General features: G+C 36.6%; 3 protein-coding genes across 4 annotated transcripts; 2 read left to right on the forward strand and 1 right to left on the reverse strand.

The window, feature by feature from the left end:
- Positions 1-27,513: 27,513 nt before the first annotated feature.
- Positions 27,514-35,184, forward strand: LOC107802971 (F-box/LRR-repeat protein 3). 2 transcript variants are annotated; one of them, XR_012709916.1, is made up of 9 exons: positions 27,514-28,465; positions 30,376-30,501; positions 31,722-31,826; positions 31,907-32,300; positions 32,389-32,518; positions 32,662-32,956; positions 33,047-33,298; positions 33,527-33,655; positions 34,734-35,184. XR_012709916.1 is itself a non-coding variant. In XM_075254191.1 (8 exons), exons 1-8 carry the CDS (start codon positions 27,788-27,790, stop codon positions 33,581-33,583), a joined length of 2,037 nt encoding a protein of 678 aa, XP_075110292.1. In that variant the 5' UTR covers positions 27,514-27,787; the 3' UTR covers positions 33,584-33,905. The 2 variants fall into 2 exon arrangements, 1 of the variants encoding a protein (XP_075110292.1); XM_075254191.1 differs by lacking the exon at positions 34,734-35,184 and having other exon boundaries at positions 33,527-33,905.
- LOC107798168 (CASP-like protein 4B1) lies at positions 34,623-36,483 on the reverse strand. Its single transcript, XM_016621136.2, has 3 exons — positions 36,057-36,483; positions 35,140-35,275; positions 34,623-35,033 (listed from the first exon to the last, which is right to left on the reverse strand). Exons 1-3 carry the CDS (start codon positions 36,320-36,322, stop codon positions 34,842-34,844), a joined length of 594 nt encoding a protein of 197 aa, XP_016476622.1. The 5' UTR covers positions 36,323-36,483; the 3' UTR covers positions 34,623-34,841.
- Positions 36,484-40,276: 3,793 nt separating this feature from the next.
- LOC107798167 (putative protein phosphatase 2C 65) lies at positions 40,277-43,852 on the forward strand. Its single transcript, XM_016621135.2, has 5 exons — positions 40,277-40,666; positions 41,564-41,872; positions 41,979-42,096; positions 42,334-42,557; positions 43,342-43,852. Exons 1-5 carry the CDS (start codon positions 40,409-40,411, stop codon positions 43,771-43,773), a joined length of 1,341 nt encoding a protein of 446 aa, XP_016476621.2. The 5' UTR covers positions 40,277-40,408; the 3' UTR covers positions 43,774-43,852.
- The last annotated feature ends 28,237 nt before the right edge of the window (positions 43,853-72,089 follow it).

A 72,089-nucleotide genomic window follows, 5' to 3' on the forward strand; every position in this document is an offset into this window, starting at 1 on the left:
GCAATATTCTTCTTCTTCTTTTATTATTTTATAACACGTTTTCAGCACGAGGCTCTAACCAATTGAGTAGAAGCTTTGGGATTGAGCATAATGATTGTCAATTGTTCCATTAACTTCCTTCATGATTAAATTCTAGATTTAAGGTAAGTATTTTACTTTATTTTTCTCTTTTAAATTCTTGACATTCTATAATTTGATTTTAAATACAAGCAAAGAAAATAAATTTTTGATTATAACTCTAATGGAGTTAGTAAAAAATTATAACCACTCGAAGTCGTAAAATTTCTATGTCTTTCCATGATCAAAGTCATGTATAATCGTGAGCTCAATAATTGAAAACTCGTCCCATTAAATTTGCTTCATTCTCATTCCCTTAAGGGATTGTGATAGCAATATGTGATAAGTCTGAAAGAAGACAAAATTATTACCATAAAGGTATCAATAGATGTGGACGTGGCAATAAACGAAATTATAATCGTCATCATTGTGATAATGAGAATAATAGGATTCTCAAAATAATCCTTCACTTTGTGAAAGTGATATCTGTCATTGATTTGACATGAGATTTTATAAAGCACATATAGATGATTATGGTTCATTCATAATGTGAATGTGACAACATCTGATTTATGAATACATATTCATTTTTGAAATAATATGAACATGCTATTGGTATTGAATATACCACACTCACCTCTAGAAGGAGGTTTGAGATGATATAAGAAAATAATATCATTATTATGGCATGAATCATCATTGGTCACGTACCTATTACACGCCAAACTAAAATATTTTGGTAATATAATTATTAAAGAATAATATTAACGCAAGAAACATATCTTGCATATAATTTTGACCATAACCATAATGGTATAACTTTCTCTTTAAAAGAGATATTCACCATATGGATGTTGATGAATATGTAGTAGTACCAAATTAATTGAGAGCTTTGGAAGAGCCAATTATTACTATTTTGGAGGAATAAAATTGATTATCAATAAGGCATTGTGTTGTAGTAAGTCTCAAAGAAATTTAATTGAGTTTCTAAAGTATTCACGAAAGCGGTTGGTCATACTGAGACTATAAATAAAGGAAGATTTAATATCTTCTATTACTACAACTTGTATGGGGTAATATGTATGTGAAAAGCTACCCGCTTTATTTTCCAGTTTTTACTACACAAACAAAAGAATGCCACAATAAAGTAGAAGTTTATTGATATAAAAACTCATATCATAATAAACTTGGAATTTATTGATAATTGCACACGTCATGGTATAATTTTGAAGTTTATCAATATTGATAATTTTATTCAGTTGGCATAATTGGTTTAACCATATCAATTTAAGTATGATGTGCAAAAATAATAAAGAATTCACATGGGTAAATATTAAAGAACTAGAAAGTTCTTCACGAATTCTCCTATATTACTTGTTCTCATTATTTAATAGATTAACTAAAATTGGGATTGAATCCCATGAATACTAGAAATATCAAAGGTGAATATGGGTCCACTCACCTGCCATGTATACCACATAAGATGCATCTATGATATGGTTACATGTGCATTAACCCGCAACAAGGTATTTTGCGAGGTAACTTGCTCAATAATTTAATTTCGAGCATAATTTTCAGATTTTCTATTCAAGAAGTTCATCTTGATAAGTTGGTTTAGCAAAATAATTTATTGAGTGCCTTAACATAATAGCTAAACTATTTCTTATGAGAACAAAGTTATCTAAGTATATTACATTCTCCCATCACAAGTGGTTCAGGGTCAGGAACCAAATAATTCTATCTTATTATTATTGATGTGTGATGTATATTTTGATTAATACCATAACACACAAAGATAGATTCTCAAAGTTGAGGAAATAAGTTAGTTTTTCTAACATGAGGGGGAGACTGGATAAACAGATGAGAAAAGTTACGTGGAATGAATTATTATTTGTACATCTAGATCCTCGAATAAGACAATATGAACTTGAAGTTCATAAATGTAACGACCCGACCGGTCGTTTTGAGCTTTTGCATTTCGCTCTCCAGTTCTCGGGCATGACTTGCCTTGTGTAATGCAATATGACTTATATAAATCGTTGGTGTTGGGTTTCAGGTTTCAGAATTTAATTTGGAAGAACAGTCTCAGTTGAAAGCTTAAAATTTGAAAGGTTTGACCAATATTTGACTTGTTTGTATATGATCTCGGATTGAAATTTTTATGATTTAGTTAGCTCCGTTAGGTGATTTGGGACTTAGGAGCGTGATCGGAATGCATTTTGAAAGTCCGTGGAAGGTTTAGGCTTGGATTGGCGAAATTAAGATTTCGGCGCTTTCCGGTTGATAGGTGAGATTTTAATATAGGGGTCAGAATGGAATTCTGAAGGTTGCAGTAGTTTCGTTGTGTCATTTGGGATATGTGCGCAAAATTTCAGGTCATTCAGACGAGATTTGATAGACTTTTTGATCGAAAGCATAATTTAAGAGTTCTTGGAGTTCTTAGGCTTGAATCCTATGTTAAATTGGTGATTTGATGTTGTTGTGAGGGTTCCGAAGTTTTGAACAAGTTTGAACGATGTCATGGGATGTGTTGATACAATTGGTTTGAAGTTCCAGGAGTTCCGGGATGTTTTAGGCCAAAAATCATAGCTGTAGCAGGTCCAAAAAGGTTGCAGGCCTCAGAACTCACCCGCGCGGTCCGCACAAAAAGAAGTGCGGCCACGGTATGTGCTGTGCAGACCGCACAAAATGGTGTGCGGCCGCGGTAGGTGCTGTGCGGACCGCACAAAATGGTGTGCGGCCGCGGTGAAGAACATTCCACTGATCCTACTTCGGAAGCTCATATCTTTTGATCTACAAGGAATTTTGAAATGATTCAAAAACGAAAGTTGTAGCTCTTCGTGTCTTGTTTCCAGAAAGGTAAAGATATCATAATTGAAAATCTGTAGTGAACGTTATGGCCAAAATACTAAATCTTGTCACTGTCGAAGAAAGCCTGTGCGGCCACGGTCGTTTCTGTGCGGACCGCCCTGGCTTTGTGCGGATTGCGGTCGATTTTGTGCGGCCCGCGAAGGCGAAAATCTGTGGGGTACTCTATAAATATGAGGTTTTGGGTTTTATTTGATATTTTGACCTAGAGAGCTCGAATTTTGGCAATTTTTCAAAGGTTTTTCAAGAAATTCATCAGGGTAAGTGATTCTAACTCAGATTTGGCTAGAGTACATGAATCTATCATTGAATTCATCATTTAATTCGTGATTTGGGATGGAATTTTGGAAGAAAATTGTGAAAACTTTTAAAAATATAAAATGATGATTTGAAGGACCAAATGGTATCGGAATTGGATAATTTTCATATGGATAGACTCGTGAGAGTATAAGGATTCTAGTTTGTGAATTTTGTCAAATTTCGAGATGTGGGCCCAGGGGTCGGGTTTGACCAATTTCTGAAATTTTGTGATAATTCGATTGTTTTTGCTTGGGCTTTATTTCCTCAGCATATTATGATGTATTCGTTCTGATTATGGATAGATTCGACGCACGCGGAGGCCAATTTGAGGGGCAAAGGCGTCGCGAGCTAGAGAATTAGCTGGTTTGAGGTCAGTGATGGTTGTAAATGATGTCCTGAGGGTTTAAAACCCTGGATTGCACATCGTAGTGCTGTATTGAGGTGAGACACGCGCTAGGTGATGAGCGTGGGGTCTTTTACTACTGGGTATTGTGACTTGGTCCGCCCCGATTGATGATTTCACCGCGTATTTGAATGAAACTTATTTGTTATCGTTATTATTTGGGCTGATTGCCATATTTGGGCTTCGTGCTAACTATTTGAACCCTCTGGGGATTTTTATCACTAATTCCTCGTTGTTTAACTTATTACTTGAACTCAGTCCTGTTAATATTTATTGTTTTACAAACTCAACCACTTTTATTCGTAATTGAACTTAAATGATATTTCTTAATGATATTTTGGGCTAAGAACTACTGTTTTACTAATGCTCGAGGGGCTTGTGATGATTTTCGGACTGAGTGAGGCCGAGGTCCATATGTGAGGATATGCTGAGTGATATGAGGTCGAGGGCCTGAGATACTTTTTATTGCCACGAGATGGCTTGATATTGCGCTTGGTCCATAAGGGCCCCCTCTAGAGTCTGCACCCCCACAGTGAGCGTGGGTACCCATCATGATTTGAGAGTGAGCCCGAGGGGCTGATACCGAGGGGCTGATATTGTACCGAGAGTGAGCCCGAGGGGCTGATACTGTTCTGAGTTATTGTTACTGTGCCCGAGGAGCGGATTTCCACTTGTTATTCACCTGCTAAATTACCTGTTTTACTTGGTTTAAAGGAACTTCATTTGATTTCTTCATGGATTTACTGCCTTAAGTGATTTTACTGCTTGATATAGAATTGCTTTGTGCCTTTACGTGTTTTCTTGCTTTCAGCCATTATTTATGATTATTACTCACTGAGTCGGAGTACTCACATTACTTCCTGCACCGTGTGTGCAGATTCAGGCATCACAGAGTCCGCTCCTTAGTGCTGATCCTTCCAGTCCAGGCAGTATTTCCGGAGACTACGAGGTAGTCGTTGGCATCCGCAGCCCCCGTGCCTCCCTTATCTTACTATTTTCATGTTCTTGAACTTCTATAACGGATTTCGTATCTAGTAGACTAGTATCCGGAACTATTAGTTGCTCATGACTTGTGACACCCCGGTTTTGGCTGTGTCGGGATGGTTTCTACTATTGTTATTGTTAATTCCGCAAATTATGGTTATTATATCACGTTTTAGAACTACTTATGGTATTTAACTATTTAAACTAGGTGGTCTGTTTGGTCTGGCTGGCCTTGTCTTCACGAGAGGCGCCATCATAACCGAGTTTAGGGAATTGGGTCGTGACAATAAAAGGATAATTCATTTGCAATATATTGCAAAGCATGCCAGACGCATTTGCTGACCCAAAGAAAGTAACTATATTCTTATTGCAAATGCTCCTATTAAGTCCTAGAAGGATAAAGTCTATGGTACGCTTAAAGTGTATAGACAAAACGATTTCAAATAAAACTTCTTGATAAAGAAGATGAGCAACTGATCAAAATGATCACAATAAGGAGGCAAGTGATCTAGAAGATCACATGACATAACACTTCATAAAATCTCAGGAGAGATTCGGGTACCTGAAAATATGAATGAAGAGATCTCTATGTTATGTCTTTATGAAAAATTATTGGAACCGATATAAAATGTTTGTCGACGACATCTATCGTAGCGCTAAGTATATGTCACGACCCTAAACCCGAACCCAATCGTGATAGTGCCTCTCGTGAAGACAATGCCAATCAATTAGTCCCAATTCAGATTTTTAAACAGTTAAGCATTAACAATCAGTCTAAATATGAGTAAATAAGTCAAAGACTAAGCAAAAGATATTATAATGCGTGGAATACAGCCCAAACACAGCCCGATATCGGGGTGTCACAAGTCACAAGCATCTACTAGGGTCTAAATACAACTGAAAAGTCTGAAATGTACAAAATACAGACTAATGAAATCAAGAGGGAGAAAAGCAGTGATGCGAACGCCGGCAACTACCTTTCTAAACTCTGTTAACTCTGCCTCCGATCAACCAATACCCGCTATCGGGTTCAGAAATACCTGAATCTTCACACGAGGTGCAGGGAGTAAAGTGAGTACTCCAAATCAGTGAGTAATAATCATAACTAAAGTCTGAATGGTAAGAAATCACGAAAAGTGCATCAACATGTTGTATAAAAGTAGTTCAAAAATCAGTAAGAAAGCAATGAAGCTATAAAATCTCTTAAAATATCTTAGCTCAGTTTAAAATATTTTGAAATGACTTTTTCAACAGTTGCGCAAATGAATGCAAAACAATTAGTGCAGATAAGCACAGAAATCCACCCCTCTGGCACAAATACACAATTAAACAGGTACATGACATGCAAATAAGAAAGATAAGCACATAAGGTTCGCCCCTTGGGCACAATGTCAACAAATCCGCCCCTCGGATAATATCTCAGAACAATACCAGCACCTCGGGCAATCACATAGAACAATACCAGCCCCTCAGGCTATATCTCACATCAAAATGGGTACCTGCTCTCACTGGGGGTGTGCAGACTCTTGGAGGGGCCCCTTACGGCCCAAACACAATATCAAGCCACCTCGTGGCATCATAAACAGGCTCTCGGCCTCATATCAATATCAACATATCCATCTCGTGGCGTACATATCTCAGGCCCTCGGCCTCATAATCAAATCAGTGTATCACAACTGCGACGTGCAGCCCGACCCAAAAGTATCCTCACAACACAAGCCCTCGACCTTACTCAGTCAAAAATAACATAAGCCACTCGGGCAACAGTAAAACATGATTCTCAGCCCAAAATATGATTTAAAATATCATTTCAAGTGTTAAAGCATAGTAAACATAGCTGAGTTTTGAAAACAGTAGAATATAACATGACCGAGTACAAGTTTAAAGTCAAAATAGTGAGGAAATATCAATAAAAATCCCTGAAGGGTTCAAATAGTTGGCACGAAGCCCAAATATGGCATTCAACCCAAATAATGATGATAGCAAATAGATTTCAGTCAAATATACGGTAAAATCATCAATCGGGACGGACCAAGTCACAATCCCTAATAGTGCACGACCCCACGTTCGTCATCCAGCGTGTGCCTCGCCTCAATATATCACTACGATGTGCAATCTGGAGTTTCAAACCCTCAAAACATCATTTACAATCATTACTCACTTCGATCCGGTCCAACCTCTAACCGGCAATGCCTTCGCCCATACAAATCGACCTCCGGATGCTCCAAATCTAGCCACAATCAGTACATAATCATTAAAATATGCAAAGGGAACGAAGCTCACTCGAAAATATCCAATTTACATCCAAATCCCGAAATAGCTCAAATCCAGCCCCCGAACCCACGTCTCGAAACTCGATAAAATTAACATCAACGGAATCATCATCCTCTCACGAGTTCGTACATATCAAATTTACCAAAATCCGAACAAATATGGTCACTCAAATTCTCAGAATCCACTCTCCAATTTCAAGCCCTAATTTCCATACTTTTTCTTAGATTTTTCCACTAATTTTCATGATTAAACAATGAAATAATCACCATAAACACAAGGTATAAAGCCCAAGTAGCTTACCTCTTTGGAAATACTTGATCCTCTCTTGAAATCACAGCTTGGAGCTCCAAAATAGCAAAAATGGTGAACGCATGACTGAAAATCGCGAAGGGGCATTTTTTTTATACATTCTTCCCAACACTTCCGCACCTGCTCTCCCATAAACACACTTGCGCTTCCGCTTCTGCGGATTTCACTTACTCCATCAGATTCCGCATCTACGACCCAAGTATCGCACCTACGGCCTCGCAGATACGGTCAAGCTATTCGCTTCTACAGCCAGCACTGCTTCTGCGGTTTCCTTTACGCACCAGCGTCATCGCACCTGCGGTCACCAATCCGTAGGTGTGGAAACAATAGAAGCAACAAATTTCCTGCTGCAAAACTCCAAGTCTGACCTCCCGATAACTATCCGAAACCATCCCGAGGCCCCCGGGACCTCAACCAAAAGCACAAACATATCCCAATACTTTATTCAAAGTTGCACCAATCTTCAAAACACCTCAAACAACACCAAATCAACCTAAACACATCGGATTCAAGCTAAACTTTCCAAAAATCTTCCGAATTCCGCTCTTGATCAAAAACCCAACCAAAACACGTCCGAATGGCCTGAAATTTTGCGCGCACATCCCAAATGACACAACGGAACTACTGCAACTTCTGGAATTCTATTTCGACCTCTATATCAAAATCTCACCTATCAACTGGAAAACGCCGAAATCTCAATTTCGCCAATTCAAGCCTAAACCTTCTACGGGCCTCCAAAGTGCATTTCGATCACGCTCCTAAGTCCCAAATCACCTAACGGAGCTAACCAAATCATAAAAATTCCAATCCAAGATCGCAAACAAACAAGTCAAATCTTGGTCAAACTTTTCAAATTTTAAGATTTAAACTGAGAACCATTCTTCCAAATTCATTCTGATTAACCTGAAACCAAAACTAACAATTTACATAAGTCATAATACACCACACAGGGAAAGTCATGCCCGAGAACTAATGAGCAAAGTGCAAAAGCTCAAAACGACCGGTCGGATTGTTACATCCTCCCTCACTTAAACATACGTTTGTCCTCGAACGTGCCCAGAGTTGTTCCAAAAGCCAACCAATCACTGAATAACCTTACCATGCATATACTCGGGGGTGATCTCATGTCACCCTATCTCATATAGGTCCGATAATACAATGTAACTGAAATTCCACAATCCCACCTAGCACATAAACCTTAGAGCCACATTTTTACTTCTGAGATCAACCACAAGGTCAGAATCTCACATCTATAATCTGAATAAGCCAGAACCAGTTGTAATAACCCATACCATATAACTCAAACACTTGTAGCGATAACTTTTAATCACCGCAGCTGTACACAACAACCAAATACTGGTAGAAAACCTCTTATCAACTAAAGTCTCATTCCAACACTTTCATATTTTGCCAATGATAAATAAAACACGCAGTAAACCACAACCATTTCTCATATCAACCATTCCTGAAGCCACTTCTCCTTTGGTAAAGACCATAGCAAATTTCTGAGCCGAACCTCGATATTATCCTTCCAACATGCTGAAATCGAATCCGTTCGTATTCATTAATGATCCCAACAATCTTATCTAATCCAACATACTAATCTAGTGACATGACACATCAATACATGCCTAAGCCACAACTTGCACAATACGCGCACCAATAAGCAACAGTCCGAACATACTCAAATCATAAAAATGACTCAAATGAAAGAGTTGTACCTCAGGCTCACCAGTACCACCACAACACAAGGCTGAGAACCCGTCTCACATCATAGGAATAGAACACACGAATCTAACCCGCAAGGTCATACCTCCACATAACTTCGCTGCGATGCGCGATCCTATCCAAACACTGCTCAATAGGAAACACCTCAGGTTACTATGCTCGAAATCGGCAACCACGCGCAATTTGATGTCTGGAACCAAAGCAAATCATCATACCCACAGTGAAGCAAATAACATACACCACACAAACCCGAAAGGGCATAACCGATACGCCATTCACCGAGCAACACCCAAATACTCTTCCCGCTCGACTTCCACTATGAAACCCCAATAAAACCACGCCATATGTGCCTGTAACCAACAAATCATAACACCTCACAACACAGAAAGGTAACTCATAGATCTCCCTAGATTACTAATAAGCTTAATAACAATCGAATCAACACATCCCTCAATAATACAATTCGGAGCCAACCAAGCCGACTCAAGTTAGAACACACATCCACATTGGCCTGCAAACGAACACCTTATCAAGGAAACCCTGAAGCTGATCCTTCAATTCCTTTAACTCTGTCGGTGCCATACGATACGGTGTCGAGCATCAAATCAATACTGAATCAACAACCTTGCCCGGCGACATGCCCGACGAAATACCCGGCCACAAGAAACACATCTTAAAAGTCCCTCACCACCGAAACTGAATCAATGGTAGGAGTCTCTACACTGACATCTAACCCAAAAGCCCAAATAAGAAAGACAATCCTTCCCAGCCATCCGCTGGGTCTTCGAAATATGAAACCATCCTACCAAGAACATAATCCGTCGAACCTCACCACTCAACCCGTGGCATTACCGGCATAGCCAACAGAGCTGCCTTAGCGCAATAGTTCAGAATAACACAACACGGAGACAACCAGTTCGTACCCAATGTCACATCCTAAAATCTAACATACTAAGCAACAAAAGATCCATTCCGGTCTCTAAACCCCGATAGTTACTAAACAGTGCCGATACACGCGACCCACAACCACAACATGGCCTAAACATAAGAACTCCCAGTCTCCAACTCCATATAGCACACGAATCACCACACCTGATCCCAATTCCGCCGTCTGAATACATACCACAGCTCTTAATACCCAATCATTCCACGAGAGATACTCTAAAATTCTTCTGTGCCGCCAAGCAAACTCGAATATCAGCAGTCGATCTAATACAAAAGTGCAGCGATACTACCGAAGTACCATCAACTTAATCACATTGCCTTTTTCCGAAACCTATGCCCTCGTCAAATCACCCCAATTAGCAATACCATTTCCTTAATCATCTAGCGCTCATTTCTCTAATTGTCTGAAGCTCATTTCTCTAATTGTCTAAAGTTGCCCGCTGCCTAAGAGTTTTATGGACCTTCCTTTCAGAACTAAACCGTAACCTTACACACGCAATCTCATTCCTCCACAACATACCGCAGATACCATACCATCCTAGGGTAACATGAGAACTTCATATCCCTTCCGAGCCACAAGCAACTATGTACTCAACCAACCAAGAACTTCCATTTATCCCATTCAGAAGAGAATCACAACACATCCCATGCTTCTCACACTCGCAGAAAATACGCATCTCTAATCACAGTAGAAATCATCAAGAACTCTCTTACTCCCTTTTGCACAAAAACCAAACATGACATGACTGAATCATTCTCACTCAACCAAGCTACGCAGGTCACTAAAACCCAAGAGTATTGCCACAAAACACTTGTAGAAACTCATTACCTCGTAAGCATCCAAAGAACTAATCATATCCTTGTCATACCGATTCGACCTACTACCAAGCTACCCCATCTATCCGAGTTTCCTTCTGATTTACCTTCAACTTGATACTCCTTCTTGCTATACCATCACGATTCCTCAACCCATACTTATCACATGAGACCCAAGTATAAAGTCACACCGTCTAAGGCTCATAAGCCGCTGAATACTTTCTTAGATATCCCCAATAGCACCACGTTCAAAGTACTTACCCTGAAGAGACCTCATACGAATTTCGAGCCATTACCTTTACCTTCCTAATACCGATGTATAGAAGCCTATAATTGATATAGAAATACTACAAATCTTGACACCCTCCAAATGCAAACCTCAGTTTCTGGCCAAAATTACAACCTAAAAATCTCCAATTATTACATGCAAAGTCTTGAGCCTATTAGAACCATTCTCGAGGGTCATCCACTCTACTCAAACTGCAACTAGCTTGCTCAAACGAACCGAACAACCCGTGCCTTATTAGCACTCTAACATCGCAGAATGTGACATCATTCTATTACAACCAAGCAACTTCCTACTCTATGCACTGAGCATCCTTTACCAACAACGACTCAAGACATCCCGTGATTCTCACACACTTGTGAAGCACCCTATAACCTTTGCCAAGAATTTTCCTTTACTCGAGCCATCCTCGGTCTCAATCTCCACCGGCCATAACTTATTCACCCGAATGCCTCAAACTAGAATCGACATAGCACATAACCGTGCAATCAACTAATCAATAGCAGGCTCCCCTACTTGGGCCGAAGCCATAGATCAAAACACGCTCAATAACTCATAACGCATGTACTCTATTGCTGCCATAATACCATAGTGAGGTTAAACTCAAATCTTTTGTAAGCTTGTGAAAACACAGATCATCTAGTATTTTAAATCTTCTGCAAATCTCGCATTCACTCTCGCAACAGTTAAACCCACTCTCTTAAGCGACCCAATTTTAAATTTCAACACATATCTTTCACTTGCAAGTGATATCTTCTAACAGACAACATAAAGATCGCACAAACTTCCGAACACTCCGCAAGAGATGACCCACCTACTTCGCCTTGATCTGACCTTTCCGCATACCTTCCACCGTCATAAACTTTACGCAGTCACTTTGTCTTCCCGAGTCTAAACTCATACCGCAACATGAAATTTACTTCACTCCCAACTAGGAAACATGAAAAGATTCTTCACACGCCTATAACTCGGGGTTATACCTCGAATCAAGATGGAATTCAAGCACCGAATAGTTCTTCTATCCTCTAGTAGACCCTTATTTCAGCTTCCAAATCATATGGATACGCAGTACTAACATACTCATCACATAGTCATCCATTCGTCTCTTCCACTAATAGGGACACTACCAAACATATAAGTTCAAAAACACTTGCTCACATAATCAGTACCTCGGTGCTCTAGCTATAGGCAAAAATCTGGCCTCAAGTCCTCCAGACCGGCCAACATCAACTCACAGATATCACATCTCGCCCCTCGATCAGGGAATCACAAGCCATCGATGCTCATCTGATACTGAGCACTCATGCGCGCACACGAACGCGTGGAAGGAATTCAAAGAGTTACATTTCAAGCTGAATCAAAGGACGCACGATAAGAATTCAAGAATGTGAAGTTTTTCCTAAAGGTTCTGCAGCCTCTCGAGGATAAATACAGACGTCTCCGTACCGATCCGCGAGACTTTACTAAACATGTTCATGACTCGTGAGACCTATGTAACCTAGGCTCTAATACCAATTTGTCACGACCCTAAACCCGAACTCGGTCGTGATGGCGCCTCACGTGAAGACAAGGACAGCCAATTAGTCCCAATTCAGATACTTAAATAGTTAAGCATTAACAGTCAGTATAAATATTAGTAAATAAGTCAAAGACTAAGCAAAAGATAGTATAATGTGCGGAATACAGCCCAACCACAGCCCGATATCGGGGTGTCACAAGTCACGAGCATCAACTAGGGTCTAAATACAACTAAAAATTCTGAAATGTACAAAATATAGACTAATGAAATGAAGAGGGAGAAAAGCAGTGATGCGAATGCCGACAACTACCTTGCTAAACTCCGATAACTCTACCTCCGATCAACCAATACCCGCTACCGGGTTCAGAAATACCTGAATCTGCACACGAGGTGCAGGGAGTAAAGTGAGTACTCCAACTCAGTGAGTAATAATCATAACTAAAGTCTGAATGGTAAGAAATCACGAAAAGTGCATCAACATGTTGTATAGAAGCAGTTCAAAAACCAGTAAGAAAGCAATGAAGCTGTAAAATCTCTTAAAATATCTTAGCTCACTTTAAACTTCTTTGAAATGATTTTTTCAACAGTTGCACAAATGAATGCAAAACAATTAGTGCAGATAAGAAAAAGGGGCAGATACACCATTAAACAGGTACATAACAGGAAAATAAAAAAGATAAGCACATAAGGTTCGCCCCTCGGGTACAATGTCAACAAATCCGCCCCTCGGGCAATATCTCAGAGCAATACCAGCCCTTCAGGCAATCACATAGAACAATACCAGCCCCTCGGGCTATATCTCATAACACAATGGGTACTCGCGCTCACTGGGGGTGTGCAGACTCCTGGAGGGGCCCGTTACGGCCCAAGCGCAATATCAAGCCACCTCGTGGCATCATAAACAAACTATCGGCCTCATATCAATATCCACAAGCCACATCGTGGTGTACATATCTCAGGCCCTCGGCCTCGTAATCAAATCAGTGTATCACCGTAGCGGCGTGCAGCCCAACCCAAAAGTATCCTCACAACACAGACCCTCAGCCTTACTCAGTCAAAAATCACATAAGCCACTCGGGCAACAGTAAAATATGATGCTCAGCCCAAAATATGATTTAAAATATCATTTCAAGTGTTAAAGCATAGTAAACATGGCTGAGTTTTGAAAACAGTAGAATATAGCATGACTGAGTACAAGTTTAAAGTCAAAACAGTGAGGAAATATCAATAAAAATTCCCGAAGGGTTCAAATAGTTGGCATGAAGCCCAAATAATGATGATAGCAAATAGATTTCAGTCAAATATATGGTAAAATCATCAATTGGGACGGACCAAGTCACAATCTCCAATAGTGCACAACCCCACGCTCGTCATCCAGTGTGTGCCTTACCTCAATATAACACTACAATGTGCAATCCGGGGTTTCAAACCTTCAGAACATCATTTGCAATCATTACTCACCTCGATCCGGTCCAACCTCTAGCCCGCGATGCCTTCGCCCCCACAAATCGACCTCCGGATGCTTCAAATCTAGCCACAATCAGTACATAATCATTAAAATATGCAAAGGGAACGAAGCCCACTCGAAAATATCCAATTTACATCCAAATCCCGAAATTGCTCAAACCCGGCCCTTGGGCCCACATCTTGAAACTCGATAAAATTAACATCAATGGAATCCTCATCCTCTCACGAGTTCGTACATATCAAATTTACCAAAATCCGACCTCATATGGTCACTCAAATTCTCAGAATCCACTCTCCAATTTCAAGCCCTAATTTCCCTACTTTTCCTCAGATTTTTCCACTAATTTTCATGATTAAACAATGAAATAATCACCATAAACACAAGGTATAACGCCCAAGTAGCTTACCTCTTTGGAAGTACTTGATTCTCTCTTGAAATCACAATTTGGAGCTCCTAAAATCGCACAAAAATGGTGAATACATGACTGAAAATCACGAAGGGGCATTTTTTTATACATTCTGCGCAGCACTTCCGCACCTGCGATCCCATAAGCACACATGTGCTTCCACTTCTGCGAAAAAACACCCGCTTCTGCGGATTTCACTTACTCCATCAGATTCCGCATCGCGACCCAGGTATCGCACCTACGGCCTCACAGATACGGTCAAGGTCTTCGCTTCTGCGGCCAGCACCGCTTCTGCGGTCTTCTTTACGCACTAGCGGCATCGCACCTGCAGTCACCAATCCGCAGGTGCGGAAACAACAGAAGCAGCAAATTTTCTGCTGCAAAACTCGAAGTCTGACCTCCCGATAACTATCCGAAACCATCCCGAGGCCCCCGGGACCTCAACCAAAAGCACAAACATATCCCAATACCTTATTCAAACTTGCACCAATCTTCAAAACACCTCAAACAACACCAAATCAACCCAAACACATCGGATTCAAGCCAAACTTTCCAAAATCTTCCAAATTCCGCTCTTGATAAAAAAACCCAACCAAAACACGTCCGAATGCCCTGAAATTTTGCACGCACATCCCAAATGACACAACGGAACTGCTGCAACTTCCGTAATTCCATTCCGATCTCTATATCAATATCGCACCTATCAACCGGAAAATACCGAAATCTCAATTTCGCCAATTCAAGCCTAATCCTTCCACAGACCTCCAAAGTGCATTCCAATCACGCTCTGAAGTCCCGAATCACCTAACGGAGCTAACCAAATCATAAAAATTTCAGTCCGAGATCGCATACAAACAAGTCAAATCTTGGTCAAATCTTTCAAATTTTAAGCTTTAAACTGAGAACCGTTCTTCCAAATTCATTCTGATTAACCTGAAACCAAAACTAACGATTTACATAAGTCATAATACAGCACACGGGGTAAGTCATGCCCGAGAACTAACGAGCAAAGTGCAAAAGCTCAAAACGACTGATCGAGTCATTACAGTATAGATGAAGATCTTAAGACTGTCAGACAGACACAAAAATATTGGCCAAATAGACGATTCACAATTCAAATAGAATTGGTTTCATATGAAAGACATGTAGTTTTGAACATGTAGTTCAAATACTTGAAAGTATAAAGTCAATGATATGTGCAATCAGTTTTCGATATCTTATTTGTCTAGCATGACATAAAAACTTGATATGCATCTAAAGTTTATTATATGGCTTATATGACTTAACTTATATGACAATCCATGAAGGATTTAAGTTGCTTGAAGCATATACAATTCTTGATCTTGAAGTACTACTTCCTCAGTGCAATTTGTGCACAAATGTATCTTGCTATAACTATAAGCATGATAATGTGATAGCGAGAATACCTCTATGGAGATATTAAAAAGGCTATTCCACGACATTAGATGAAGACATTACATATCTCTCAAGAATGATGATTTCAAGGTGCAATATATTCGTTCAAGTTAATATGGCTGATTTGTTTGTCGAATCTCTACCAACGATCTTTTGAAGATGGTGCATAAGATTGGAATGCAAAGGCTGCTTAAATATGTGCATTGATGCTCTCATCAGGAGGAGTTAATGCGCGTTGCACTCTTTTTCTCTTATAAGGCTTTGTCCCACTGAGTTTTTCTTGCAAGGTTTTTAACGAGATAACCAAAAGGCATATTGTTAAATATGTGTACTCTTTTTCTTTCACTAGAATTTTTTTCCCACTGAATTTTATTTTAGTTAAGGTTTTAACGAGGCACATTATCTGTTGAATAGACATTTAAAGGGGAGTGTTATCAATAGAATTTTATTTATAGTGAATGTCTATATTTAGAGAGATTCTAGGGATTATTACTTGGTGGCTAAGTCACTCTTTCCCTATAAATAGAGGGTTTTATTCCATTGTAATTCATCTCATATCAAAAAGAATTCCCTTCTCTCTACTTTTCTCTGCAATGCTCTTCTTCTTCTTCTTTTATTATTTTATAACAATAGGTGATTAATATATATTTTCTCCTTAATTTATTATTTAGCCATGGTAAATTAATACTACTCCCTCCGTTTCATATTATATGAGGTAGTTTGACTCGACACGGAGTTTAAGAAAAAAGAATAAGATTTTTAAAATTTGTGGTCTTAAAAGTTTAAGGGGTCAAAAGTTTGTAGGGTCATGACATTTGTGTGGCTATAAAAGCTTCTCATTAAGGGTAAATGGGTAAAATGAAAGAGTTTAAAGTTGAATTATTTCCAAATTTAGAAATGTGTCATTTGTTTTGGAACAGACTAAAAGGAAAGTACCTCATTTAATATAAAACGGAGGGAGTATAATTTACTGGAAAGACCGGGTAAATATAAAAGGTAAAACTAATAGAAAAGACACACTTTATATATACATAAAATTATGTCGTATTTAACTATCACAATAAATAAAAAAAACTATCACAATAATATCAAAGTTCTCATCAGACTAAAATGAAAAGTCAAGCCGAAATTAGGACGGAAAGCAATAATCTCGGTGGTATGAACTATGAAACGGTTTTATCGTACGGAAATAATCATTTTTCTAAAGTTTTATTCTATTGGACCATTCCTCTCAATTACCACGTGTTTTCTGCTCCATATTTAATACTCTTTCAAATGACTAAGCTGCCTCCAGCCTTGACTCTATATATCCTTCCTAAAAAAAAATAAAAAAAAATATCTGTTTCAAATTTTCCTATGAATAGGAATGTGTATAAGATGACAACATCTTAGATGGTCAACGTAATATATAGAGAGCTCGTTGATATTACTCCATTTAAAAAAGCATTAGGTACTTTCTTCCATTCATTTTATATGACGGTCAAATTATGAAGTTCAAAATATTATGTATTTTACTTGCGATAATGAAAAATTAACACACCAATTGCAAAGTCCGGAGACATTACATAAAATAGTATACGTATATAATACAAATTGAAATGGACGGAATGTTTGAGCATAGTGAAGGGACAACACTGGCACCCTCTTTGGGATTACATGCTTTGAGTTTATATGTTCATGGACTGTTACAGAGGCGGATCTAAAATTTAAGCTTTATGAGTTTACAATTTAAATTTAATATATTTTTGAAGTTATGAGTTCATATCTACTATATTTTTGCCATTTTAGTGAATATTTACATTTAAGTTTATTTGCCGCGTCGAAAGTATTGAGTTCAAATGAACCCGGTGCTTTCAAACTACATCCTGTTAATTTGGGGCGAAGGTGCATTTCTTAAAAGGTGGCCAACTGACCACCCTTCGTTGGAAAATTACAATGCATATGTAGGTAAATATTAGGTTTTAAAGGTATATAACATATATTGAACACTTTTTGTCGAAGAATTGTTTTTCACTTCTTTCTAGTTTGAACACCCTTGAGGAAATTTCTGACTTCCACTACTAGAAATTCGGGAAAAATCGTCCAAAAAAACCGACCAAAGTTGGTCGGTAATGGCCAATAACCGTTCAAAATGCGACCATTAACGTGTGGTCGGTATTTTGAAGGTCAGAAGGGCATACCGATCAAAGTTGGTCGGAAATTACCAACCAACTTTGGTCAGTCAATTAAATTCAAAAGCAAATTACCGAAAATTGATTGTTTTTTTCCGACCAAAGTTGGTCGGTATTATAATTATGTAATTAAAATGCACCATCTGGTACTGTGGCAGAATACTATTCTACCACTATACCATTGGTGCATTTTGTTTTAAGACTGTCTTTTATTTTATTTATACTCTTTAATTGTATTTTCATACGAAAATAACTGACTAAAATTTGTCGTTTTTAAAAAATAAGATTCGGACGGGTTTTTTAATATTAATTTTAATTTATTTTAAATAAAAAACCGACCAAAGTTGGTTGGTTTCTTGAAAAATAAATTTCGCGGGGACTCAAAAATAGTTTCCTACATTTTTGCGCCAAAGAAAACTGACCAAAATAGTCAGTTTCGTTAAAAAAAAAAATAAAAAAAAAATATTTTGATAAACCAACTAAAGTTAGGTCGATTTTTTGACCGATCAAAATTAATCGATCAATCGTGATTGGTTTTTGCTGAAATTCTAGTAGTGTTCGCCACTGCCGTTAATAGATATTACTGGGATCAAAGCGGTGAAAGACTATTTTAAATGATCAACCTAAGAAGAATCATGCTGCAATATAATTATGAAGGGGTATAAGAGGCAAGTTCCTCCAGTACAGAGAAATGAGGTGAGTGGACACAGAGCAACAAAAAAGGAACCCATCCTTATTAACCAAAAAACTATAAGATTGAAACCTTTAACACATCGACAATTTCCGATGCAATTCTCGCTAAGAATATGGTTAATTTGCTGCTTCAAAAATATTTTGGTTCATCTAAAAAATCATATACTAGTAGACAAAAATTAAGATTATCCTTTTATTACACTAGGGCGAAATTACGTACAACGTTTGATCAAAATTCAAATCCAATAACTTTTAGTCAAATAATATACTTGTATTAAAAAGTTCATTAAACATATACAAATTTTCTATTTAGATCCTAGTTATTACTTTCTCCGGTCTACTTTAATATTATTTTTTGGTAATTTTTTTATGATTCACAATATTTAATTTTTCCAAATATCAAGAAGGAGTTAACTCTTTTTTGCAAAGTTACCTTTGGAGTAAAGAGCCTATGACTATGAGTATTTGTTATAATTATTATAAACAAATTAAGGTTCATATAGTCAATTTTATTAATAATTAATACTAAAAGGTGATTCCTATATATATAAATTTAAAAAATCAATTAAAATGGACAATAGAAAGTAACATTTAAAGTAATAATAGCAAGAACCTATAAAATTAAAATTCTAGCTCCTTCTTTAGGGGCATTTACATCTATACCCGTTTTTTGTGTCAAATTTTAACTTGTGGCAAATTGCAAAAAAATTGCAAGCGTACCCAATTTTTCGCATAACTTCAGAATATGGGGCTGAAGTAGCAAAGGCAATCGCGCAAAACTTCAGCATTCTAGTAGCCGGGCCTAAAGTTCAGTTCTAGAGCTGAAGTTTTTGTTTTGTAACTGTCGAACTTCAGCTCTAGAGCTGAAGTTTTTGTTTGTAACTGGCGAACTTCAGCTCTAGAGTTGAAGTTTTTGTTTGTAAGCTTCAGCTCTAGAGCTAAAGTTTTTGTTTTGTAACTGTCGAACTTCAACTCTAGAGCTGAAGTTTTTGTTTGTAAACTATCGAACTTCAGCTCTAGAGCTGAAGTTTTTATTTTTTAACTATCGAACTTTAGCTCTAGAGCTGAAGTTTTTGTTTGTAAGCTTCAGCTCTAGAGCTGGTAGCCGGTGGAACTAAATAACAACTTCACGATCCACAATATACGTAATCTAGAAATGTAAATTCCGAATAACAAGTAGCAACACCTAATAAAATGAACATTAACAGTAGTTCAGTTTATTTACACATATACACAATGCAGCAGGTAGCGGGAGGAATTAAAAAAGCAATTTCACGATATATACAAAAACTAGATATGTAAATTTCGAGTAACAAGTAGCAATTCCTAATAAAATGAACATCAACAGTAGTTCACTTTATCTATACAAATACACAACGTAAAATTTATATATAAGTATGGAATTTGAGAGTGTGTGTGTGTTAGCTTCAGCTCTAGAGCGTAAGTTTTTGTTTGTAACTGGCGAACTTCAGCTCTAGAGCTGAAGTTTTTTCTGGAAAAATAAGCTTTTTATGTTATCGTCCGCTTTAAATGCAGCAACCTCATTTCGTCTAACTCACACTCAGCTTTGCTCAGCCATTTTTATTGCTAAGCAACTGATATTCGAAAATACAAAACAATTAGGAAATCCTTATGAGGATTTATCTTTATGATATGTTGGAGTCGAAGTCTGGCTTATAGGTTCAGTTACAGCTTTAAAATAAGAGAATGACAATGACTAAGGGTAATGGCGTGTAATACAGTAAAAGAGAAGCAACACAGAAAAAGCATTCCACTTTGAAATGAAAACAACAAAGACTCAGACTACCAAGAACAGTAATGATTTCTAAGATGACATATTCAAAAGATTCAGTAGCTCCACCACACTGTACAATCTCAGACAACCACCAAAAAACTTGCATTCACAGGTTATATACATAGCCGTAACAGATTTCTTGCAGAAAAGGGAGAAGGAGAAGTTTGAGAAAGAAGAGATGGATATAACTTTAAGGAGGAAAAGGAGGAGGAGAAATAATGCTGAAATTGTTTAAAAAGTGGATACAAGTTGAAAGTTTAAAAAAAATAAATATAGGTTAAATGAGAGCGACCAAATAGGACGCCCGTGCAATTTTTACCCTTCTTTATTAGTATTACCGATGCTCAATTTGTTACCATATATTCACAAATAAGGCGGGATTGAGGGAGGGGTTGGATCGCCCCTGATTTTGGGAGGGGACACATGATGACTAAGAATTATGTTGTCACGAAGTTTGGTTAGGAGTTAGGACCTGCATGAGATATATCCTCGCTGTATTTATTAATTTCCTTATCTGGTGGACTCTTTATTCTAGTTTTATGTAATGTGGGGTAATCCCATTTCTTCTATCTATATCAAAATTAAGCCGTTCTTATTAGGGTACAGGACTACAGGTAGGTACTAGTGGTGGAGCCACCTTATACGAAAGGGTATCAAATGATATTCTTTCGCGGGAAAAATATACTATGTAAGTAGGTAAACAACTAAATTATATGTATATATACTATGTATTGACTCCCCTTAATTTCCTGGTATGTTTACTTTTATATATTTTGACACCTCTTAACGAAAATTCTGGCTCTGCCACTGGTAGGTACATTTTTTTCTTCTTCTTTTTTTTTCGAGGTTGATCCCCACAGAAAATGTCATTGGATACAGTCTATGTGATTCCTAGTGAAGGTTGGTAATAGATTGTTTTGCATGGAGTAGTTTGGAATGATGGCCAGAACTGAGTGTAGAAGGATACTTCATCCTGCCATATTGAGAGTTTTTGCTTTCCAACGGGAGGGCTTATTGTTCATTTCATCGATAATGAATTGGTAATCCTTGCTTTTAGGAAAGTTATTTGTTAGGTAGAAGCCAAGATATTTTTCAAAGTTAGTGGACTTGTGGATATTTAGAGCTCTAGTCAAACAATCTCGTGTGATGATGGGCACATTTTTTGAAAAGAAGACTTTGGGTTTGGAGAAGTTGATTTTTTCCCCAAATTGGCGGTGCAGTTTATTAAATATATTTATAATAGAGCGGGTGTTATGAAGGTCAGCGCGTGAGAATAATATAGGATCGTCCGGAAAAAAGCAGGCAGGTGAGAGACCGGCAGTCCAGATCTACTAATCTTGACTGTTGTCTAGTATCCATTGGCTATTGCTTGGTCAATTTGGTAAGATAATGATTGCATACAAATAATGAGAATGTAGGGAGAAAGGGGTTCTCCTTGGTGTATACCTAGCGATGGTTCAAAGGATTTTGTGGGTTTTCCATTTTATCATGATAGAAATGATATGAAAAGATATACAATTCATGATTATATTGATAAGCTTTGTGGGGAATCCTAAGTTACGTTGTGGAGCGATTTGCGGATGAAAGACCATTCAAGTCTATCAAGCGCTTTTGCAAGGTCTAGTTTGAGCATCATGATGCTCATGCGGCCTGACATGCGTTTGAAAGAGTGAATCGCTTCTTTCACTGAACTGGTTAGGAATAATTAGGTGTTTGAGGAATGGAAGGATCATATTAACTATTATTTTAGTAATGATTTTTATAGACGGTATTGCAAAGACTGATTGGCCTATATTGAGATTTGTGCTCAGGGTTCTTAACTTTTGGGATGAGCGTGATAAAGGTGGTGCTTATTTTACTTGGAATGGTAGAAGATTCAAAAGCATCCTTGCAAATTTGGAAGATAGTGCTTCTAATGGAGTTCCAATGTTTTTGGCAAAAAATTGAATGTAGCCCATCCGGCCAAAGGGCTTTAAGGGTTTGAAGGACCTAATCACTCCCAAATTACTAAGGGGACTGGGACTATATAAAATTGCTGATAAAAATCATGCTATGCTAGCAGGGTAACTTTGGCATTTTCATAGGAGTGCAAACTCATTATGGGTCAAAATACTTCAAGCAAAATATGTTCAGCATAGACAAGCAGGGACATATCAGGCCAAGCTAGTTGATTCTTACATACGGAAAAGTATGACAAAAGTCACTGGCCTCTTCCAATCAGGACTCTCTTGAAACATAAGGGATGGAACAAACATCAACCTCTGGAATGACAGCTGGCTTCCAAACAATAGCTATCTGCGCCATACAATCTAGGGCCCCCTACACCACATGGAGAAATAATTGACAGTATTATCAGTTCTTTCAAACCACTCGTGAATTCCGGGAAGATTATCCTTGTCCTTACATTCCGATACAGTTAAATTAATCAACCACACTCATATTCCATTCCCCACCAACAAATCTGACCAATCTTTCTGGAACCAAATATCCCTTGGTAATTTTACTACTAAAGCTGCCTATCTGCTCCAACTCCATATCACCAACCAACTACCATTGCCCACACCTATAAATTACTCTTGGCTTTGGCACTTCAAGTGCTTGAATGAACAAAAGTCTTTTTGTAGTTACTTGTTCACCACAAGCTCCCTATTAGAGATTTTCTGTACAAGAAAAAAAATATTTCAATCATACTTCTGCCAATTCTGCCCAAATATTGTGGAAGACATATACCATATTTTCTTTGTCTGCAAACTCTCCTGCCATTTGTGGCTTTTGTTCAACTTATGCATACCTCCAACATACAACCTTACCAACTGTCTGAAGGATAGTGCACCTAAGACATTACCATCCACACACCATATGCCTCCCTCAAAGCACCATACTCCATCTTATTGCCATTCATCCTCTGGAACATATGGATTAATAGAAATTCAAACCTCTTCAACTATACTTCAACCGCTACATGCAAAAAAAATAAATTATGCTACAAGTAGCAGACTTCCTATCACTCACCCAGACCATAACAAGCCAAAACGACAGTTACAAGTCCTAGTAACGTGGCTACCACCTTCTGCGAACCATTACAAGCTAAACATCGATGGAGCTTGTGATCCAACTTACCAGACCAGTGGTACTAGGGGAATCATTAGAGACCACAGTGGCTCATGGGTTATGGATTTTGCGGGGAAAGTGACTGCAATTTTGGTCCTACATGCTGAGATGCTCGCACTACTAGCTCGACTGGAACTCTCCTTCACAAAAAAATCTCTTTTCAATTATAGTGGAAACAAATTCACAGGTATTATGTTATTTGTTTAAGACTGAACAACATCGATTCTCACAGCTTCTTAATGGTTGCAGTTTTCTTCTTGATGATGTTGGATTGGAGGCTATTACCCATATATATAGGGAAGGCATGCAACTCTGTGGTTGACGCTCTAGCAAAGTACAGACGTTCCATGCAATCATCAATAACGGAGGAAGATAACACAATATTCTAGGAAACTCCTCCTAACTTTGTTTTAAACGCTTTCAATAAAGATAGATTGGGACAATCGCTATGCAATCTACCGTATGTTATGTAATAACTAGACTTCTTCAATTTTAATATAAAGTATTCCTTTCTTTAGCCAAAAAAAAAAAAGAAGAAGGTAGGTACATACTAGTGGAAAGGCCAACCATTAGTACGGCCCTTACCCAAAATAATAATTTCTTAATTCTTATAACCTTTTATGTTTTAAGTATATTTGTGGGCTAATAATTATAAGTTTGATTTTTAAGCAATAACCTCAGTGGCAAGTACTCATCAATTATCATGGCAAGTACTCATCAATTATCATATATCCGTATCCAAGATAGTAGTCAACTACGACCTAAGTTTTACTTCAAAATTTATATTTAACTTTATTTATTTAAATAAGTTTTGTAAGTTTAATAGAAAAATAGATTAAAAAAATTAATTACTTCTTTAATCCCTAATTAACGTAGACAAAGTCAAGATTTTTATATATCAACTCATAGTCAAATTGATGGATGCATTCTTGAAATATAAAAAGTTTCAAATAAATAATGTATCTATTCTTAAAAGTTCCTCAAAACCCATTTTTTCTCTCTTCCATAAGAATTTTAGTTTTCTTTACCAGAATAGAGTACTTAAGCCCACATTTCTCTTATCAAAAGCTAAATAATACTCCTTTTCCAACCTTTTTAACTAGTCGTGCAAACTAAAACTAAATATACTCAAGACGGAAAAGTCTATGCTTGCACTAGGAAAAGCTAAAGTAACGAACAATTTAAGATACTTATATTTGGTTTGAAACAAAATTTAACATGAATTAGTAGTAATACCACCAAGTATCACGGGGATCTGTTGGGGGAATACGAGATCTCTTTACCCGACCTTTAACGAGAGATCTCATGTTTGAATGTTGAAAATGAAAAAAAAAACTAATAAAAAGTGTTTCCCTCTTCATAGGTCATATATGATGCGAATCTGAATTAGTTGAGTTAATTTGAACGATAAAGTTGTCTATATGTGATCTATAAGTCATGAGTTCGAACCGTAAAAAGAGCCACTAATACTTATATTATAGTAGACTATCTATGCCACATCCTTCGAAGCACGACCCTTCCTTAAATCCTGCATAAATATAAAATGTCTTTATGCACCGAACTATTATTTTAATAAATTTCAAATTACGAATACTAGGGACAAATAATATTATCTTGTCAAGCAGGTCAGATAAGGCCTGTGCGAGAAAGAACCTCCCTTAGGTCCTCAACAAAGTTTCTTTAGTTGTTGATCTCTTTGGTGTTGTGGGCCCCAACTTTTTCTCTTTCTTATTAAATTCCTCTATCTATATATTAAAGTTCAAAGCTCAGCCGTTCTTATCAGGGTAAGGTAGGTACGTTACTTTGTTGACAAACCCATCCCAATAAGTACGGCCCTTTACCCACAATACCATATAGTATTACTTATTATTTTTGTTGAATTGATAAGTTTGATTTTGAGTCAATATCTTTATTGTCCACCAAAAATATCATCATTTCATGCTCAGGAGCTAGTATTTTTCCCCCCTCTCTCTCCATATTAAAAAAAAATATTGTTTTACTTTTCTATTTAGGTGATAATATCAAACTTATTAGAAATATTAAAAAGAAGCGTTTGTTGCTCAGATGATCAATACTCCTCACTTACAACTTCAAGATCGTGGGTTCGAATCATTAAAGAAGCAATAACTCCAACACAAAAGAGAGGAATCAAAAGGGAATCAAACGAGAAGGAATCACAAAAAAAGAAGAAGCTAAAAACAAAATTTGCTTGATATCATTTAATAAGACATATATAGAAAAAAAGATTTTTAAAACTTATAATTAAGTTTATGTGACTTTAATTATGTTATCAAGAGTAAATAAGTATATTACAATTATATTTTTTCTAAATATCAATAATAACATATCCAGTATAATTTTACAAATAGAATATGTTGAGAATAGCTTGTGCACAACCTTACCTTTCCTTGTGAGATAGAAAAACTATTTTGATATCAATGTTTTCTTTTAAATTTAAAATTATTATTTGTTTTTAGAAGAGACTAAAAAACATACGGGAATATAATAATAAAAAGCTCTTGCAACACATGAAAGGTTATCTTTTATTCTTTGTGTGGGGACAGAAGTGTTGAAAAAATCAATGAAAAAAAGGATAATCGTACCGTCCGTTTGCACTTGAATGTGTCCTTCCTCACATATTTTCTCCACCGAATGAAATGGTCTACGTAATGACCTGTTTTGTGTATTTGGGTTTGGGCCCAATTCCATTTCCAGAAGAAAATGACTTCATTGCGCCTTCGTCAACATCCCCCGTTGCTACCATCCTTTTCTGTCCTTTCCCGTACGGCATTCTCCCTTCCTCCTTATTTGACCATTCTACCCCTTTTTTTATACAAGTACTATACAAACATTTTTTTAGTAGTTTGGTTGGTCGTTGAGAAGAGCCTTAGCGTAATTGGTACAGTTGTTATTATGTGATTAGGAGGTCACAGGTTCCAGCCGTAAAAATAACCTTTTGCAGAAATATAGGGTTCGACACTTCCCCAGACCCCGCACATAGTAAGAGCTTAGTGCACCGAGCTGCTCTTTTCTAATCTGGTTGGCAGAGTTTCCAAAATCCACTTAATTTAAAAATTATTTTTTCTGAAAATGTTATTCAAAAAAGTACTTTTAGTGAGAAACAGTTTGTGTTTGGCTAATTAATTTGAAAAATATAGCAGTTTGTATTTGGCTAATTAATTTGAAAAATATTTTGAGCATCAATTAGTGTTTGGACAAGTTTTTAAAAAGTGTATATTTTCTCAAAAATATTTTTTAAGAAAGTGTTTTTGGAAAGTAACTACTTTTTTTTCGCTTATCAACAACTGCTTCTACTAAAAAAAAAAAATTTCCTTCTAGAAGAATGATCAAACACCTAAACTTTAGAAAATACAGTAGCCCTTTGGTAATAAAAACACTTTTAGACAAAAAGAAATTTGGCAAAACATGCTATAAGTATACCAATAGTAGCAGAATCAAGTTAATTTCCCTAGTAAACTTTCTAAATTACCATTAAAAATTAGCAATTAGGCTTTTTTACTACCAAGTGTAGAAGAATCAAGTTAATTTTCCTAGTAAACTTTCTAAATTACCATTAAAACATAGCAATTTTACTTTTTTACTCACAAGGAAGCTATGGAAAAGTCTATTTCGTATACGAATATGAGAGAGGCTCTCACTATTTTTTGCGTTTTCTCATCTTTATTTATTCCCTTACATTTAGTTTTGACATAAATAGAACATTTCCATTTTTCACTTATGATTTAGCTTCTCAAAATTTTAATGCAAATGAGAAATATTTTTACCAAGTTAGGTTTGTTTTGGAAAAACAAACACATTCTTAATAGTATTGCAACACATGCATCATCTAGGATAGGTATTATTATACATGAAGTCTCAAAGCTAAGAGGGTACATTGGTCTTTTCAAGAATATGGAGAAGTCCAAGAAGGATAAAAAAGTAAATTGAGACATTCTTCATCTTCACTTGGTTCTGAACTGCTCAAACTAGGCCAGTGTTTTTCTGTTAACGGTTGCTTCTAATTTTCCAACTTTTTCGGTCATCAAATTCACATACAAAATTTATATCCCCACCTTCAAATTTTCCCCTAAAATCCCACATACCCTCTTCTTATTCTTCCAAATTTCTCAACACATAGTATTTTTTTTTTTTTTTTTGAAAACCAAATCTGAGCTACAAAACAAAAGCTCTGTGTCAACTTGTATAGAAAACCATAAAGCTCCAATCTTTAGCTCAAAATGATCCCTAAAGTTTCAATCTTGGGAAAAATGAAGAAGCAAAAACCAAATTCAGAATCGAATTTCAACAACCACTTTGATCTTCTTTCTGAAGAAATTGTCTTTTCAATTCTTGATTATCTTAATGACAACCCAATTGACAAAAAATCATTTTCTCTTGTTTGCAAGTCTTTTTATGCTATTGAATCTCACCATAGGAAAACCTTGAAACCCCTTAGGTCAGAACACTTAACAAAGATTCTTAGCAGATACCCACAAGTTAACCATCTTGATCTTTCCCTTTGTCCTAGAATAACAGACAGTTCACTTACACTTATAGCTAGTTTTTGTAGGGAAATGTTGAGGTCAATTAATCTTTCAAGGTCTAAGTTTTTTACCCATGTGGGGTTGTCTAATTTGGTGTTGAACTGTGGGAATTTGGTTGAAATTGATTTGTCAAATGCAACAGAGTTGAAGGATGTGGGTGCTGCTGCATTAGCTGAGGCAAAGAACTTGGAGAAGTTGTGGTTGGTGAGGTGTAAGTCTATAACAGATATTGGACTTGGTTGTATTGCTGTAGGCTGCAGGAAGCTGAGGTTGCTTAGCCTGAGATGGTGTTTGGGTGTTGGTGATTTAGGTGTGGGTTTAATTGCTGTTAAGTGTAAGGAGATTCGTTGTTTGGATCTTTCTTACCTGCCGGTAATGGATCTTTTCTTCCCTTTATTTTGATTTTGAGATTGTTCTTTTGTGTTGTATATTCTTTTGGATGGTGAGTTTGTTTGGGTTGTTATCTTTTTGTGTTTCCCCTTTTGAGTTTAGTCCAACTTGTTTCTGTTTTATGCTTTCACAGTAAGCTTGTTTGTCTGTCTAATATACTCCCTCGGATTAATTTATATGACGTAATTTGATTGGACATGAAGCTTAACAAAGAAAGAAAGACTTTTGAAACTCGTGATCTTAAATATGCGATAATAGTTGTGTGGCTATGAGAATTCTGAAACTTGTGGACTATGAGAATTCTGAAACTTGTGGACTTAAACATGCCGTAACATTTCTATAGCTATAAAAGCTTGTCACGAAGGGTAAATGGGAGGTTCAAGTTAAATCTTTTCCAAATTTAGAAAGGTTCCATTCATTTTGAACCTGCTAACTAATAAGGAAATAGTGTCATTCTTTTTGGAACAGAGGGAGTAGTTCATTTAAACTCATTGTCATGCTATGAGTATGCTGTTGATTGGTTGGTTGTTCAGTTGACAATATTTATTCAGGACCTGAAGCTGGTGAATTCTATGTGTATCTTCATGTCGCAATCAATGATTATCATGTGACTTGTCACTTTACTTGAGGATTTCGAGAACTGTTTCATTTCTCATTGTCATAATTTTACCAAGCTAGTTAACATATTAATTGCTTATCAGATTAATTGACATACTTTCAAAATGGTTATGGAATTGGTTTATTTGAATTCTTATGTATCCTTGATGCCTAATATGCATATGTGTGTCGTATAACAAATGTAGCGTAAGTGAAGATTGTTTTGGGAATGTTAGTTTGTTATATCGTTAACATGGTCTAAGAGACTGCTATATTTAATCTTTGTAATTGAATGGAAGAACTTGTATATTATTCCAAGAGGTAACAGCTATAAATACATGTACATAGGGTTCTAACTATGGAAAGAATCAAAAAGGGAAATCCTATACATCTGCTATTAATGCTTATAACTATGCTATCTGCGCACATCACATCAAATGTGACTAAGTTCATTCTATAACAATCTTCTTTCTTAAAACTTCATAAGCATATTTTTGTTCTCTATCCTCCATAAGGAACGTAATGAGTTTGCAGTGGTCAACAAGTGCTTACGTGTCACTAATTCATCAAACTCAATGCTGATTCTTTTGAATTAGAAGGGAAAGGACATCCGTCAAAAAATTATCTAACATTATTACACATTTGCTAATATTCAACCTGTCTTAGACAAGTGTATCCTTTGTATTGCGTTTTCTCCACTGAGGAGATGCGCCTTTTAGCATGCTTCTGGCCTGAAGTTTGCCAAAGAGAAGCTACATTGCAGAGTCCAGCTATTGAATCCTCTTGAACACGCGTAACTCTACAATCCTATACCTTTTTGGATGAATAATTGAATGTTATCTTATTGTACTCCTGGATGACTTGAAATTATTGCAGGTTTTATTGCTGTAGAGCATCTACGCAGATTCTCTCATATGTGCACGCTGCTTAAGTATTAGTATAAGACCTAGTAAAGTAGCTGAATTTGTCTGGTCTACTCTACTGGCCTCAGTTACATTGGTGACCATTAATTACTATGAGAAAGTTCTTGTTGACGTGATTTCAAAGTCTCTTTTTTACTTACCAGTTTACTACGACTTTGGTTCTGAAGTTAAATTCCAGATGTAACAACGTTCTGGTGGCTTCCTTTATTTATGAAGTTGTTATATGTCATCTTTTTCAATGTCTTGTTATGAGATCCTATCTTCTTTTCTTTCTTCCCCCTTTTTTTTTCCGGTTTTGCTATGTTTTCCCCCCCTTTCTGCGGGCTCTATCTGAGTATTGTACAATAATATGTTAATCTTCTTATGATGCAGATCACTAATGAATGCTTATCGTCAATCTCGAAACTGCAATATCTTGAAGATTTGGTTCTAGAAGGTTGCTATGGGATTGATGATGACAGCCTTGCATCCCTCAAGCAAGGCTGCAAGTCACTAAAGGTGTGTACTCTTGAAGACTTTGGTTCTCATATTCTTCTTTCTTCAGAAAATAGAAAAAAATAAAGGGATATTGTTATTGTGTGGACTACAATTTGTGAATTGTGATATAATCCTAGCTTCAAGCACCCTTTCTTTCACATGTACAAAGTATATGGCTACTTTTCTTAATTGCCTAGTTAATAATTGGAGTCTCACGGAACTCAAGGGTGTGGCCTAGAGGTCAATGAAGTGGGTTAGGAACCATGAAGTGTAACAGCCCAGCCCGCTAGTAATATTTTGCGCTCTGGGCCTAGGCCCTCACGGGTTTAAAATGCGTCACTAGGGTCTAAGGCTTGTTAACTTATATACCCAGCATCCCTCTTGTGTTTTGCCGATGTGTGACTATGTCTAAAGCCTGAGGTGTTACATACACTCCCTCTTATGGACTCAACGTCCTCGCTAAGGTTTGTCCCACCGCATGGGATTTGCCTAAACTCAGCACTGAGGTTTGCCCCACCGCATGGGATTTGCCTAGACTCAGCACTGAGGTTTGCCCCGCCTAACCCGGATTTGCCTAAACTCAGTTGAACTCTGACCTACATCGGCATGGCTGACACAAGAGTGGCTCTGATACCATCTGTAACAGCCCAACCCGCTAGTGATATTGTCCGCTCTGGGCCTAGGCCCTCACGGGTTTAAAACGCGTCACTAGGGTCTAAGGCTTGTTAACTTATATACCCAACATCCCTCTTGTGTTTTGCCGATGTAGGACTATGTCTAAAGCCTGGGGTGTTACATGAAGTCTCAGGTTCAAATCCCAGCAGAGGCGAAAAGACTAGGTGACTTCCATCTGTCCAAGCTTGGAGGACAGACTTACCTGGTACTTGTTACTGGTGGGAGGTAGCAGGTATCTCGTTCTCGTGGAATTAGTCGAGGTTCGCATAAGCCGGCCCGGACATCACAATTATCAATAACAGAAAATAATACTTGGAGTCTCACTATGCCAACACTACTATAAGTTCTCTGAGATAGTTAATAATTGAGGTAACCTGGAGTATAGGCAGCTCAGAATTCTACCTGATTGTCAGATGTCCCAAAGAAGTGGCCTATTATGAAATTAAAGTGTTCCCTTGCACATCATTATCTGTTTTTGTTTTTGCTCCCCATTTACAAGTTATTGCTACTTTTCATTCAAAGTCACTGTTGACTAATATCACTACATGTATGTTGGCTTTTTTCAGGCACTTGATATGTCAAGCTGTCAGAATGTTAGTCACGTGGGTTTGTCATCTCTCACTAGCAGTGCCGAATGTCTGCAGCGACTTATCTTAGCATATGGTTCTCCTGTAAGGCTTAACTGACTTAAGCATCTTTCAGTAGTATGAGTTTTAATTCGATTGCTGATTTACAATTATTGGTATTTCAGGTAACATCAGCTGTCGCGGATAGCTTGCAGAAGCTTTCCAGGTTGCGGTCCGTCAAACTAGATGGTTGCCAAGTTACATGCTCTGGACTGCAAGCTATTGGAAATTGGTGTGTTTCACTAAGGGAACTGAGCTTAAGTAAATGCTTGGGGGTGACGGATGAAGGTCTCTGCTCCCTCGTAACAAAGCACAAAGACTTAAGGAAGCTTGACATTACTTGTTGCCGCAAGATAACTCACGTATCCATTTCCCATATAACAAATTCCTGTGCCTCCCTTACTTCTCTCAGGATGGAGTCTTGTACTCTAGTCCCGAGAGAAGCTTTTGTTCTAATTGGACAGCGTTGCCAGTACCTTGAAGAGCTTGACCTTACGGACAACGAAGTTGACGATGAAGGTCGCCCCTTTGCCCTAAAGGTTTCAGGCTTTTGTCGTAATTTCAAAACTTCCACCTTTTTGTATCTTATGCTCTCCTACATGTGCAGGCTTGAAGTCCATTTCCAAGTGTGCCCGTCTTTCCAGCCTAAAGCTGGGGATCTGCCTGAATATAACTGATCAGGGAGTTACTCACATTGGCATGTGCTGCTCAAATCTTAAGGAGCTTGATTTATACAGGTGTATATTTCACAGTGCTTCATATCTTGTGCAATTTCTTTGACCTTTTTTTTTTGGTGATAGACTGGGAAACTCTAACTCTACGCTATGACATTCGAGAGATAAAGTGTGCTGATTGCTGGATTAATTATTCTTCTTGACAGATCAGCTGGAATATCCGACTTGGGAATGTTAGCAGTTGCTCGCGGTTGTGTTGGCCTTGAAATGATCAATATTGCCTATTGCAATCGTATTACTGATGGCTCGTTCGTATCTTTATCCAAGTGTTCAAAGTTGAATACACTCGAAAGTAGAAGTTGTCCTTTTGTCACATCTTTTGGTCTTGCCGCTGTTGCTGTGGGATGTAAGCAACTTACCAAGCTAGACATCAAAAACTGCCGCAACATTGATGATGCTGGAATGATTCCACTTGCTCACTTCTCGCTTAACCTCAAACAGGTAACTACAGTTTCTCTTTCATTGAATGTAATGTTCGACGGAGTGAAGCATTGGCATCTAATAATAGCTGGTCATCCGTCACATACACAGATAAATCTATCGTACACTTCAGTGACGGACGTAGGGCTGTTGTCTCTTGCCAGCATCAGCAGTCTGCAGAACATTACAATCCTACACCTGAAAGGTTTGTCTCCCGGTGGACTAGGAGCTGCACTTTTGGCTTGCGGCGGACTTACTAAAGTTAAACTGCAGACATCATTTAAACCTTTGCTACCACAACCTCTTCTTCAACATTTAGAAGCCCGAGGTTGTGTGTTCCAATGGAGAGAGAAACCATTTCAGGTACTTTTCTCATATGATTCTAACCCTTTCCATTTCCCCTGAAAAGTATGTCATGCCACTTCTGTGTTCGTCAGAAATACATTGTAGCGTGAATCAATTAGAATTGCATAGTTTAGCTAAAGATGACAATAGCTCCGAATTGTTTGATCTAAAACACGTTTTTGCTTTAATTATCATTGTTGTAATAATGAAAATATCTTGTTTCTTAATCCTATTGGTTAAACACAGGCTGAAGTAGATCCAATATGCTGGAAAATTCAGCTGGATAATTTAGATGAAGATTAAAGTCAACCGTTTGAGCCATTTATGCTGGTGGCCTGTGACGAATGGATCGTCGTCCCAAAGCTTTCTAGTCAGGTCATTTGTTCATCTGTTAGCACTTTATCTGGCATTAGGTGCATTATTTCTGGTGCCTGTTTTTCCGGTTTCGCGTCTGCAACTTGTTCATATGTACTCTTTAAATACTCTGTAAATTCCAAAGAAGAGGGAAAGTAATTTGCCATTCAGCATTGCCCTACCTGGCATTAGATCAATTTTGTCACAAATAGATGGATTGAACAGATTGAGAAAACCATGTTTCGATGACTGCTTTGTGAATCGTTTATTACTTTCTACTTAATTTTTTTTTAAAAAAAATTACTACAAGAAGCTTTTCTCTTGCCTTAAAACGTCACTCGGTTTTCTGGAAAAAAAGAACAGCAGAAAGTGTAGTCTCACAACTTTCTAGCTAAACTATGCACCCAGATGAAGCGGCAAGCAGCATGCATTGCTCCGAAGAACCTATAAAAAGGAGATGGTTGTGGCGCGAAGTACTCTTGTGCACCTATGTCATTCGGCTTGTGCGCAAGCCCGCCCTCTTATGTTATGGAAGAATTGAGGAAAGATGCCTTTGAATGGTCGTAATCGTTGACAACCCGACCGATGTACCTCTTCATCCTTAATCAGATATCTCAGGTTCAAGTTCTGCGAATGGAGTCTCCTTTGGAAGAGAGCGCTTTACTAATGTCTTGGTTTCAACTCCTGGGAATGGAATAGCCTTTGGTAGAGAGCGTTTTACCATCTATAGTGAGACCTTCTAGCGCAAATTCGAATTAGTCGGGCCACACAGCAACTAGCGGACACCGGTGAAGAACAAAAAGAATTGAGAAACTAAATAAATGTTCCCTCATTCCATTTTCGCTGATTTACATTCTATTATAGGGTCAGAAGTAATTTTCTCTCACGGCAATTTTCTGTCAACAATCTAAATGAAATTTCTATCTAGTTATAATTTTAATTTCCAAAAGAAAAATTAATCTATATCTCAATGCAAGACCAAACGATATGTAAATGGAGTAAGTTTAACAAATATTATGAGATGTGGAGAAGGAATAACCTCTCTGCAGCTTTGATACATATGTACAGATCAATTTACACTCTGAATTTTAACATACAGGTTCAGCAAACAGGAAATATTGAGGTTCAGATGAACCGGTGATGGAACTCTACAGCCGCCCCTGTACATAGGCAGAATAATCAGACTCAGAATATCTTTATGATCTCATCAGATGTAGGATTTATTTGAGAGCTTATATCCAGAAATCAGAGCTGACACTGCCAAAGCAAAGAATGCCAAGAACTCCATACTAATTGCTGCTACTGAAGAATCTGTGAATATGTTGTCACTATTTTCTCTCATCCTATTTGTCAATGGCACAGCAGATGATGCAGCTGATAATAACAAGTATGCTACTACCTGCAATTCCCATAAAATTTTAGATCAAAATTCAATCAAGAATTACTCTTCCTTTTTCAAGTTTATTGAATTTAATTGTTTCATGTAAATATAGAAAATTACTAACCTGATCACTAATGAAGCTTAGCAAAGCTAATTTCTGCCGTGAAAATGATTCCTTGCCAGTTGAAAGTTCATGAATTTGTCTCAGAACTTGCAATCCTGTATATAATGTGGACAGAATTGCAATAGCCAACACATACCTGTTATAACCACATCCCAAAAATCCAATTTAATTTCCAAGATTAGAAATTACTACTACATCTCCCAAACTCATTTCATCCAATATTATGCAATATATATAATTAAATATAAAAATGAAAAATATCTGAAAATTTCTATATATTTTTTCAAGGCAAAATACAGAAACAAACATTTAAGTTGACCGCAACTGTCCAACTTACCAAGTGACCATATAGACATCTCAACTTAACACAAATATATCTCGTGGACACCCATACAGAAACATACACTTAAAATGATGGAGATAGCCAGATAGGAAAGTCGGTTGCCAAAGTGGTGGTGCCGATGGTGGCAGATGGCTGGTGCTGGTTATGGCTTGATTACGGATGAAGAAATTGGGGTCCACACAAAAGAATAAGAAAAAAATGTAACTTTAAGAGCCTTCACGCGCCCAAAGATACGTGAAGGTCAAACATTTTGGCCATGTTAGCGGAATAGGTCCACGAGACATATTTGTGTCAAGTTGAGGTGTCTATATGGTCACTTGGTAAATTGGTAAATTGGAGCGTGAGACTAATAGTTGAGACGAACTTTTAAGTGTTTGTTTCTGTATTTTGACTTTTTCTACTTTCATATAAACCTCCAACTGAACTAAAAGATTCCTAAAACATATAGGATCTAAAATAAATTAACATAGTAACATAACTAAAACTTAGTCAAAACAAATTGATATTGCCTATACCTTTTTTAATTCAAAGAAGAAAAAAAAAATCACGATTATGGTCCAAATGAAGTGTATACCTGTATTCTTCATATCGATCAAAATCTTTCCAATCACCATGAGTATTGCTAGCCATGACAATGAAAGCAATCAATGAAAAAACCAAGCCAAAACCATGCAAAACTAAAGAACCCCTCTTCACCAAATCTTCTCTTTTCCACCTTCTGACGATGTTGGACACTCCGGCGCCGATTCCCGGTGCTTGGCTCTCTCCATCTCCGGCTGCCGGAGGTGTAGCAGGTGCTGGCAAACCATCTATCACCTTATGAACGTTTTCATCCGCCATTTTCTACTCAAAAAACAAGGCCGTTAATAGGCTAATAAAACAGTAAAATTGGGGAAGGTCAAGTATTATTGATAGTTTGGGGATTGGGAAGTTATTATAAGTAGAAGAAAGAAGAAGGGGAAAGAAGAGAAGGCTGAGGGTGGCTTAAAGGATGAGAACATTGCAGAGACTACAAACTAGGACTACTGTTTTCTTTGCTGTATTTGACAACTCAGTTTTGTCCTCATTTTAAAATTGGTTCGGGATGAGAAAAAGAATGTTTTTCTGCTATAGTAAATTATATGGAGTTATGTACACCGAAAATATGCACAAGCGTAAAGTTGTTGTCATGTCAACGGGAGGTCGTGGGTTTGAGCCATGGAAACAGTATCTTATAGAAATGCAGGTTAAGACTGCAAATAATAAATTCTTGAGTTCCGATTCTTCATCGAATCCCGCATATAATGAAAACTTAATCCATCAAACTGCCTTTTATGTACATAAAAAATATGCGTAGATTATACACTGAAAAACATATATATCGGTTAAATATTACTCCTACTTGTTACAGTTATATATTATCTTTTGAACTCTTCACGCGCCATTTCTTACTGAATTACACGCTACATGTCGTGTTAGTAAAAGTGTTTAATAAATATAAATGTTGATTGGTATAAGTGTTTAATAGTTACTAGTCTTAGTTCATATGTCAAAATAAAAGGATCGGATAAGTTTAGGAGGTCATGTATGTATTATTGCTAAATATGGTTTTCATATTAACAGTCCAAAAATTAAACAAGATGATTATTATGGACAACAAATTAAATGATACTCTCACTGGTCCACAATAAGTGATTTTTTGACTATTTTCACACAAATTAAGAAATTAACCTTTTAATATTTTAGCAATAAAATTGACCTTATTAACCTTTACTATCTCTTCACATGAACACTTGTAACACATACTCCAACACTATTTACTCCAAGAGAAATATAAAAAAAAATAATTAATTCATTCTTAAAATATAAAAAAAAATATCTTAGACCATAAAAAAACCAAAAGATCACTAAGACCGGAGGAAGGTGAAACTCATATCTGATTGGCTGAGCTGTTAAAAGCTTTCGTGTCAATATTCGTAAGGAACTTCGGTTGATGCCGCTTTACACTGTAGACCCAGTTTCCAGATAGATCGGGTTTGTATGAGTGGACCCTGCTGAGTCAACTCAGATTCCAGGTCATCTAATCGAGATCCGTCCAATTGAAATTAGACTGTTTCAATTTAGATGACATACTTTCTCTATTAGGGGTCGTTTGGTAGGATGCATTAGATAAATTAATGCATGCATTAGCTTTGTGTATTAATAATACATTGTTTGGTAGATATTTTGAATCTATGCATTAGTTATGCAGACATTAGTTATACATCCTATTTGGTATTATCCTATGCATAACTAATGCATAGAAAATAATGGTATTAGCAATGCAATGGATTTTAATGCATGCATCAGCTTAGTTAAAGACAAAATTGTCCTTCAAAATTTATGTTTTATTAAAATATACTAGTTAATATATTAATGCAAGTTCAAAATAATCCAAATAGTGAGAAATAAAATTATATCCCTAGTAAATAAATAAATACTTAGCATATTTTCTTTTCTTATAAATAAATATTTAATTTTATTTTACAACATAGGTAGACAAATAAAATAATTTTTTTTAAAACTTTTTCATATAAAAATATTTCTCAACATATATTTCTTTTAAAAAGTTAGAGTGTGGACTAGATTTGAGGGCATTTTTGTAAACAAATAATTCTTTTAGAAATTGTGCAATACTTTAATACATCAAACCAAATAATGGATAAGAAATATGTCAGCATAACTAATACTAGCATAACTAATGCAAGTATAACTAATACCAGCATTACTAATACACCATATTCAACATTATTCTTATGCACCCTACCAAACGACCCCTAAGTTCGTTCAAAAAATAGTAGCATATTATACAATTGAAAATTTATTGGGAAACTTAGACAAATGTCCCAAATAAGTTTCAACTTACCAACCTCTAGTAATTAGTCATAGACTTACCAAAACTAGCCAAACATATATAAAAATTAAAAAACCAAATAATAAGGCTCTTTCTCTCAAAGAATCACATGCAAAAATCATCTTCCATATATTTTAAGCGTGATTAGCAACACTAGATGTAAGACGGAAAGGAAATTTCATGGATGAGCTAGCAAATAAGGTGATGAAATACAAAAATAAAATAAAATACAATATTCCAAAAATCTAAACAAAAAAGGAATTCTTTTTTAATGAGTATAGTTGAAATTCATTGAAAACATATAGATAAGTCAATATACAAAATCTGAGGAAGATTGGAGGTGATTTGGACTGGTTTTGTATCAAAATTCGTAATTAAATCGAGTTCAAAAAATTCTTCTGCGACACATGTATCAAACATGTATCACATATGTATCTCAAACACATGTATACATGGATATACATGTGATACACAATTGATACAAACATGATACATATGTGATACACAAATGATACACATATATATATTTTTTTTCATATTCAGTTTTTACTTCGAATTTTTAATTCAAACCACCTCAAAACTTCACCAAATCATCCCAAAACTGAGATTCAAAACTCCTTAAGATATACCCAATCTATTCTAATAGCATCCACTCAAAAAAAAGCAAAAATTTGATATTTTTTGGCTACAAATAGCTAATTGGTTAATATTAGTAATATTATATTAGTACTCCCTCCATTTCATATTAAATGAGGTACTTTTCTTTTTATTCTCTTCTAAAACAAATGACACATTTCTAAATTTGAAAATAATTCAACTTTAAACTCTTTCATTTTACCCATTTACCCTTAATGAGAAGTTTTTATAGCTACACAAATGTCATGACCCCACAAACTTTTTACCCCTTAAGCTTTTAAGACCACAAGTTTCAAAAGTCTTCTTCTTTTTTCTTAAACTCCGTGCCGAGTCAAACTACCTGATATAATATGAAACGAAGGAGGTAATATTTTAGGAATTGGCCAGTTTTTGTAATGAGCTACTTATAAATGGAAATAGATGGTAGTTTTCCAAATTTATTTTACCCTTAATGAGAATTTTGTATAATCACATAAATATCATGGGCCCACAAAACTTTTATCCCTTAAACTTTTAATATTACAAGTTTCAAAAATCTTCTTTTCTTTTTCTTAAATTCCGTGCCGAATCAAATTACCTCATCTAAATTGAAACGCAAGGAATATGTTTTTATTAAGCGACAACTTAAGTTACAAACTTGGTTTCCTATATAAAATAGCTTATATAGGAAATCTAAGTTCGTGACTTAAATTATCGCTTAATAAACACATAGCGAGAATTATTATTGCATTTTTTTTCTCGTTGTTAGCTTATTTCGTCGTTCGAAAAGAGTTATTGCTGATATGTATGTTACTGATAAGAGTAATAATAAAAGGGCAAAAGTTACTGGAATGATGTCAAGGTCTAGTTCTAGAAGTACTACAAATATGTCTAGAAGATTAATTAGGGACGCCAAATCATAAAAATTAAGATAACAAAAACTTTAGGCCAAAAGAGATTATGTTCACCCATTTCCTTATGTAAAATTGGGTTTTTCTTACTCTATAATATTAATTATTATGTAAAAGGAAAAAGACAAAAGAAAATCAAGGGCTGAAATGGCAAGTAAGAGTCAAATTGACTGGCCATATTGGTGTAACAAAAAAGAATTATGACCTTTGCATGGGTAAAAATGAGGTCTATTTTTTTACGCTAATAATATTCTCTCTATACTACTACATGTTTCATTTTTTTTCCTCTACAAATCATGAATGTTCTCTTATGAGACAACATTCATGATTTGCTCATCACCTTCCTCTTCTTTTTTTCTGATTTCCCTATTTAATTAAGGAATCAGACATATACTCCATATCCACAATTCTGTCCAAACTAAATCAGGTTTTTTTGTTGCAGAATCTTGTTTAATTACATGTGATAATGGCTTTGATCTCCATCTAATCTCAAAGGGGGCTGAATTAATTAAGGCAAATTAATTAGAGATGGGTGCATGTTGTACCTGTCAAAGGGGGCAAAATTTTGAAGGCAAACATCATAATCACAATCATAATCATAATCATCATAATTATTATGAGGAAAATAATGGGGAGCAGAAAGAGATTGAAGATGATTATCAAAGCATAGTAGGAAGAGGAGATTTGGGTGCCAATGTCAGATTATGTGGATTTTCTAAATTTGTATCAATGTATAGTCAACAAGGTAAAAAGGGGATCAATCAAGATGCCATGACTGTTTGGGAGGTATTCTTCTTTTCATTTCTTTTGGATTATTAGGGTGCCCTCTTTCTTCATCATCCTATATTCCATTCAAAAATGATTCCCTAAAAGATACAAATTTTCTCCTCTATTTTTTCCTTTTTTTCCTCTTCTAAATCATTTTTTCGGAAACAGCCTCTAAGATTTGTTTACACACTACTCCTCATACCCCTTTTTTGTGGGATTACACTGAGATTGTTGTTGTTGTTGTAAATCATTTGAACAATACAAGTTAGATATATTTCACAATTCAAAGGCAGGGTATTATGTATATTGTCATTAATAATCTCTAAATTCATTCAAATAATTCATTTTAATTCATACTAATGTTTCCGAGCCATATTGGCCCAAGGGTGGTCAATTGAATCCCGTTATCAAAAAATTATGTTGAGGCTTAGGCCATCAACTTTTTTATGCATATTGATAGTTGAATCCCATTAATACAATGAAAATTTCCTTCGTTGTGGTCAGGGGGTTTAAAATATGTTTTAGGTCATGGATAACTCGTAGCTGTTAGGGGTGGAGCTAGTGTTAGATTTATGTGTTCGGCCGAGACCAGCAGTTTTGAGTATTTGTCGAAATCTATTGAATATCTCTGAATGTTAAATTAGAACCTAGTAACTCAAAAAGACTAGAATCTTGAACTGATAAGCTTCAAATCCCGACTCCGACTCTGGTAGCTGTGATGTTTTCACATTTTCTGGATCCCTTTGTCTCCAATCCAGTCCTGACCCTGCTGACATTCATCTTGAATTCTCATGACTTTCAACTTCCATAGGGATAGTAGTTTTATTTTTCTATTCTAGAGCTTACAGTATAATTTATTATCTGAAAATGGAGGCAGAGGATTGATATTTTAAATGATTACATACTATTATACAGAACTTTGGTGGACAGAAAGGTATGTTCTTCTGTGGTGTTTTTGATGGACATGGACCCTCCGGCCACAAGGTGGCGCGCTATGTTAGAGATTTCTTACCTTCCAAAATTTCATCATATAATAATGAGATCAGTACCAACAGTATTAGATGGGATGTCGAAAAGGATGATAGTGAAGCTGACAACCCATACTTTGTTGCATGGAGAGATAAATTTCTCAAGTCTTTTAAAGAAATGGATGAAGAACTTGAAGGTGATGGTTCTATTGAAAGTTACTGCAGTGGCACGACAGCAGTAACTCTAGTTAAACAGGTAAAAAAACATACTTGAAAGAACCAAAATTTGTTGAGATGATCAGTTTTTTCTCCTGTTTTTTTTGGGTGTATTTTGAGGTGGCTCTAATTGTTGAATTTTTCAGGGAGAACATTTGATAGTTGGAAATTTAGGAGATTCTCGCGCTATTATTTGCACCAGGGACGACAAAAATGAGCTCGTTTCTGAACAACTCACAGTGGACTTGAAACCTAACCTCCCAGGTAGGTGTTTTTTTGACGCTATCAATGTATTATAATCGTCGGTTATAACAGTTTATTCACTGCATTTTAGTGTATCAAATTATAGTTACTATAGATAGTTACCTGTTGTTACATGTCATCTTAATCTGATGGTATTAACAATCTTTATTCTGTCACTGCTTGCGAAAGTGTTTACATATGTTAGTTTTATTGGATTGACTTCACTTTGTTAACATATTGTGCTGTCGATTTCATCAGCTGAATATGAGAGAATAAGAAGTTGTGAAGGAAGAGTAATGGCGATGGAGGAAGAGCCAAGTGTATATAGGGTGTGGATGCCGGATCAAGATTGCCCTGGCCTAGCCATGGCTAGAGCTTTCGGAGATTTTTGCTTGAAAGATTTCGGCCTTATCTCTGTCCCTGAAGTTTATTATAGAAAGCTTACTGAGAAAGATGAATTCATCGTCTTGGCTTCAGATGGGGTAAGCTATATCAGAATTCAAACTTCTTACTTATTCACTTATTCCAAGTTTTTTGGCTATAACTTACAAAAAAGAACAATGCTATCTTTTTATGTCTCTAAAATTTGTGATAATAAGTACATGTTTTTGTGTAGCTTATTGATCAAACTATTACTACATTGTTGCCTACAGTGGTTGAGCCAGGATTCTCATTAAGAAGTGTTAAAATATACAAAAGTAAATATATGGAAAAAATTAAGGGAAGTCGACATGTAATATATATGCATATAAGTTTTTTTTAATTATCTACACCTGTATCTTTTCCGCTACTGGTTGTGTAGTATGCCAAACTTGGAGTTAGACTTCAACATCTAATGAAAAGCTCCCCCTAAAACATTTTGGCCAACACTATAGGACTAGAGGCGGATCCATGACTTAAGAGTCTTAGGTCCAGAGTGATCGCTATCTAATATATATGTGTATGCACACAATGGCCGAGTCATGAATTTCACTAAGAGGAGTCAAAATATAAAGAAGTAAGCATATGAAGAAGCTAAGGGGACTCAATATATAGATACATAAAATGAAAAAAGAATGACTTATATACACAGTGTAGTTTCCTGGTAAAGGGGCGTCAGTTGACTTTCCTTGGCAAATGGTGGCTCTGGCACTGCATGCACATATACAATCATATACATAGTCCAAGTCGAAAGCAAGGGGTCAGTCACTATATATATGTAGGACCTTAAGCGACTCATAGACTTAATAAGGCAGCTAATGCACATCTTCTTTTTTTAATATATAGTTGTGGGATGTTTTAAGCAACGATGAAGTGATTCGTATAGTAGCAACAGCAAGGAAGCGATCTATTGCAGCAAGACTGGTGGTGCATCATGCAGTTCGAGCCTGGAAATACAAGTACCCGTGTGCCAAGGTCGATGATTGTGCTGTCGTTTGCTTGTTCTTGAAACGCCAAAGGCCTCTGCTAACGAAATCATTGTCAGAAGTGACTGAGCTGAGCTTAAATTACACAGAGCTAGCAAGCAGTCAAAACAACACCCCCAATTCCAAGATAGATGATGGTCTTGATACACTGCTAAATTATCAACTCAAGGAAGAAAAAGATCCAAATGTTGTTGCAACTGGACTTAATGATGGATCAGGTAATGATCATAACAAGAGTTCGTCAAGGCACGCTCGTTACCTTAGCAGAAGAAAATCTGCAATGAATTTTTGAGTCCATTGATCAGCTGTATATGTTAAACTAAAAAATGTACACTACAAATTTAAATGAAATACTTGTATGTATTTTGATTTGTATAGTAGTCATGGGATAAAAGTTTTAAGGCAAAAGAATTTGGTGGGTAAAATATCGTAAAATCAAGTCTGACACTTTTGGATAGTTGAAATCGTTAGCAGTATATTGAGGCTAGTTAGATAACCTTAACCTAAATATAGCGCAGTCACTCCACTCAGAGGTGGAGCTAGCATGTCGGTTACGAGTTCGGTCGAACTTAGTAACTTTCATCCAAACCATTTTATTTGTCCAAATTCATTAAATATGTGCAAATTATTAATTTAGAACCGATTAATTTAATAAAAAAACTAAAATCCCAAACATTATTAGTTTCAAATCTTGTCTCCGCTACTGACTCTGCGCTCCAACTAATCATGTGCTAAAATAGGATTTGACATTGTCATTGAAAGTTGAATTGACTTTGTTTTTGAATTGGAGAGTTGAAAGAGCCTCTAAATTTTTCTTTACTAATTGACAAAATGATTCAGTCTGTTTAATAAAACCGGGTTCAGCCAAACTTGATTTTAGGAATTTTTACTTTCTATAGCAAAGGTTAACATCTTATTTATTTTAAATAAATACCATTTAAAAAAATTATATTTTATAGATATTTTTTAAGGTTTATAACAAAATATTTAATTTTAATTATCTCCTAGCCCTAAGCCACTGAATACGCTAATCAGTTACACTTTTTTTTCCTCTACTTTGATACATCCCATTATATTCTATCCAAGGTGGTCTTTCAAATCGCCATCCGTGGTCGGAACTCGTTGATTGCTCGGCCTTCTCCAAACCCGAATCCGTTTCTGATGCTACCCTCCGTATCCGCAAAAACTATTCCTATTTCCGTACCAATTACCTTTCCCTCATCACCATTGTTCTCGCCTTTTCCCCAATCACAAACCCATTTTCCCTTTTTCTTCTCGCCGGTCTCCTTGCTGCTTGGCTTTTCCTCTACCTTTTTCGTCCGTCGGATCCACCTTTGGTTTTATTCGGTCGGCAGTTTTCTGAACGTGATACGCTTGGGGTTCTTATTGTTTCTACGGTGGTCGTGATCTTTCTAACCAGTTGTCTAACTAGTTCTTATAGATACCATTTCAATGTATTTTCATGTATTTCATTGTCTTTTTTTTCCATTATAATTCAATGTATCTCGTTATATTCCATGTATTTCATTGTATTCATGGTCTTTTTTTTCTCATTGTATTTCAATGTATCCCGCTGTATTCTATGTATTTCATTGTATTCACTGTCTCGCTATATGCCATGAATGCATTCAAAAAATTTTTTTTTAATTAATATAATTTATGTATTGAGATGTATTATATAATTTCTCTGAAGATTACTATGTTTTTGGGGTATTTTTCGGTTGAGAATCTTTTTTATAATTGAAAATACAAAATTTGTGTGTTATATTTGAGTTTGTTGAGTTATATTAGGAGTCTATTATGTTAATTGATCCACTTTCCGTTTTAAAAACAGTGTAATCCCCTATTTCACGCCGTGAATACAGTCAAATACAATAATCTATCCAGCTGTAATCTCATGTTTCACTCCATGAATACAGTTGAATACACTCGAATACAACAACTGATTAGTTGGACTTCCCTGATTCATGCCTATTTTTGCTACTGTATTCATGAATACAATAGCTTAAATACATCAAATACATCTTATAATCACATAAAAAGTATCTATAATCCGTAATATAGCAAATGATATCTATAGATGGCTAATTACTACTAAAATATAGTGCTTTATGAAAATTTCTCTTGATTTTAAGGATGTCCTGAATCTTGAAGAATTGAGAAGATTTAGAGAATTTTCATTCGTATATATTGATGTGAATATGCTTTGTACAACTCTACCTTTTATACAAAAAAAATGAAATCTATTCTATAACTAACTATGCCATGTGGCTCTGTTCTAATAGCTAGTGTATAACTACTATTTGGATTTATTACATAGAATAAAGAAATATTTATAGGGTATAAAATAGTTGTTTCTGAAAGCTTCTAGAATGTGGCCTTTAATTCCCTTCAGTAAGGCCCAAATGTTCATCCCTATATCAGTCCATTTTAGAGCCCAAGTTGTCAAAGCCTAGTCTATATGCCAAAATGTAAACCTCTTCTCTTAGACATAACCAAACGTAGCCACTACACTTTAACTCAACTGTGTCACCTATTCTTGTTCATATCATCGAAACCATCGTTATCATCACCAACACCAACACCCCTCCTCAAGTTGGAGGGGGATGAAAAAACACCCAACTTGCCAAAAAGGTTGTGATGTAAAGGCCCATGGAGAGATTTCGTGAAGAGATCTTCTAGCTGAGAGGTAGATCGGACATGGGAGAGAGAGGGATAAGGCCGACAAGATACTGTTGGCACACAAAATGGCAGTCAAGCTCCACATGTTTCGTTCTTTCATGAAATGCAGCATTTTTAGTGATGTTGTTGACCTGAGTGGTTTTGGTTTTGATGATTAACAAAGGAACACATGCATGAACCTGAACAAAAAGGTTGCATATGATAAGGAGTATGACTCCTTACTTGAAGAGAACTCTATTCAAGATAAGGGAAGAGTTAGAAGTTGAAGTTGACTAGAACTCTTCCACCATGGAGGAGTAAAATATTAGAACTCTAGTTAATCTTTATTTACTAACTCTATATATATCAGTTGTGTTCTCTTTTACAGGTAACACACAAATACTGAAGTTAAGCACGAATTGAGAGCAAAATAGCAATGCATTTTATGCGCAATTCCTGTGAGATTTAAGAGCGGGATCCTGAAGTTACACGAACCAGATTGAAGAACCAGCTCCACAAAGAGTTTTATATGTCTTTCTTTATTTCTAGTTCAAAGTGTAGAAGAGTTTTGAGTTGTACCTTTCATCTTTCTTAGAAGCAAATTGTACTAGGTACCTGAATTGTACAAAGGAACACATGCATGAAGCATGTCGATGGACAGTGTTCACAAGTGACAGACATAATCAAATAAAAGACATTCACGTGAAAGGGATAAGTATAAGTGGTTATTTCTAACAATTCTTGAACGAAAAGGCTGCATATTTGATAAGAAGCAGGACTCCTTACTTGAAGAGAACTCTATCCAAGATAAGGGAAGAGTTAGAAGTTGAAGTTGACTAGAACTCTTCCACCATGGAAGAGTAAAACATTAGACTCTAGTTAATCTTTATTTACTAACTCTATATATGTCAGTTGTGTTCTCTTTTACAAGTGACACACAAATACTTAAGTTAAACACGAATTGAGAGCAAAACAGCAAGGCATTTTGTGAGCAATTCCTGTGAGATTTAAGACTGCGACCCTAAAGCTACACGAACTAGATTGAAGAACCTAGGGGTGTTCATTCAAATCGGTTTATCGATAAATCGAATCGATTATTTTTTATCGATTTATCGATTTCGATTTCGAAATTTTCCTTATCGAGTTATCGATTTCGATTTTGTCCTCTTCGGTTATCGGTTTATCGATAAACCGGTAAGATATACTAAAAATACAATTATTTTACCCTTATTCTATAATACCCTTTCCTTTACCCTAAGTCCCTAACCTATTATTTCCTCTACCACATTTAAGGAATGATCATATTTAAAGATCAAGGAAATGAAGTTCAAATTACTGGAAAACAGAATTGGCCATGATGATGTATTTTGTTTTTTTATACCATTGGAGTGTTGGTGACATACATTTGATCCCTTACTTTAGTTTTGTTGCATATGCTTGTTGGCATATTTTTATGTTATAAACGGTGTTCGTCTTATTTTAGCTTCTTTTTGTCCATATTAGTTAGGCGTGTTTATAGCGATATACTTTCTGTGGAATCCCGCAAATTTTCTTATTGGTGTAATCGATAACCGATTCGATAAGCTCCAAATCGATAAATCGAAATCGAAAAAATCGAAACCTTATTGAAACGATAACGATAAGTATATGTACAAATAGATAATCGATAAGTAATTATAGATAAGGGTCAAAATCGAATCGATAAATCGAATGCACACTGTAAGCACGCGATTTTTGCTTCACGGACAATCACTCCAAAAGAAATCAAAAAATAAATGACAAATGACCTCGCTGTACAATTTTTCGATTTTACGTGACATGTGCTGATAGTCATTTGTGGTTATGTCCATTTTTCATTTAATCTTATAGAACGAAATACAAATATGTATGTCATGGTAATTAAACCGTAATTCGGTCATTAAAAGAAAATTCACAAAAAATATATATGCATTTTTTAGGTTGTGATTTAACCTATTTAAATATTTTAATGTGTGTGTGATAATTGTGTTAAAGTGTTAGATTAATGGTTGTTTTAATTTCATTTTTTTCATTTTAGTTTTAAAATTAGAAAACAAAAGAAAAGAGTGGGGAAAATCGGTTTGGGCCAAGAAATGAAACAAAAATAGGCCCAAGACCAGGACACAAATCCAGTCCGAACACAGGCTGCCCGGACACGTCCCAAACGACGTCGTATCAGCGCCTCAATCTGAGCCGTTGATTCATGGCAATCAAACGGTCCAATGCAGCCCCTGCTAAGTCGACACGACGCCGTTTCAGGGACAGTTAATCTGAGCCATTCATCTCCATTGATCCAATGGCCTTCATTGGCCCTCATGACCCGACCCCTTCCCATTTTAAACCGACCCCTTACTTAACCAAACGGTACCGTATTTTTAAACTCCCCCAATCCTGGCCATCGATGGTAATCAATCCAACGGACAGGATTGAACCACCCTCCCCATATATAAACCTAACCCCTTACCCCACGCCCCAAACCAGACCCCCCTCTTCAGCCACTGTTCACCATCGTCCCAGACCCCCCTCTCAAACCATAAGCAACCTTAGGTTTCCCCTCTGTAACCCCGGCCAACCGGATTCCGATGACCACCAAAATAACACTCCCGATGCACCCAACCATCCTGAACATGAATCTGTTAATCGTTCATCTCGAATCACCCCGTAGCTTCTCGAATCTTCGATCGAAGATTCGAGCGAAAACCAGATCTACACCGACTGACCCCAAACTCACCACAGCACCTCCTGACCTCCCTCACCCCCCGAATGGCTTTGGTTCCATTCAAATCTAACCCAAGAGGCTCGAACCCCTAAAATCGAACCTCAAGAACCCTAAGATTCAGATCTATGGGTTCTGTCCGAATCAGCAACAGGATCAGGGTCCAATAGACTTTTGCCGAGGTGTTCTCAGTTGAGAACACTTCGATTAAAGTCCATTCGACCCTTAAATGATCTGGTCCAAGTCCAAGCTTTTTCAGTCTTATTTTCATTTCCCTGAGGTATTTTTTCCTTTTCTTTTGTCCTCCTAAATTCTATTTGTCGTTCATGTTCTGCTTTGTTTTAGTTTCTGACTTGTCTGTCCATGTATGTGAATTTTGAGTTAAGGTTTAGTTTGTTTCGTTGGTTTTTGATGATTGTTGCTGTATATTATAGTTTGTGTAGTCATCTAAATAAGTGTCGTCAACTGAATTCACTTGAAAGATTGAAAATCAGGAGCCTGCATTTCAGTATGATTACTGTGCCTGTTCTTTTATTTATGATGTTACTTATAGGTCTAATGTAGTATCACTTCGATCATAGTTTACACCCTTAACTGCATATTGGATCAATTGGTTTTGAGTTGTTCAGGATTGGCTCCCAATGTGGCCAACTCATACCGTTTGATGGGCACCCCTGTTTGTTTAAGTTTGAATCATTGCTTGAACATAGGCAGGGGATTGGCTATTAGCTGCAGAAATCTAATAGATCAGCTTAAAAGCAGTATTGAGTTTAAGTTGATTAACTAGTAGTCAGTTATTGACTAAAATCAGAAGGGTCTATATAGTGGCCATTAGGAGTTAGGGTAATACAGTAATATGCAAGGGTTAAGGGAAGTTTTGGCATAGGACAGAGTCTGATTAGGGATTAATTTAAGAATATGTCAAGTGGTAATTAAAATACTATTAACCTAATGACAATGGGGAACAAAACATAAGGGCATGGGTTCAAAGTAAATACTTTAATGCACCCATAACTCTTGATTAGAGCAATAGGACAAGCATGGGGAGCAGATGAGTTTCATTTCAAGAAAGTGCACTTAGGCATGGGGAGTTAAGAGGTATGGGCAGGTTACAACCTGGGGGAATCCGGGCAGTTGGACTAACCTGGGGATTGGCTTATAAATAGGCTGTTTCAGGACAATAAAGGGGCTGGACATTTTTTAGTCTTCAGAGAGGTTTTAAGTTGGAAAAACTGAAAGAAAGAAAGATAAGGAAAAATTTCAGAATATTGTAACAAAACATTGTCTGAAAACTACATAAGAGTTCAAGTTGGTCAAGCTGTCTTTGCCAATTGCTGTTGGTTATCTGCCGAGCTGTTTGTGATTGTTGAACTGCTGGTGCTGTTACATTGAATACTCTGTTTTTTCTGCTGGATTCACTGTTCTGTTTCTGGGATTGTTTGTTTGTTGCTCGGCTACTTGTGAGCTTCATCATTGTTGGTTGGTTGTTGTTGCTGTGTTGTTGCTGTGTATCTGCTGTTGCTGTGTTTGTTGCATACTACTCAGTTGATCATTCTCCTTCTTCTTTTGCTTTGCTATACCAGGTACACGATTAATACACTGTCAATGTAACTTGAAAGCTGAGCATGAATACAAAAGAGAAGAGTTGAAGATGTTTATTTCATACATAGACTGTTATATTGAACATCATGTAATGTATAATAGTTTACATTCTTGTTTGGATACTGGAGATAACCCTCATGCCTAATAAATATCAATGTATGGTAATTGAATGTTAGATTGTGTATATAGGCTGGTAGATAAAAGGATTTACAGTGCAGTAGGTTGTATCTTAGACTTTGGCTAATTGTGTTTAGCATATCCTTTAATGCACGCCAAGTATGGAAGTTATCCCTTGATAGTTAAATTCATTTCCCTTCAACAAACTGCCTCATTATAATTGGCAAATCATTGCCTTTAGAATAAATAATACAAGCCTGCATTTCTCAACCTCACGAAGGTTGGGCCCAAGTCAAACGAACCAAGCAGGCTTCCGTCGGAAAAGCAGTGGCCCAGGCCCTGCCGATACTGTGTGGGCTGGGTTTGGGCCCATAATATTCGGGATGCGGCCTGTGTATGTGGCCGTGATTCTGATCGTGTAAAATCATTCTGAATCCTGCTATAAATAACCTGCAAGCATGTAATTAACTAGGACTATCTCTGTTTTCAATTAGTAGAGACAAACGCGACAAGAAATGTAGTTGCTATAGGATATCCTTTTAAAATAAGAACGAGATGAGCCTCAACAAATAAAAACGCACAAGCTGCGGGGCCCTCGTTAAATGTATATATCGAAGCATTCAGTTTCCAAGGCGGGTCGTTTAGCAAATCTCACGACCCTCCCGGAATAATAACGCGATAGTCTCTTTAAGCGCGTATTTAATAATGTTATCTCCTTAAACTCGGGTGCACATTTATGTGACGCAAATCCAAATCTCATCGGAATTGAAATGTGTCTCTACTCATGGGTACATCGACTGTGGCATGATCCGAGATGCATTTCCATGACGTTGCAAACTCTTTTAATAATAAATGAGACGAGCCTCGACAAACAAAAATGTACAAAGCTGCGGGGCCCTCTAAATGTATATATATTAAAATATTTAGAATTCGGGACGTGCCGTTTAGCAAATTTTACGGCTTTCCCCAAAATAGCAATACGCTAGTTACTTTAGGCGCGCCTTTAATAATTTATTTTCCTTAACTCGGGTGCACATTTATGTGACCCAAATCCAAATCTCAACCGAGTCAAGATGTGTCAACAACCACGTGTGCATTGATGTAACGTGGTTCGAGATATGTTTTCACGACGTTGCAATTCCTTATAAAAAATATATAATAATAATAATGATAAAAGCGGTTAAAAGATAAAATTTGCACATAAGTTCACATTTGTATAAAATCAGATAATCAAGCCAAATATGACAGTTGAGCGACCGTGCTAGAACCACGGAACTCGGGAATGCCTAACACCTTCTCCCGGGTTAACAGAATTCCTTATCCGGATTTCTGGTGCGCAGATTGTAATACGGAGTCATTCTTTTCCTCGATTCGGGATTAAAATTGGTGACTTGGGACACCCTAAATCTCCCAAGTGGCGACTCTGAAATAAATAAAAAATCCCGTTTTGATTGTCCTTTAATTGGAAAAAACTCCCTTGTACCCTCTCGGGTGCGGAAAAAGGAGGTGTGACACACACCCCTAGAAGAACCAGCTCCATAAAGAGTTTTATGTGTATTTCTTTATTTCTAGTTCAAAATGTAGTAGGCATTTTGAATTGTACCTTTCAGCTTTCATAGAAGAAAAATGTACTAGGTACCTGAGTTGTATCTTTCTAGTTAGAGTCAACTTGAAGTAGTCGCAACAGCCTGTGACATGTTGCTATAAAGGTTAGAGTTAATCCTTTGGTTTGCAAGAGGTTATAAACTCTAGTTGTATTTTTCAAGTTAGAGTTAAATTGAAGCAGTCGCAACAACATGTGGTTGGTTGCTATAAGGGCTAGAGGTAATCCTTAGGTTTGCAAGAGTTTGTAAACTTTGTTGTTGGCTCAGAGTTATAGTGAAGTGTTTGGGAAAAATTCTACTGGGCAGTAGGTCGTGATTTTTTATATTTTGAGTAGAGTGTTTTCCACATAAAAATCATTGTGTTCTTTACTTTTTGCATTATTTATTCCACAACTGTAGTGTAAGGAACACATAGAAGAACCAGGTCCTTCGATAAACCAATGCATGCGAAAATTGGACATCACACAAATCACCCCTTCTCTTGTGTGGTATTGAAGTATAAAACTTCAATTAGTATCAGAGCGGGTTATCCTTGAAGAGAATAACACCTTAGGAGAAGATCAAGATGAGTGCACCACCTGAAAACTGAGAAGGGAAATCCACTGCTAGGCCACCACTCTTTAATAGCCAATACTACTCTTGATGGAAAAAACAGAATGAGAGATCACATTCAAGGAAAGGACTATGAGCTGTGGGACATTGTCATTGATGGTCCACTGGCAACCTTGAAGAAAAATGCTTGAGGAGTAGATGTGCCAAGGACTTGAAGAAGTGGGAGAAGAAAGATAAAGCCAAGAAATGGCTTGTTTGTGGACTTGGTCCAGATGAGTACAACAGAATCCAAGGTTGTGCCATTGCTAAGCAAATTTGAGATATACTACAAATGGTTCACGATGGAACTACTTAGGTAAAGAGATTTAGAGGAACTCTACTGTACTCTCAGTATGAGAACTTTGCTATGAAGGATAAATAAACCATTCAAGAGATGTATACAGGATTCACTACACTAACAAGTGAGCTAAAATCTTTTCGACGAATTATTCTTGAAGAAGAAAGAGTCGAGAAAATACTGGCTACGGTTTTGCCTATCACTTGGGAGAGCAAGATCACTGTCATCCAGGAATCAAAGTATATTGCCACTCTCCCACTAGATGAATTGATTGGAAATATCACTGCCTATGAACTTAGGAGACAAACCATGAAGATGGATGTACCTAAGAAGGAAATGAGCTTGGCATCAGAATCACTGAAGGTTCTGATCTGGAAGATGATGAAATGGCTATGGTAACTAAAGACTTCAAGAAGTACCTGATGAGAGGAAAGAGTTCTTCAAGAAGTGGAAGCTACAACAAGTCAAAAGCTCCTGAGAAGCAAACCAATGATGGCTACTACAAGTGTGGAAAAACTGATTACCACATCAAGAACTGTCCTTTATGGGAAATTAAATGGAAGAAGGAAAGAATTGAACGAAGGAACAGGAAGAAGGAACGGGTTCAACCTAAGAAAAGTAACAACAAAGGATCAACCACGCCTATGGTCGCTGCTTGGGGAGAAAGCTCAAGTGATGATGATGATGATGAAAGAACACTTATGGCTATTGGAGAATCTGATGAAGAAACTGAGGTAAATATCCTTCATCTTAAAGGCAAAATTAATTTTTTGTCTAAAAATGGTTGTCTGAGTTGCTAGTAGAGCTAACTAATAAATCTGAGGATGTAAATAATGAAAAGGAACAACTGTCATAAGAATGTGTGATTTTAAAAGTTAAGTGCAAAAACCTGAAACTTAGGGCTAGTGAAACTGAAAGTGAAAATACTGTGTTGAAAAACCAGATTCATGAACTTGACACAACTATTCTAGAACTTAGATTTGAAAATCTAAAACTGAAATTAGGAACATGCAAAATGACAGCTGATCATACACAACTCACTTTAGAAGAAAATATAGAAAAAATAAAAGATGAGTTGTACAAAAGAGATGAATAGATAAGAATCCTAAAGGAGGATCTAAGCAAGGTCAAGCATGAGCTAGACAGAACTTGTAAATGAAATAGGTCTTCTGATGCACTTTCATGGCTATAAGACAACCATAGTAGCAACAGAAGAGGACTTGGCTTTGGGAACCCTGCACCTAAGTGGTATCCCAAAAGCAAGTACCTCACACTTCCTAAGAACAAGATTTGCACACATTATGGTAAACTGGTTACTATAAAAGTGAATGCACTGCAAAAGAAAAGGCAAACTAAAAGAACAAAGAATTTGTTCAAGAAAAGATAGGTTGCCAAGTTAGGCTAAAAAGAATTTGATTCATCCTTTTATCTATAGAAAGGGACCCAAACTAGTTTAGGTTCCTAAGACTAACTCCTGATTTCCTTTTGCAGGTCCGAGTGAAGGGGAGCAGCCAAATATGGTACATAGATAATGGCTGCTCAAAGCATATGACAGGAAGCAAGAACTAGTTCCTTTCACTTGAGGACCTTAAAAGAAGTAATGTCTTCTTTAGAAATGGGAAGAAAGGTGGGATCATTAGGGTTGGAAAGGTGGGTAAAACTGATTCTTACTCTATTGAGAATGTCTACTTGATAGATGGATTGAAGTAAAGTCTGATAAGTGTATCACAATTATGTGATAGAGGTAGCATGGTAGCATTACCTCTACCAAATGCTTTGTGTTTAATCTTACCACTGACAAGATAGTTTTGTAGGGAAAAAGAGTGAACACCATATATGTTGTGGATATGTCCACACTTTCAGATAATAAACTCACTTGCTTAAGTGTGTTAGATAATGATCCTTTCCTTTGGCACAAAAGACTTGGATATGCCGGTCTAATCTAACTCAATAAACTAGTCTCCAAGGACTTGGTGATAGGACTGCCTAACATTAAGTTCAAGGAAGATAAAGTTTGTGAGGCTTGTGAAAGAGGGAAGCATGTAAGATACTCTTTCAAAAGCAAGAAAATAGTAAGCACCACTAGGACAATGGAACTGGTCCATATAGATCTTTGCGGACCAATGAGAATAGTGAGCAAAGGTGGTAAAAGATACATTATAATGCTTGTTGATGATTACTCTAGGTTTACTTGGAAATTATTTTTAACGTCTAAAGATGAAGCATTTGACATGTTCACTTCTTTTGTTAGAAAAACTCAGAAACAACTAGGTAATCAACTTGCATCAATTAGGTCTGATCATGGTAGTGAATTTGAGAATGCTAAATTTGCTGAATTTTGTGATGAGCATGGCATAAATCATAATTTTTCTGCTCCTAGGACTCCACAACAAAATGGAGTAGTTGAAAGAAAGAATAAGACATTGGAAGAAATGGCTAGGACTATGCTTCTTTCTAGTAAACTGCCCCATAGTTTCTGGGCAAAAACTGTGAATACTGTATGTTACATCATAAATAGGTGCATGACTAGACCTCTTGTTGAGAAGACTCCCTATGAGTTACTTAAAGGGAGAAAGCCAAATATATCTTATCTTAGGGCATTTGGATGCAAGTGTTTTGTGCACAATAATGGAAAAGACTCCCTAGGTAAGTTTGATCCTAGAAGTGATGAGGGAGTATTCTTGGGATATTCTTCACATAGTAAAGTTAATAAGTTATATAACCAAAGAATTATGTGTGTATAAGAAAGTGTACATGTTATTTTTGATGAAACTAACATACTTTCTGAGAAATAGGAACAAGATGCTGAAGAGATTGGGCTGATAAAAAATTCAAGTGATGAAATAATAGTCCAACATAAAGCTGAATCATAGGAAGGAACAGGTTATGGAACATGTCCTTCCACCTTGAGCAACATGACCAGGGGAACTGAATAGAGAGGAATTGATCCTCAAACCTCGAGAGAATATGTCCATAAACATGTTGCTCAACAACAAAATATTGAAGGAATATCTAGAAAATTTCTTTCTTGAGCATGGATACAAGAGAGGCCTTTGTGCTAGATTTCAGCAAATCCAAGGGAGTCTCACCTGAAGGCTGTCAATAGGATCCTGAGATACCTAAAAGGCACCACTGATATTTGCTTATGGTATCCAAAAGGTTGTAATTTTGATTTATTAGGGTATGATGATATTGATTATGCGGGTTTTCTTGTGGATAGAAAGAGCACTTTAGGTATGACACACTTTCTTGGCTCATTTCTTGTATCTTGGGCCACCAAAAAGCAAAACTCTATGGCTTTGTCTACTGCTGAAACTAAGTATTTGGTTGTTGCCTCATATTGTGCTCAATTGTTGTGGATAAAATATCAATTAATGCATTTTGAAATTGATGTAGGTCATATCACCATCTTTTGTGATAACACTAGTGCAATTAGTATGAGCAGAACCCAATCTATCACAAAAGAACTAAGCACATAGATGTTGGACATCATTTTAAAGTGATAATTTTGAGAAGTGTTGATCACTGTGGAATTTTGTGCTACTAATAAGGAAATTATTGACATATTCACAAAATCTTTGAGTAGGAATCACTTTAAAAGGAACATGTTAGAATTAGGGATGATTAAGATCACCTAAAAGAAACCGGTTCTAACTCAATGATTGGTTAGATAATTTGTGAATTTGTAAATAATTAGATTAGATATTGGTCAGCCTCATGCTTTTATAGTATAATCTTGTGCCATGTGCTATAATGTATCACTAATGTCTAATGATATTATCCTTATTTTGTTGGAAAAAATCAATCTGACACAAGAGAACTTTCAGTGAAGAACCTGGTTTATCGAACTTATAAGGTATGTATTTTACACTTCGCATAATTTGAAATAATTGCATATGGATCATGAAATGAAAAAGTCCCATTGTATCCTAAACTACTTTTGAACCAATAAGTTACAAACAAACCAATTTCACGAAGAGACCCACACGCTATAATTATCGAAATTTTTGGAGAAGAGCCTAACGTCTCTTTAAACTGACACTCCCAAGGTGAAAAAACTTATAACCTCCAAATGGCTGTTGTTACACACTCAACCTTTGCCCTCTTTAAATTGATCTGACCTTACCCTCTTATCTTAATTTTTTTTTCGAAAGATCAAAATCTCCAAAACCTCAAAACTCTCTCCACTTCTCTCAAGTTTCTGAACTGATCAAATGGAAAACATTAGTGAGAATCCCAAAAACTCTTAAAACCCTTCCTCACCACCCAAAGAACCTTCACCCACACTTTCAACCACCCAAACCCCCAAGAAAAAGCATATCAAAATGATTGCATGTAAATAGTAGCAAGCAAAGAACAAGCCAAGAAATTAAATAAGAAGCTACAGGCCAGTCACGTAGAAGAACCACAAAACTCTACTGATTCTTTTTGGTCTACGACTGAAGGGGAAGAACCAGTTTCTTCTAAAGCTAAACAGGCAACCTCTAAGTTTCCCACCTGTAAGTTTAGTTCTGAAATTGCAGAAAATCTTGAGAATTAGTTTGTTTTGATTTGGTCTATGGTCGGTATTGAAAAGAGAAATGTTGCTACTGAAGACATTGGTGGTAAAAATGAAAAATAAAAAAAATAAAAGAATAAGAGTAAGAGTGTTATAGCAGATGTGAGGGGAAGGTAAGAAGAAAGAGTGGCTGGATCTACTTCACCCACTCTTGTTGGTTTGAGTGAAAAGACATGTGCAATGGTGGTCTGGAATGAAGAGATTAGTGATAATGAGGAGACTATGAATGAAAGTACGGGGATAGAATCACATGAGATAGGTGATAGTTCTGGTGAAAGAAGTATAACAGATGGGTTGGTTAGGTTAAGGAAACAGTTTCATGAACCAGTTTCTTCTCTTGCTAAAATAGACAAGAGTCCCGATCTGCTACAAAAGGTGTCAGATAGTTGCAATCAAAAGAAGAAGAACAAAGTTGGAAAGACTGCAGGAAAGGTCATGGGTAGCACTAAGAGAAAGAGTGCTCCTTCTATACCTGTAGCAACTCCTCCCACAAGACAAAGAACTACAAGGAGCCAGAAGAAGCAAAGTGAGGCTAATGTAAAAAGGGTCTTAGCTGAGAGTGCCAAGAAAGTCGCCTGGAAAGGAAAAGAAAAAGGCCGGTAATCCAAGTGGAGCAGTCCAAATTAAGGAGATGAACCTGGTTCTTGAAGAAGAATATGAGGATGTCGAAGTACCCACACCTAGTGACAAAAAAAGAAAGACTTCTCAAAAGAATTATCGAAAAGCAGAGGCTGAGGTAGAGGGATCAATTGTGTCTAAAAGAATTAGGTACGCCAAAAGGAGCAAGGAGGCTCAAATAGTGGAAGAAAATGAATAAGGATGCTGAGATTGAAAGGCTCAAGAAACGATTGGTTGAAGTAGAATTTGAGAAAGACTCTCTCAAGTGTGAGCTTGCTAAGTAAAAGGAGAAGAATGATGGTATTCTTCAAGATACACTGAAGCTGCTTCAAACCAATAACCAAGAACCTGGTCTTTCCCAGTCCTAAATCATTCGTAGCCCGTTTGTAACCAATGATCCAAGTGGGATTATTTTTTGTTTTTTTGCTCATGTTTTGTGATTTTATTTCTTTTTATACTTTGTGGAAGAATATTATCAATAATATTCACTACCTTTACTCTAATTGTTTGCTGATATTTCTTAGATGGATAATATCCTTAGATTGATAAAGAGAAATTTGAATCCATAATTGCATTTGAAGTAGTCCCAGTGGCCATGAGTGATATCTGCTAAAATCTGATTACTTAGCTTAATTATGCAACTTTTTGATGATGCCAAAAGGGGAAGATAGGTTGTGTTTTTGCTTTGGACTTTGATGTTTATAACCTAATGAATCTGGTCCTTGATGATTAGTGACTTTAAATGAAAAATATTCTCACATTGTGTTTGATATTGAGTTGAGCTAAAAGAGATTCATGCTTTTGAAAATCACAGAGCTTGTCATTATAAGAAACGAAGAATTGGTTGACCTGAGCGGTTTTAATTTTGATGTTTGACAAAGGAACACATGCATAAACCAAGTCCATGGATAGTGTTCACATGTGATGAGCATAATCAAGCAAAAGACATGCACGTGAAAGGGATAAGTATAAGTGGTTATTTATGAAAATCCCTTGACGAAAAGGTTGCATATTTGATAAGGATCAGAACTCCTTACTTGAAAAGTACTCTATCCAAGATAAGGGAAGAGTTAGAAGCTAAAGTTGACTAGAACTCTTCCACTATGGAAGAGTAAAGAATTAGAGTTCTAGTTAATCTTTATTTACTAACTCTATATATATCAATTGTGTTATCTTTTATAGGTGATGCACAAATACCGATGTTAAGCACGAATTGAGAGCAAAATAGCAAGACATTTTGTGAGCAATTCCTGTGAGATTTAAGAGTGCGATCTTGAAGCTACACGAACTAGATTGAAGAACCAGCTCCATAAAGAGTTTTATGTGTCTTTCTTTATTTCTAGTTCAAAGCGTAGTAGGCGTTTTGAGTTGTACCTTTCAGCTTTCTTAGAAGAAAATTGTACTAGGTATGTGAGTTGTATCTTTCAAGTTAGAGTTAACTTGAAGTAGTCGCAATATCCTATGGCGTGTTGCTATAAGGGTTAGATTTAATCCTTAAGTTTGTAAGAGGTTGTAAACTCTAGTTTCATTGTTCAAGTTAGAGTCAACTTGAAGCAGTCGCAACAGCCTGTGGCTGGTTTCTACAAGGGTTAGAGGTAATCCTTAAGTTTGCAAGAGTTTGTAAACTTTGTTGTTGGCTTAGAGTTGTAGTGATATTTTTGGGGAAAATCCTATTAGGTAGTAGGTCGTGGGTTTTTGTAACAGCCCATCCTGCTAGTGATATTGTTCGCTCTAGGCCTAGGCCCTCACGGGTTTAAAATGCGTCACTAAGGTCTAAGACTTGTAAACTTATATACTAACATCCCTTTTGTGTTTTATCGATGTGGGACTCTGTCTAAAGTATGAGGTGTTACATACACCTCCTCTTATGGACTCAACATCATCGCTGAGGTTTGCCCCACCGTATGGGATTTGCCTAGACTCAGCACTGAGGTTTGCCCCATCTAATCGGGATTTGCCTAAACTAGTTGAACTCTGACCCACCATCGGCATGGCTGACACAAGAGTGGCTCTGATACCATCTATAACAGCCCAGTCCGCTAGTGATATTGTCCACTCTAGGCCTAGGCCCTCACGGGTTTAAAATACATCACTAGGGTCTAAGGCTTATAACTTATATACCCAACATCGCTCTTGTATTTTGTCGATGTGGGACTCTATCTAAAGTATAAGGTTTTACAGTTTTTCATCTTTTGAGCCGGGTGATTTTCATGTAAAATCCTTGTGTTCTTTACTTTCTGCATTATTTATTCCACAACTGAGTGTAAGGAATGCATAGAAGAACCATGCCCTTCGATAATCCAGTGCATACAAAAATTGTGCACCACACAAATGACCCCCCCTCTTATGTGGTATTGAAGTATAAAACATCAGACGTGAATCGCATCTTGACTGTCCGGTTGAAAAGGAGGTGGAAGTGAAATCAGAATTGAGAGATCTTCGAAGAGGCGAACAAACCAAGTTAATTCAACCATGACGCGTCTCATAGAGCGATACTCTACCTCGATAGAACTATGGGAGATGGAGGTCTGATTTTTGGACTTCCATGAAATCTGAGAAGACCCAAGAGAGATATCGAATCCACTCACAGAACTTCTTGAGTTCGGACATATGCCTCAATTATAATCGCAAAAGGACAACAATTGAAATGAGGAAAAGGAATTCATAAAAAGCCCCAAACCAGGGTCCTTCAGAAGATAACGTAGAACACGAAGCGCAACAGTGAGATATGGAGTCCGAGGGTCCTGCATGTATTGACTTAGATGCTGGACGGTTAAGGAAAGGTCAGGCCTTGTGTGGGTGAAATAATTTAGCTTTCCCAATAGATGACGATATAAGGTTGGATCTTTAATAGGATCCCCTATTTTTGCCTTCAATCTTACTGTGGGATCCAATGGAGAAGAAACAGGGTTGAGATGAAGAGATTCAAATTCTGTTAAGAGATCTTGGGTGAACTTCTGCTGACATAGAATCATACCTTGAGGCTCATGAATGACTTCCATGCCTAAGAAGAAATGTAAGTCTCCTAGGTCCTTAATTTTGAATTTAGCATGTAAATATTCCTTTAATGCATTCAATTCTGCCTTGTCATTACCTGTTAAAAGTATATCATCGACATAGATGGCCACAATAGAAATATAGATATCTGTCTTTTTAACAAACATTGGTAATCATTTAAAGAATGTGTGAACCTTTTAAAAATTAAGGCAGTTGTGTGCTTAGAGTACCACTGTTGAGATGCTTGCCGAAGTCCATAAAGTGACTTCCTCAATCAACATACATATGTAGGAGATGGAGGAGTAGCACCAAGAGAAAACTTCATATAGACTTTTTAATCTAGATCACCATGCAAGAATGTATTATTCACATCTAACTGATAAAGCTCTCATCCTTTCTTCACTACAGTAGCTAGGATGCACGTCATTTTCACCACTGGTGAAAATGTCTAATTGAAATCTATGCCTTCACGTCGAATATCAGCCCTATCACTATTCTGGCCTTTAATCTTTCTATACTTCCATCTGAGTGATGTTTTTACCTTGTATACCCATTTTCTAAGGGTAGTGCCTTCCTTCTAGGTGGTAGCTCAAATACATCCCATGTTTTATTGAGTTCTAGAGCCTCAATTTCTTTTGTCCTGGCCTCTGTCCAACCTGGGTGTTGTGCTACCTGTACATAGGTGTTAGGTTCATAAATAGTAGATAATGAGTTGAGCATATGTTGATTAGAAGAATTTAACCCACCAAACGGAATTGAAACAAGAGTAATAGGAGTGATAAAACAGAAAGAACTAGCATCAGTAAGTTAGAAAGAATTATAGATGTAGTTTTTTTTAGGTATGTAGATGTTTTGTGTGTTTTAGTGGAATTTTTGGTCAGTGTTTTTAGAGGTTCTGAATCTAGTGAGGAAAATATAGGAGATAGCCCTCTTGAAATTGAAGAAGAACCCGAAGTATAAGTACTGGAGAAACCCTTAAAAGGACTGAGAGTTCTAAGACTTGACAGTATAGGATCAGATATATCAGTGTTGTTAGTAGCTGAAGATTTGTTAGTTGGGAAATCTAGAACTTGTGGATTGTCTTTGTTGTAACTAGCATAGGGTAAATACGAAACATCAGGATTGGTAGATTTGATATATGCAAAAGGAAAAAAGTCTTCATGAAATACAACATCTCTTGAAATAAAAGGTTTCAAAGTTATATCCCTTTTTGCCATGTGGGTATCCTAGAAACACATAAGGAACAACTTTTTCTTCAGACTTTGATCTATGATATGAAAGAGTAGAAACAAAATACAAACACTCAAAGCATCTAAGATTGGAGTGAGATGGCTTAGTTTTGAATAGATAGTTTTGAAGTTCAATACTCTTGAAGGGAATCTATTGATTAAATAAGTGGTAGTAAGTAAACAGTTCCCCCCTCCCCCAATGTGATATAGGGAAGTGAGATTGGAATAGCAAAGCCTTAGAAGTCTCCAATAGATGTTTATGTTTTCTCTCCACAACTCCATTTTGTTGTGAAATTGATACACAAGTGGTCTGGCGTATTATGCCTTGAGAAAGAAAAAAATATGTCTGAATAGACCCACTCCCCAATTCAAAAGCATTATCAGATCTTATTGCCTTTACTTTAGTGTGAAATTATCTTTCTACCATTGCTAGAAAAGACTTCAAAACTGGAAAGGCATTGGATTTGGTACTTAGTAGGTAAGTCCATGTACCTCTACTAAAATCATCTACAATGGTGAAAAAAATATTTATATCCATCATAGGTTGAATGCTTATAAGGTCCCCAAGTATCCATATGAATTAGTTCAAACACATATTTAGTTGTAATAGAACTAGAGGGAAAAAGGAGCTTGGATTGCCTTGCCATAGGACAAATAACACAAGGAACAGAAAATTTAGAACAAGAACGATTTGAAATAGATGAAATATTCTTCATATTACTCAAATGCATATGACCCAATCTATAGTGCCAAAGCTTGTCTTTTACATTGGAATCAAAAAATGTAAAACATGAATTGGAAATAGCCCTAGGCTTTGATTGCTTGCTGGGGAGAAAAACACTACTAGACTTAGGATGACTCCTAAAATCAGCTACTGACTCTCTAGACTTAAGGATGTATAGTTCTCCAATCTCCTTACCAATCTCCAGAGGGTTCTTAAGTGAAGCACCCTACAGTAGAAAACAAGTAAAGGGAGTAAGTAAGACTGATTTTTTTGATTTGCCTGCACAATTTATGCATATACAAGATATTAAACCTGAATGAGGGTATGTATAAAACATTCTGTAATACCAAATTAGATAGAAGTGAAACAGAACCAAAATGTGTGACTCTGACTTTAGTAGAATTTGGAAGATTGACTATAAGAGGCTCGGGCAAAGCCTTAAAATCTGAAAGATAGCATTTGTTAAAAGTCATATGCTCAGTTGCTCCACTATCTATTATTCATGGCTGACTATTTATCTCAATGAAACAACTGTAAAAGTTGAAGAATTTTGATATACCAGCGTAGTTCAAATTTGCAAATGCACCAAAATTCCCTATACCACCTTGCCGATTTATCTGTTGTAGAAGATGCAGAAGTTGAGTAACATTTTCCTGAGTAAGTGGCTTTGCTTCTGAAACATTCTCTGTACCCTGCTCTTCATTCTCAGTGATATTGGGTGCATTGTTAGCTTGAACTGTCCCTTGAAATTTCCTTTGATTTATGAATTTGAAATCTGCAGGAAAATCATGTATCATGTAGCATTTGTCTATGATATGCGTTATTTTCTTGCAGTAGTTACATAAGTTTGAGTTCTTCTTTGCTTCAGAACCTGTCTTCTTTCCCTTGTAATCATTTAACTTCTTCCCCCCTCCTTGATTAGCCACCACAAAAGATCCTGATTCTCTTGGATAAATAGGTGTGGCATGTATTTCCCTATGCTTCTCATCTTGAATTATGAGAGAGTAAGCCTGGCCAATAGAGGGCAGGTGAAAAGACAATAACATGTTGCTTCTGACTCCTATAAAGGAGTCATTCAGTCCCATTAAAAATTGCATCAGTCTTCCATCTTACTGTGCTTTAGGTTCTTAGTTTTAGCTCCACAATCACAGTCACAAACACAAGTAGAGAAAGTGTTTAAAGCATCCAATTCATCCCACAAACTTTTCATTTTAGTAAAATAGCTTGATACACTATTATTATCTTGTATAACAACACTTAACTCTTTCTGCAACTGGAATAATTTAGTCTCATTGGTCTGTCCAAATCTATCCTCTAAATCACCCCAGAGATCTTTAGCACTTTGTGAGTATAACACACTCTCAGCAATTTCCTTTGACAGGAAATTGAGTAACCATGATAGCATCATGTCATTGCAGCGGAGCCAAACCTTTTGAAGACCAGATTCAACACTTGAAATAGCTAGGGTTCCATCAATAAACCCTAGTTTTTTTCTTTGCTGATAAAGCTATGACAACTGCTCTCCTCCAGCCTCCATAGCTCTTACCATCGAAGACTGAAGAGACCAAGTTCATCCTTGGATAATCAGAAGGGCGAAGGTAGTACGAATGAGCAGAATCTACTACTGAATTCATTCCAGATCTAGCAGATGTAGAAGAAATTAAAGTGGTGGTAGCTGTTGCTATAGCATCAGCAGGTGGAGGGACAGTACCCATTGTTAAGGAAGATAAATAAAAGAAAAAAGATACTTGATTTCAAAATGTAATGAGTATATTAAACCTGCTCTGATACCATGAAGAATTGAGAAGATTTAGAGAATTTTCTTCCGTGTATATTGATGTGAATATGCTATGTACAACTCTGCCTTTTATACAAGAAAAATGGAATCTATTCTATAACTAACAATGCCATGTGTCTCTATTCTAATAGCTAGTGTATAACTACCATTTAGATAATTACGTAGAATAAGGAATAGTATTTACATGCTGTAAAATGGCTATTTTTGAAAGCTTCTAGAATGTGGCCTTTAATTCGTAAAAATTGCGTAAAGCCATTTTTTAAAACATTTTAACTTGTACCCACTTTTTAAATAACTTCAGCCCGGTTTCTCCTCCTCCTTCTCCTCATTCGTTTTCTTCTTCTCTTCTTCTTCTTCTTCTTCTTCTTCTTATTCTTCTTCTTCTTCTTCTTCTTCTTCTTCTTCTTTATTCTGCTGCTGTTGGTACTGCTATGAAACTTCAGTTCATGGGATGATTGCCATAAATATGTTTATCAAATTATTTAAAAATAAATTATAAATAATTACTTAAGTTAGTAGACAATAATTTGTGAATATTTCTACGTATGTAAGTTAGTAGACAATGATAATTGTTCTTTTCACGTTTATTGTTTTCAAAATTTATGATTTAGATACTGTTGGCAATCTGATTATTTATCTAGTATGCTAGAAAGCTTTTTCAAAAACTTCAGCTTATATAGTGCTGAAGTTTTTATAAATGAACTAAATAACTTCAACATCTCTACTGAAGTTTTTGAAAAAGCTTTATAACAAAACTAATGAATCCAGGACAAAAAAACTTCAGCTTTTAGTGTTGAAGTTTTTATAAATGAACTAAATAACTTCAGCATCTTCTGCTGAAATTTTTGAAAAAGCTTTATGACAAAACTAATGAATCCAGGACAAAAAAACTTCAACTTTTAGTGCTGAAGGTTTTACAAATGAACTAAATAACTTCAACATCTTCTGCTGAAGTTTTTGAAAAAGCTTATCCAGGACAAAAAAACTTCATCTTATTTAGTGCTGAGGTTATTATAAATGAACTAAATAACTTCAGCATCTTCTCCTGAAGTTTTTGAAAAAGCTTAATGACAAAACTAATGAATCCAGGACAAAAATATTTCAGCTTAATTAGTGCAATTATAAACAAAAACTTCAGCAAATAGAGAATAAAACTTTAGCTACTATACTTAAGTTCAGCAATTACAAATAGAAACTTCAGCAAATAGAGAATAAAACTTCAGCTACTATGCTTAAGTTCAGGCCCGTCTACTAAGAATGCTGAAGTTTTGCATGATTACCTTTGCTACTTCAGCCCCGTATGCTGAAGTTACGCGAAAAAGTGGGTAAGTTTGCAATTTTTTTTGCAAAGAGGGTACAAGTTAAAACGTGACCCAAAAATCAGGTATAGATGCAAATCCCCCTTTTAATTCACTTCAGTAAGGCCCAAATGTTCATCCCTCTATCAGTCCATTTTATAGCCCAAGTTGTCTGAAGCCCTGTCTATATGCCAAAATGTAAACCTCTTCTCTCAAACATAACCAAGCATAGTCACTACACTTTAACTCAATTGTGTCGCCTCTTCTTGTTCATATCATTGAAACCTTCGTTATCATCACCAACAGACAAGCGCAAAACACACACTTAAATATGCTCGCTAGTCAAATATAGTATAATATAATATCGCAGCCACATATATTGAAGTTAAACAGTATTATCATAGTTCGTAGCAAGGTTTCTGTCTAAGATGATCAACAGTTGAGATTTATGTGATTAAAACTAAAATTAACTAAGAGTCTAAACTATTGACTAATGACAATCGACGCAAGTTATGAGCAAAGAAGGTTATCAATGGGAGAAGATAGAGTTTTGATAGGATAGGTGCAAGATAATTGTTGAGATCTAACTCTAGATAATTCACTTCTAAATTCAAGTGTGTCTCTCGATTTCACTCAATTATTAGTTCAAACGTTTAGTCGAAACTCCTCTCACGATTAAGTCTCAACATCACAAGATGAACCAATTCAAGCTCTGTGAAGATATGCATGAATTCGTAGTGGATTGGTCTTTAGGAGAATCTCTCTCGATTATCCTCCTAACCAGGTTTAATCAAAAATTCAACTAGCCTCTTTCGATTACTAAGAAGAATTAATGAATTCAACCAACAGAATAATGCAAGGTATCACAAGTTATGCCTCTCTCGATTACATGAATAAGTGAATATAGATGAACGATTAAAACATTCAAAATGATTCAATACATAAAGCTAGATTTATAATCCACAAACAAATATCAATACACCAAATTCATCTAACTCTAAAGAGAACTACTCTATTGATATGGAGCAATTCATCGCAAATACGTTTAAAGTATAAAAAACATAAAACGATCCAAACTCGTGTCTTGAGTGAGGATTGAATGATGAATTCCTTATGCTTTTGCTTCCTCAACTCCTCCTTAGCCTCCCTAGGTCTAAGATGTGTCAAAAGTTCAAAAAATAATATTTATACTAATTAGGGTCGGGCCCAGACGAAATCACCTTCTCCTAGCCGAAATAGGATTTTCACTCTGTAAAAATTATACAGGCGTGCCATATGGGGAAATGCGGAATGCGAGGCATTAGTGGGAAACTTTAGAGAGCTTGTAATTTTATACGCAGTAGAAAATAGGTCGTCGCAGCTGTGGAGGTTTCTCAGAGTGAACCTTTTTCGCTCACTTTTTGATATCCAGGCTTGGTCCTTGACCCCTGAACGCGATCCCAGCTTAATTCTTTGGACTTTTACTCAGACTTCAAAGCTCCAAATAGCTCAAATAAGCTCCATAACATCTACATCACTCGGATTCACTCATACAAGGCATAAAACACAAAATAAGTACAAAATACTAGCAATTAAAGCTCAAACACCATTAAAGTGCAGTAAACTAGAGTGTAATAAATGACTAAAATACGAGATTATAGCCTACCATCAACACCCTACACTTAAACCATTGTTCATCCTCGAGCAATCAAACTACACTTTATAAATACATGACCTTCTTAAATCCTAACTCATCATACCAAGAATATTTAAAATAGAATAAGCACAATCGTGTAACATCTTTGCCTCAAGATTTGACTCACAAGTACCACGCATTATTCGCACCCCGCTCACTTACTCTAACATAGAGGTCAATGACATTACCTTTACTTCATGAATCAAGTTCCCTCACACAACAATCGAGAGTAGTTCCACACACCATAAAATTTAACAACAATCAGAATCATGATAGAAAAAGTTCACACATTGCAGAAACAAAATTCATATACCACAACAGACGTACCATAGGCTTTCCCATAGTGTACTACTCTAGTAATTGAGCTTATTCAGCCAAGGATCACGTAGGACTTTTGGTTGTAATGTAAGTTGCAGGACAGGTAGGATACATTTGGATATAAGAGTGACTTCACCTCCCTATATACTTTAATACATACAATTTAACTTTCAAAACTCCACACTTATGTCAAACCATGACTCTACCTTCATATCACTATTAATCAACTCCCAAATTCTTTAAGCACAATTGCATCAAGAGTCACCACTATCAAGGAATATCTTTCACAACAATACAAATTTATATAATTTTTTTCTTTTTCAATTCAAGTGGTCTCTACTTTTTCAAAACAGTGCACCTTGCTCCTTATTTCAATAGTTCCACTCAAAAGCCAAATCAACCACCCCCCACACTTCAACTTTTACAAAGTTCATAACAAATTCAAGTGCTCACGAGAGGTGAAAAGGTTCAAATATGGTCAATTCAAACAAATGGGTAAGACTTGTAATGTGATTTCCAAAGAAACAGGATTGCAGGCTCAAAAAGGGTTAAATAAGATACACAATAATTAGGCGGGTAAACACATATAACTAGCTCAACAAAGAAATGTCTGTATCCCTTTCAAGAATAAAACTACTATTTCGCTTTGCAAACATATGGGGAAAGGTTTATACATCAAATGCAATGCACAGAATAATACAAAACCTCACACACATATGGCACATAACTCACTCAGGATTGGACTCATCACGACACTCTAGTCAAAGCAGTTAAATGCAATGTTAAGATCATACAATTTAAGATATGTATACAAGAGTCAAAACCTGAGCCTAAACGTCACAACTAAAGCACTTACCATTCTCAAGGAATACTACCTACAAAATCAAGAGATATTGCTTTCATTTCAAATCACAGCACAAGGTTCCCTACTCCTACAAAATAAAAAACTAACTACACCCGGTTCAAACAAAACCCTTGGAAAAGAACCACAACCCAAAGAAAAACAAGGGGGAATCGTTATACTACCTACAAAAGAAAATCTTTTTATATTTTTCCTTCGACTTTAGTCCCTTAAGAAACCTGCCGATATGATATCCATCGCTAGGACAAGTCAAAAATTTCAAAAAATTTTAATGTTTTGTTTCAATTTTTTCTCTAACTCTAACTACTAAAACTAACAAAAGCAAAACTAAAACTAACATACATACATACATACATACAAATATATCCCCCACCACACACTTTAAGTTGTGGCATGTCCCCATGACACACAATTAAAAAGCATAAGGTAAAGAAAACTTCCCTGAATATCTAGTTGGGGTCTGAATCAAAGTCCGACTCCATTCTTCACGCCCGAACTAGTGCACATATCCATTCAGACAGCTTCTTTTCAGCCTTCTTGGGGTACACCCCACATTTATCTTTCTCAATCACTGGAGCTTTCTCTTTTGCGCCCTTCACTTTCCACTCAACTTGCAACTAGCTTCTCCTTTTTCACCCCCATTGCTACATTTATCTCAAAAGTCACAGTTTTCTCACTCGCTCTAAGCATGTTTTTTCTCTCATGTATATCTAATACCGCTCTACCCGTTGCTAAAAATGGTCTTCCTAAGATGAGGGGGACCTCCTTGTTCTCCTCCATTTTTACTACTATAAAATCTACAGAAAATACGAACCTATCCACCCACACTAAGACATCTTCCACTATTCCCTCGGATGTCATAGTCGTTTGGTCTGCCAGCTACAAAGATATTGGTGCAGACTTTATCTCTCCAATCTCATTCTCCAATTTCCTGTAAATAGACAGAGGCATTAGATTAATTGAGGCACCAGAATCACATAAAGACTTCTCAAAATTAATAGTGCCTAAAGAGTAAGGTATAGTAAAACTCTCTGGATCTCCACACTTTTGTAGGAGTTTGTTTTGCAAGATTATGCTACAATGCTCTGTGAGCTTAACCACTGAGGTCTCTTTTATATTTCTCTTCTTTATCATGATCTTCTTCAAGAATTTGGCATAAGCTGGCATTTGTGAGAGCACTTCACTGAATGACAAATTTACATTAACTTGTTTCAGCATATCCAGAAATCTCTCAAATTGCTTGTCCAATTTTTCTCTATACAACTTTTGGGGAAAAGGTAAAGCAGGCATGCACTTGCTCTCTTCATGTTCCTCTCTTCTCGAACTCTCTTCCCTCTTCTTTTTGTTAGCTCCATTCTTGCCTTTCTTCTTCTTATCAACTTTAATTTTCAGCTGCTCCCCACTTTCTTTTTCAAGTATCACATCTTTTTGGATCAGAGTGGGATTTTTCAACACTAGCCCACTTTTAAAGGTTATAACATTCACCAATTTTTGGGGATTTCTCTCAGTATCAGCAAGGAGAGTACCGAGACTATCGTAGATAATATTGTTACTATTTGTCCTACTTGCTTCTCTAGATTTCGGGTTGCTACCCCATGAGCATCTAGCCTCTCATCTGTCTTGATAATGAAAGGCTTTCATTAGATCTTCTAAACCAGGCTGATTGGACTGTTGATGCTGAAACAGTGGCCTCGGCTGATTCACAAAACCAGGAGCTCTTTGCCCCTTAAATATGGGGTTGTTTTGTTGCCATGCATTTGCAGTACCCCCAGGTGAACTCCATGAAAAACTGGGGTGCTTCTAACCCATTGCATTGAAGTTATAATTCCCCACAACATTCACTTCCTCAATTGAGGCTTGACACTTATGAGTAGGGTGTCATCTTCCACATATATCACAAGCTGCATGAGGCTCACTTTGTATCGAGGCTTAGGTCAGCCTTCGTATTTCTTTGGCCATAGCATTAAGCTGTACCTGCAAAGATTTATTAGCATCAAGTTGATGAGCACCAGTTGATCTTCTTCTTTCAGCACAATCAGAGGGCCACTGATTTGCATCTTTAGACATCTCATCAAGAATTGTAGCTATCTCATCTGGAGTCTTCTTTATCAATGGGCCTCCAACTACATTACTCAATGTTCTAGGTGAGGTCGGTGTCAATCCATCCTAAAAATTCTAGATTTGCATCTAGAGTTAAATTTCGCTATGTTGACACTTTCGAACAATTTGCTTAAACCTCTCCCAAGCTTCAAACACAGTTTCAGTATCTTTCTGGCAGAAGTTATGGATTTCTCTTCTAAACTTGCCCGTCTTAGCTGATGAGAAATATTTATCAAGAAATTTTCTAGTCATCTCATCCCATATTCTAATTGATCCCGTGGGCAAGCTTCGAAGCAACTGCTTTGCATCATCTTTGAGTGTGAAGGGGAATGCCCTTAAGTATATTGCATCTTGTGACACACCATTGTATTGAAAAGTGTTCATAATCTCCTCGAAGTTCATTAGATGATTTTTTGGATCTTCGTTCATCTTTCCTCTGAAGACACAACAGTTTTGAAGGGTTTGAAGCAACCCTTGCTTTAACTCAAAATTGTTAGCTGCAACTGGAGATGGTCTAATATTTGATAATCCTTGGTTGTAGATTGGTCTAACATAATCACCAAGTGTTCTCCCAGCACCGGGAGCTATGTTTCTGAACTGGGCTGTAGCCAAGGGTTGATTGAGCAATTCTCCGAGCTCTCTCCTCTTTATAGATAATCTGCACATCTCTAATCGCTGCTTCCTCAGCATCCCTTGCAGCTTTCTCTCATTGTTGGGCTGCCTCTCTTGCAGCCATAACCACATTATCATCATCTCCAGCCATAGTTTCTTTGGTTGAGGATTGCTCAACCTTCTCTAAAGTCTCGGGGATATTTCTTTCCTTC

The sequence above is a fragment of the Nicotiana tabacum genome, chromosome 5 (genome assembly GCF_000715075.1).
Source record: "Nicotiana tabacum cultivar K326 chromosome 5, ASM71507v2, whole genome shotgun sequence".
Taxonomy (NCBI): domain Eukaryota; kingdom Viridiplantae; phylum Streptophyta; class Magnoliopsida; order Solanales; family Solanaceae; genus Nicotiana; species Nicotiana tabacum.

What these genes read in the sequence shown, in the direction of transcription:
- LOC107802971 (XM_075254191.1), top strand. Translation starts at nt 27,788, where the DNA reads ATGATCCCTAAAGTTTCAATCTTGGGAAAAATGAAGAAGCAAAAACCA. An exon ending in TGGATCTTTCTTACCTGCCG is followed by an intron (nt 28,466 to 30,375) that starts GTAATGGATCTT and finishes CTTATGATGCAG; the next exon opens with ATCACTAATGAATGCTTATC. An exon ending in TCTCGCTTAACCTCAAACAG is followed by an intron (nt 32,957 to 33,046) that starts GTAACTACAGTT and finishes TCACATACACAG; the next exon opens with ATAAATCTATCGTACACTTC.
- LOC107798168 (XM_016621136.2), bottom strand. Translation starts at nt 36,322, where the DNA reads ATGGCGGATGAAAACGTTCATAAGGTGATAGATGGTTTGCCAGCACCT. An exon ending in GATCGATATGAAGAATACAG is followed by an intron (nt 35,276 to 36,056) that starts GTATACACTTCA and finishes TGGTTATAACAG; the next exon opens with GTATGTGTTGGCTATTGCAA. An exon ending in TAAGCTTCATTAGTGATCAG is followed by an intron (nt 35,034 to 35,139) that starts GTTAGTAATTTT and finishes TGGGAATTGCAG; the next exon opens with GTAGTAGCATACTTGTTATT.
- LOC107798167 (XM_016621135.2), top strand. Translation starts at nt 40,409, where the DNA reads ATGGGTGCATGTTGTACCTGTCAAAGGGGGCAAAATTTTGAAGGCAAA. An exon ending in ATGCCATGACTGTTTGGGAG is followed by an intron (nt 40,667 to 41,563) that starts GTATTCTTCTTT and finishes ACTATTATACAG; the next exon opens with AACTTTGGTGGACAGAAAGG. An exon ending in CTTGAAACCTAACCTCCCAG is followed by an intron (nt 42,097 to 42,333) that starts GTAGGTGTTTTT and finishes CGATTTCATCAG; the next exon opens with CTGAATATGAGAGAATAAGA.